Consider the following 58,096-nt stretch of genomic DNA (forward strand, 5'->3'; position numbering starts at 1 on the left):
CGCAAAGTTCAAACGGAAGGATCCAAAGTTACCAAAGAAAGAGAGAGATCAAGAGATGCTATCGTTGATATTATTGCCATGTTGGAGAAGGTACAACTCACCATGGCGTACGGACAAGATAATGCCGGGGACCTAGAGGAACGCATTGCCGAGCTTGAGAAGGAAAGAGACGAGCTCCGAGAAGGAATGCAAGGTTCCTTGAACGATGGCTTGTCCAATTGTCAAGAGTAGACTCAGATCGTGGAGCATACCCTCCTTAATGAAATCACTATCTTGACCGAGAAACTTGAGGTAATGACATCTAAATTACAAGTTGTCGAAGAGGATGTGGCGTTACTCAAGAAGATGGTTGCGCAAGAGTGCGGACGTGCGCCTGTAGGAGTCCTCAATCTAACAAGAATAGACGTTACAAAGACTAAAGCGTATTTAGGCGAGAGGAATGCGAAGGAGATCGACAACTTCTTATGGGGTCTGGATTAATACTTTAAAGTACTCGGCCTAGTAGAAGAGGCGATGAAGATAGATACTGCCACAACATACCTAGAAGACACTGCAATGTTATGGTGGAGACGAAGGAGTAATGACATAGAAAGAGGTATGTGTTCTATTAATACTTGGGGAGAATTTAAGGAGGAACTCAAGAGGCAGTTCTATCCTGAAAATGTCATTCGAGAAGCAATGGCTAAGTTGCGGTGTCTCTCACAAAGGGGGAGTATCAAGGAGTATGTCAAGGAGTTCATCGCTACTTTCCTTGAGATCCCTAACTACTCAGACGACGAAGCCTTGTTTGCCTTCACTGATGGTCTACAAATGTGGGCAAAACTAGAGTTGGAACGACGTGGTGTCCAAGATTTAAACACCGCGATTGTTATTGCTGAATCTCTTATCGAAATGAGAAGGCAAGAGAAACCAAAGTCGACCTATGAGAGGAATGACAAGGGGGAAAATGGTGGAGACCATTTCTACAACAATGAAGACCTAAGTAAGTTTACAAAGCCCAATGATAAAGGAGATCGAGACGAGAAACGTGGAGAGAGACCCCGAATAAAATGTTTCTTTTGTGAAAGGTCGCACAAAGCAAGAGAGTGTCCTATGAAGAACAAACTATCCGCATTGATGGAGGAGCAAGAACGCCTTCATGATGAAGCTCGATTGGGTTCGTTAAACCTCCTTAGTGTCTTTGAAGCAAAATTTGAGAAGCTAAAGTCCGCGAAGAAAGGACGATTATTCATAGAAACAAAAGTAAGAAGTCAAGTGGTTAAAGCTTTGTTAGATACGAGAAACAATAACAAATTTCTAGAGGTAAAAGAGGCGGGAAGACTGGGAATAAAGTACACCAAAGAGAAGGGGTGACTTAAAACAGTCAACTCGGCACCAAGTGCAACTTATGGAGTTGCTTGTAATATAAAAGTTAACTTGGGGGAGTGGACCAGCCTTCTGGATTTCTCCATTATTGACATTGACGACTACAAAATGGTTCTCGTTATAGAGTTCCTAGACAAGGTAAATGCATTCTTACTCCCTTATGTCAATACTATGCACATTATAGAGCAAGGCAATACTTGCACAATACCTTTAACAAGAAAGGGTAAAAGAGAAACTATGCACCTCTCTGCCACGCAACTCTCAAAAGGTGTGAAGAAGACTCACCCATCATCTTTTTTTCACCTTGAAAGAAGATGAGAAAGTTAACATATCGCTTAAAACTTATATCGCATTTGGAAACATCATCCAGACCTATAAGGAGGACGTGACGATAACGTCGCCAGATTGAGTGGGGGAGAATGTCACGGCTCCCTTATCTTCCTAACCCAAGATGCTTAACCATCCATTAAGGCCCAACCCAAGGAACATTCTAGAAGCCTTGTAAGAAAAATGTTTTACATTTATAAGTCATTTAATGTAGTGGTTGGTTAGTAAGCTATTAAAGTGGTAGTTGTGTAGTAACTCATTAATGTGGTGGTTAGTTGGCACACCATTAATGAGGTAGTTAGGTGTTATGTAATTAATGTAGTAGTTGGGTATAACCCTATAAATACCTTTGAGGTATTCCTTTGTAAATCACCAAGTGTTCAAGTGATATAATATTATTATTCTTTATAAGAGTTTACTCTCTCTCTAGAACTCTTGTGTCAATTCTATTAAACGTTGAGTGTTGCGTCAAGAAAGGCTGACTAGTTACTCATTTTTACGAAAATTGTAACTAGTGCCACACGAATCGTCAGTGGAAAGACTAAGCCCGTGACACCGTGTATTGAAGAGACCAATTTTCTAACCTAATTAGTTTGCCGTATCTTTACTCACAACACAACTTTAGATTCTTTGTTTTCCTCACATATTTCTTTAAGATCCGAACAGAATTGCTTCAATTCTCTCGTCAAAATCTCTGCGGATCTAATGGTGGTTAAGATGATGAGATGGCAGCCATGACCGCCCCTTCTATTGAAGAAATTCGAATTTAGGTTAGTCGTTCATAGGTATAATCCGGCGATTGTACTGGAATCAGAGGAATCACAGGGGATGACGGTAGAGATCAAGTGGAAAGGAACTAAGTTTGCACTAAGTTCGTTCCGAAGAACGGTTAAGAAGAATTTCACTAAGGAGGGAAGGATTGGAGAAAATTGTGTCGTATATTGGGAGGAAGAGTTTCAATGTGCATGTGGTATTTCTGGTTACAAAGACAATATTTTTCATCCTTGGGAGATCTCTTTGACACAGTTGAATGTGAGTTGTTTTGTTTTTTCTTTATATATAGTTATGGAATCCTGTTGAGAATATGAAATTGATGCATATTTTGCTGTAATCAGAACTCGAATCTATGGCAGAAGAATAAGGTGTTTATTGTAAGAACAACATTATTGAATCTTGTTGAATTTTGCTTCTAAAGCCAATGAGAATGAATTTGATCTTAATATCCCTGTCATCTCTTCTAGTTCATCTGATCAGTGTGATTCACTTTTGGTAGATCTACATGTTTTTTTAATCTTTTTCAAGAACTCTTGATTAGATACTAGGTTTCTAAAGTTCATTTTTGTTGCAGATATCACTAAGTTTATTGGAGCTAAGAATTATTCAAGATTCTGCAGATTCAATTCATAAATTCTTCAATTCTTGATTCTCCGACATTCTTCATACCATCTAGATCGGTGTTATCTGTAAATCACACTATCCTACTTACGGTTGTAAAATATCCCTATAAATACCTTTAAGGTATTTCTTTGTAAATCGTCAAGTATTCAAGTGATATAATATTATTATTGTTTGTAAGAGTTGACTCTCTCTCTAGAATCCTTGTGTCAATTCTATTAAACATCGAGTGTTGCGTCAAGAAAGGCTGACGAGTACTCGTTTTTGCGAAGATCATAACTAGTATCACACGGATCGTCAATGGAAAGACTGAGCCCGTGACAGTTGGTATTAGAGCAGAAATGATGAAGAGATTGGATGAAAGTTCAAAGGTCATTGACGAAGTAGAGAATCTTCCCCACGGGACCGGAGAAGATGGTAGGACCTCTCGCAAAGTGGAAAGACTAAGCTCGTGACACCATGTGTTGAAGAGACCAATTTTCTAACCTAATTAGTTTGTCGTATCTTTACTCACAATACAACTTTGTATTCTCTGTTTTCCTCACATATTTCTTTAAAATCCGAATAGAATTGCTTCAATTCTTTCGTCAAACTCTCTGCGGATCTAATGGTGGTTAAGATGATGAGATGGCGGCCATGGCCGCCCCTTCTATTGAAGAAATTTGAAGTTAGGTTAATCGTTCGTAGGTATAATCCAGCGATTGTACTAGAATTAGAGGAATCATAGGGGATGACGGAGGAGATCAAGTGGAAAGGAACTAAGTTTTCCCTAAGTTTGTTCCGACGAACGGTTAAGAGGAATTTCACTAAGGAGTGAAGGATTGGAGAAAACGGTGTCGTATATTGGGAGGAAGAGTTTCAATGTTCATGTGGTATTTTTGGTTACAAAGACAATGTTTTCCATCCTTGAGAGATCTCTTTGACACTGTTGAATGTGAGTTGTTTTGTTTTTTCTTTATATATAGTTATGGAATCCTGTTGAGAATATGAAATTGATGCATATTTTGCTGGAATCAGAATTGAATCCAGGGCAGAAGAATAAGGTGTTTATTATGGGAACAACATTATTGAATCTTGTTGAATTTGCTTCTAAAGTTGATGAGAATGAATTTGATCTTAAGATCCTTGTCATCTCTTCCAGTTATCTGATCAGCGTGATTCACTTTTGGTAGGTCTACCTGTTTTTTTAATCTTTTTTCAAGCACTCTTGATTAGATACTAGATTTCTGAAGTTCATTTTTGTTGCAGATATCACTAAATTTGTTGGAGTTGAAAACTATTCAAGATTCTGCAGATTCAATTCATAAATTCTTCAATTCTTGATTCTCCGACATTTTTCACACCATCTAGATCGGTGTTATCTGTAAATCACTATCCTACTTACAGTTGTAGGATAGCCCTATAAATACCTTTGAGGTATTCATTTGTAAATCGTTAAGTATTCAATTGATATAATATTATTATTCTTTGTAAGAGTTTCCTCTCTCTCTAGAATTCTTGTGTCAATTCTATTAAGCATCAAGTGTTGCGTCAAGAAAAGCTGACTAGTTACTCATTTTTGCGAAGATCATAACTAGTGCCGCACGGATCGTCAATGGAAAGACTGGGCCCATGATAGTTGGTATCAGAGCAGAAATGATGAAGTGATCGGATGAAAGTTCAAAGGTCACCGGAGAAGATGGTAGTACATCTCGCAAAGTGGAAAGACTGAGCCTGAGACACCATGTGTTAAAGAGACCAATTTTCTAACCTAATTAGTTTGTCGTATCTTTACTCACAACACAACTTTGGATTCTCTTTTTCCTCACATATTTCTTTAAGATCCGAACAAAATTGCTTCAATTCTCTCATCAAACTCTTTGCAGATCTAATGGTGGTTAAGATGATGAGATGGCGGCTATGGACGCTCCATCTATTAAAGAAATTCGAAGTTAGGTTAGTCGTTCGTAGGTATAATCCGGCAATTTTACTTGAATTAGAGGAATTGCAGGGGATGACGGTGGATATCAAGTGGAAAGGAACAAAGTTTTCCCTAAGTTCGTTCTGATGAACGGTTAAGAGGAATTTCACTAAGGAGGGACGAATTGGAGAAAACAGTGTCGTATATTGGGAGGAAGAGTTTCAATGTGCATGTGGTATTTCTGGTTACAAAGAAAATATTTTCCATCCCTGGAAGATCTCTTTGACAATGTTGAATGTGAGTTGTTTTGTTTTTTCTTCATATATAGTTATGGAATCTTGCTTTGAATATGAAATTAAAGCATATTTTTTTTGGAATCAGAACTCGAATCTAGGGCATAAGAATAAGGTGTTTATTGTGGGAACAACATTATTGAATCTTGCTGAATTTGCTTCTAAAGCTGATGAGAATGAATTTGATCTTAATATCCCTGTCATCTCTTCTAGTTCATCTGATTAGTGTGATTCACTTTTGGTAGGTTTACCTGTTTTTTTTTAATCTTTTTCAAGCAATCTTGGTTAGATACTAGATTTCTGAAGTTCATTTTTGCTACTGATATCACTATGTTTGTTGGAACTGAGAACTATTCAAGATTCTGCAGATTCAATTCATAAATTCTTCAATTCTTGATTCTCTGGCATTCTTCACACCATCTAGATCGGTGTTATCTATAAATCATTATCCTACTTACGGTTATAGGATAGCCCTATAAATACTTTTGAGGTATTCCTTTGTAAATTGCCAAGTATTCAAGTGATATAATATTATTATTCTTTGTAAGAATTACTTTCTCTCTAAAATTCTTGTGTCAATTCTATTAAGCATCGAGTGTTGCCTCAAGAAAGGTTGACTAGTTACTTGTTTTTGCGAAAATCATAACTAGTGTCGCACGGATCGTCAATGGAAAGACTGAGCCCATGATAGTTGGTATTAAAGCAGAAATGATAAAGAGATCGGATGAAAGTTCAAAGGTCATGGACGAAGTAGAGAATCTTCCCCACGGGACCAGAGAAGATGGTAGGACCTCTCGCAAAGTGGAAAGACTAAGCCCGTGACACCATGTGTTGAAGAGACCAATTTTCTAACCTAATTAGTTTGCCGTATCTTTAATCACAACATAACTTTGGATTCTCTGTTTTTCTCACATATTTCTTTAAGATCCGAACAAAATTTCTTCAATTCTCTCATCAAAATCTTTGCGGGTCTAATGGTGGTTAAGATGATGAGATGGCGGCCATGGACGCTCCATCTATTGAAGAAATTCGAAGTTAGGTTAGTCGTTCGTAGGTATAATTCGGCAATTGTACTAGAATTAGAGGAATTGCAGGGGATGACGGTGGATATCAAGTGGAAAGGAACTAAGTTTGCCCTAAGTTCGTTCCGATTAACGATTAAGAGGAATTTCACTAAGGAGGGACGAATTGGAGAAAACAGTGTCGTATATTGGGAGGAAGAGTTTCAATGTGCATGTGGTATTTCTGGTTACAAAGACAATGTTTTCCATCCTTGAGAGATCTCTTTGACACTGTTGAATGTGAGTTGTTTTGTTTTTTCTTTATATATAGTTATGGAATCCTGTTGAGAATATGAAATTGATGCATATTTTGCTGGAATCAGAATTGAATCTAGGGCAGAAGAATAAGGTGTTTATTGTGGGAACAACATTATTGAATCTTGTTGAATTTGCTTCTAAAGTTGATGAGAATGAATTTGATCTTAAGATCCCTGTCATCTCTTCCAGTTCATCTTATCAGCGTGATTCACTTTTGGTAGGTCTACCTATTTTTTTAATCTTTTTTCAAGCACTCTTGATTAGATACTAGATTTCTGAAGTTCATTTTTGTTGCAGATATCACTAAATTTGTTGGAGTTGAAAACTATTCAAGATTCTGCAGATTCAATTCATAAATTCTTCAATTCTTGATTCTCCGGCATTCTTCACACCATCTAGATCGGTGTTATCTGTAAATCACTATCCTACTTACAGTTGTAGGATAGCCTATAAATACCTTTGAGGTATTCCTTTGTAAATCGTTAAGTATTCAATTGATATAATATTATTATTCTTTGTAAGAGTTTCCTCTCTCTCTAGAATTCTTGTGTCAATTCTATTAAGCATCAAGTGCTGCGTCAAGAAAGGCCGACTAGTTACTCGTTTTTGCGAAGATCTTATCTAGTGCCGCACGGATCGTCAATGGAAAGACTAGGCCCATGATAGTTGGTAACAGAGCAGAAATGATGAAGTGATCGGATGAAAGTTCAAAGGTCACCGGAGAAGATGGTAGTACATCTCGTAAAGTGGAAAGACTGAGCATGTGACACCATGTGTTAAAGAGAACAATTTTCTAACCGAATTAGTTAGTCGTATCTTTACTCACAACACAACTTTGGATTCTCTTTTTCCTCACATATTTCTTTAAGATCCGAACAAAATTGCTTCAATTCTCTTGTCAAACTCTTTACAGATCTAATGGTGGTTAAGATGATGAGATGGCGGCCATGGACGCTCCATCTATTGAAGAAATTCGAAGTTAGGTTAGTCGTTCGTAGGTATAATCCGGTAATTGTACTAGAATTAGAGGAATTGCAGGGGATGACGGTGGATATCAAGTGGAAAGGAACTAAGTTTGCCCTAAGTTCGTTCCGATGAACGGTTAAGAGGAATTTCACTAAGGAGGGACGAATTGGAGAAAACAGTGTCGTATATTGGGAGGAAGAGTTTCAATGTGCATGTGGTATTTCTGGTTACAAAGACAATGTTTTCCATCCTTGGGAGATCTCTTTGACAATGTTGAATGTGAGTTGTTTTGTTTTTTCTTTATATATAGTTATGGAATCCTGCTGAGAATATAAAATTAATGCATATTTTTTTGGAATCAGAACTCGAATCTAGGGCATAAGAATAAGGTGTTTATTGTGGGAACAACATTATTGAATCTTTCTGAATTTGTTTCTAAAGCTGATGAGAATGAATTTGATCTTAATATCTCTGTCATCTCTTCTAGTTCATCTGATTAGTGTGATTCACTTTTGGTAGGTCTACCTGTTTTTTTAATCTTTTTCAAGCAATCTTGGTTAGATACTAGATTTCTGAAGTTCATTTTTGCTGTTGATATCACTATGTTTGTTGGAACTGAGAACTATTCAAGATTCTGCAGATTCAATTCATAAATTCTTCAATTCTTGATTCTCTGGCATTCTTCACACCATCTAGATCGGTGTTATCTATAAATCATTATCCTACTTACGGTTATAGGATAGCCCTATAAATACTTTTGAGGTATTCCTTTGTAAATCGCCAAGTATTCAAGTGATATAATATTATTATTCTTTGTAAGAATTACTTTCTCTCTAGAATTCTTGTGTCAATTCTATTAAGCATCGAGTGTTGCCTTAAGAAAGGTTGACTAGTTACTTGTTTTTGCGAAGATCATAACTAATGTCGCACGGATCGTCAATGGAAAGACTGAGCCCTTGATAGTTGGTATTAAAGCAGAAATGATAAAGAGATCGGATGAAAGTTCAAAGGTCATGGACGAAGTAGAGAATCTTCCCCAAAGGACCAGAGAAGATGGTAGGACCTCTCGCAAAGTGGAAAGACCGAGCCCGTGACACCATGTGTTGAAGAGACCAATTTTCTAACCTAATTAGTTTGCCGTATCTTTACTCACAACATAACTTTGGATTCTCTGTTTTTCTCACATATTTCTTTAAGATCCGAACAAAATTTCTTCAATTCTCTCATCAAACTCTTTGCGGGTCTAATGGTGGTTAAGATGATGAGATGGCGGTCATGGCCGCCCTTTCTATTTAAGAAATTCGAAGTTAGGTTAGTCGTTCATAGGTATAATCCGGCGATTGTACTGGAATTAGAGGAATCGCAGGGGATGACGGTGGAGATCAAGTGGAAAGGAACTAAGTTTGCCCTAAGTTCGTTCCGACGAACGGTTAAGAGGAATTTCACTAATGAGGGACGAATTGGAGAAAACGGTGTTGTATATTGGGAGGAAGAGTTTCAATGTGCATGTGGTATTTCTGGTTACAAAGACAATGTTTTCCATCCCCGGGAGATCTCTTTGACACGGTTGAATGTGAGTTGTTTTGTTTTTTCTTTATATATAGTTATGGAATCCTGTTGAGAATATGAAATTGATGCATATTTTGTTGGAATCAGAACTCGAATCTAGGACTGAAGAATAAGGTGTTTATTGTGGGAACAACATTATTGAATCTTGCTGGATTTGTTTCTAAAGCTGATGAGAATGAATTTGATTTTAATATCCTTGTCATCTCTTCCAGTTCATCTGATCAGTGTGATTCACTTTTGGTAGGTCTACCTATTTTTTTAAATCTATTTTCAAGCACTTTTGATTAGATACTATATTTCTGAAGTTCATTTTTGTTGCAGATATCACTAAGTTTGTTAAAGCTGAGAACTATTCAAGATTCTACAGATTCAATTCATAAATTCATAAATTCTTAATTCTCCAACATTCTTTACACCATCTAGATCAGTGTTATCTATAAATCACTATCATACTTACTGTAATCATTCAATCTCTTTATCAACTGCTTCAATTTTGACCTTCTTCCCATTCCATATCTATATAGATCGCATTCCATTCGCACAGATCGTTCACAGTCATATACTCCAGAATTCTATTGTTGTTGTTGTGGTTGTGTTTGCCTGTGATGAGAGAACTCAACCTCCATATGAGGCTGAATTTTATGTTAAAATGTTGGAAGACGAAGTTTATGCATCATGTTTTGTTTATTTGATTGTATTTAACGATTATATTGAATGTATGAATCTGATTCTTCTTTAATGTTTTATAAGCTATATATTTTTAGCACATATGCAAGCCCTGAACTAAATGCTTGTTTATTCTATTTACTTTGGTGAGCGTATGTTAAGAACATATAGGAAAATAAAATGGACATTATTTGGAGTGATCATTCTAGCGGTAGAACTCCAAACTCGATTCATAATTTTTGTTTAAGCATATGACATTATCTTTTGAACTGTCGTCGGTTTTGTTACTTCATTAGGATTATGTTCATCAAGTAAAGCATGGTCTCTTTTTTTTCCTCTCACTTTTATCTTTCATCTATCTTTGCAAACTTATGGATGTATCTTGTTGTGATTCACATGCATAGGATTTCTAAGGAGGCCACTTGCTATCATTGTTGCTGCTCTCATGGCAGCATAGAAATCTTAAATGATAGGTAAGTCCATGTATATATCAAAATTACTGTTGTTCTATTTGTTTTTGTTCCTATTCCAAACAATCACATTTTATACTCAAATCATATTATAAAAACAATTTCTTAGTGGAATCAAACTATCTATATTATACAAATCTAATTACTTAAGAAACAGATAGAGGATTTGAGAAGACTTGTACTATTATATATATATATATATATATATATATATATATATATATATATATATATATGCATATAGACCATCATCATATCATCATCAACTTTCATCTACCAAAAGTTAAGCATGCCTTCAGGATCCAAGAAGAGCAAGAATGAGAATAAATCTCTCTTGTCTGATTATGGGAATGACACTCATCAAGGTAAAAACTCTCTTAAGTATTTCATATTTGGTAATTTTGTTTATTTATTTCTCATTTCTCTTACATTTTCTCTTTTACATATGTTGGTCTATATATTATAAAATTTCAGCAGATAAAGACAAAGTTATGTGTTTAGAGGTAGTTGTTAAGCCAAAGCAGATTCTTCCTTTTCAGAATGAATTGATTAACTCATTGACCGCCTCTTTGATTGACTCCTCAACTAAGGAGGAGGATACATCAATTGGTACATAATTGTTATAATTTCCTTGTCGTCAAATAATACGTTTTCCTATTTGTCAAGCCAAATATGTTTTTTTTACAGTTATGGTTAAGTCAGATGATGAAGTTGAGAATGTGATTGCAAAAGTGCAGAATGGAATGCGATCAAGTGTGTGTTATTTTTGAAGTGTAGGGATTGTAATTAATTTTATAAATGTATATGATTGTGTTTTATTATATAAATGAGTGTATATGTTTGTGTTTGATGATAATAAGAATATGTGTAGAGTTTGATTATAAAAAAGATGTGTTTGATGATAATTAAGCTGTGTTTTAAATAGATGGATGTGTGTTGTTGATGTTTTAAGTTAAAAAATCTAAGGTTAAAACTGAGAGTTTTAAGTATATCTTTCGGTAATAGAGGTATCCAAAGTTATACACAATTCTCTCAGTTTTTCTCTTATTAAAATTTGTGTAAGATTCATCAAACCCGAGAGATTTACGCATATCTCTCGGAAATAAATAATCAAAACCGAGAGTTATACTTAAAACTCTCGAAATTATGAAAGGGTTAAAACCGAGAGTTATACATAAAACTCTCAGTAAACCCCTTTCAATTAAAAAAACCATTCCCCTTTCCCGATCACTATCGTCCGCTTCTTCTCTCTCCCGATCGACAGTCGCGCTCCCCTGAAAGACGATCCACGCCGATAACGACATACACCGTCCACACCTGATGCGACCCACGTCCACGCTGCCGATTGATCATTCCACTGCCTGTAGCTCGTTGTTGATTTACCTGTCGTTGCGTCTCTAGCTCGTCGTTGATTTGTCTGCCACCGCGCTCCTTTTATTCAACTTCTAGATTAGTTTAATTATGTTTATATTATATGGTTAGATTTAGGTTTGATGTTGGTTAGTTTTAGGCTTGATTTATGTTAGAGTTTCTTGGATTTAAGTTTGATGTATGTTAGATTTAGGTTTGAATGATGTTAGTTTTATGTTTGATTTATGTTAGATTTTGTTAGATTTAAGTTTGATTGATGTTAGTTTTAGGTTTGATTTATGTTAAATTTTGTTAGATTTAGGTTAGATTTTGTTAGATTTATGATTTATGTTAGATTTAGGTTTGAATGATGTTAGTTTTAGGTTTAATTTATATTAGATTTTGTTAGATTTAGGTTTGAATGATGTTAGTTTTAGGTTTGATTTATGTTAGATTTAGGTTTGATTTTAGTTTGTGAATGAATTGATTATTATTGATGTTAGGTTTAGGTTTGATTTAAGTTTGTGAATGAATTGATTATTATTGATGTTAGATTTATGTTTGATTTAAGTTTGTGAATGATTGATTATTATTGTTGTTAGATTTAGGTTTGAGTTAAGTTTGTGAATGAATTGATTATTATTGATGTTAGATTTAAGTTTGTGAATGAAATGATTATTATTGATGTTAGTTTTAGGTTTGATTATTATTGTTGTTAGATTTAGGTTTGATTTTGTTAGATTTATGATTTAGGTTTGAATTATGTTAGTTTTAGGTTTGATTTATGTTAGAATTAGGTTTGATTTAAGTTTGTGAATGAATTGATTGTTATTGATGTTAGATTTAAGTTTGTGAATGAATTGATTATTATTGTTGTTAGATTTATGTTTGATTTAAGTTTGTGAATGAATTGATTATTATTGATGTTAGATTTAGGTTTGATTTAAGTTTGTGAATGAATTAATTATTATTGATGTTAGTTTTAGGTTTGATTATTATTGTTGTTAGATTTAGGTTTGATTTAAGTTTGTGAATGAATTGATTATTATTGATGTTAGTTTTATGTTTGATTATTATTGACATTAGATTTAAGTTTGTGAATGAATTGATTATTATTGATGTTAGTTTTATGTTTGATTATTATTGACATTAGATTTAAGTTTGTGAATGAACTGATTATTATTGATGTTAGTTTTAGGTTTGATTATTATTGATCGGTTGTTGGAGGAGAATGAACAGCTAAAGGTCGATGCGAGACACATGGCGTTGACAATGGAGAAAATTCAAATGAGGGATATAGAAAGAGCGCGAATGATTAGTGAAATGAAAAGGAGGGATATGAAAAGATCGCAAAGGGAGAGTGAAATGCAAGCGGAGAGGGTGTAAATGACGCAAAGAATGGAGAAATGTGAACAAGAGATTGAATTTTTAATGAGGCGGCATCAACCCCCCTCTCCCCCCAACTAGTTAGTACATTATATTTTTTGAACAATTATAAACGTTTTGGTTCGACTGATAACATGTTGTTTGGATGATTTGGTACGTTTTGATTTGATTGATAACATGTAGTTTGGATGATTGTGTTTGGTTTAGAATTTTGAAATTATAATAATCTTTTGGTTTATGAATGTATATGTATTGGTTTGGCTGAACAAGTTTTGGTTGCGCACAAAACGATCGGCCTATTTGAGACATTTATAGGGGAAATACCGAGAATTATTTGGAAAATTCTCGGTTTTTTCCTTAAAAGAAAACCCGAAAGTTATTTGGAAAACTCTCATTTTTTCCCTTACAAGAAAACCCAACAGTTATTTGGAAAACTCTCGTTTTTTCTCTTACAAGAAAACCCGAAAGTTATTTGGAAAACTCTTGGTTTTTTCCTTAAAAGAAAACCCGAGAGTTATTTGGAAAACTCTCGGTTTTTCCCCTACAAGAAAACTCGAGAGTTATTCCATTACAAGAAAATCCGAGAGTTATTTGGAAAAATCTCGGTTTTTCCTTTTAAAGAAAACCCGAGAGTTATTTGGAAAATTCTCGGTTTTTCCTTTATAAGAAAACTCGAGAGTTATTTGGAAAACTCTGGGTTTTTCCCTTACAATAAAACCCGATAGTTATTTGGAAAACTCTTGGTTTTTTCCTTAAAAAAGAAAACCTTTTTTTCCTTAAAAAAGAAAACCCCAGAGTTATTTGGAAAATCTCGGTTTTTCCCTTACAAGAAAACCCGAGAGTTATTTGAAAAACTCTTAGTTTTTCCCTTACAAGAAAACCCCGAGAGTTATTTGGAAAACTCTAGGTTTTTTCTTTATAAGAAAACTCGAGAGTTATTTGGAAACTCTCGGTTTTCCTCTTACAAGAAAACTCGAGAGTTATTTGAAAAACTCTCGGTTTTTCCTTTACAATAAAACCCGAGAGTTATTTGGAAAACTCTCGATTTTTCCTTTATAAGAAAACTCGAAAGTTATTTGGAAAACTCTTAGTTTTTCCCTTACAAGAAAACTCGAGAGTTATTTGGAAAACTCTTGGTTTTTTCCTTAAAAAAGAAAACCCGAGAGTTATTTAGAAAACTCTCGGTTTTTCCCTTACAAGAAAACCCGAGAGTTATTTAAAAAACTCTCGGTTTTTCCCTTACAAAAAAAACCCGAGAGTTATTTGGAAAACTCTCGGTTTTTCCTTTATAAGAAAACCCAAGAGTTATTTGGAAAACTCTCGGTTTTCCCCTTACAAGAAAACCCGAGAGTTATTTGGAAATCTCTCGGTTTTTCGAAAAATCGAGATTTTTCCAAATAACTCTCGGGTTTTCTTGTAAGGGAAAAACCGTGAGTTTTTCAAATAACTCTTGTGTTTTCTTGTAAGAGAAAAATCAAGAGTTTTCCAAATAACTCTCTGGTATCTAAACCGAGAGATTTACGAAATATCTCGGAAAACACTCAATTAATTTTATCGAAAGTGGCAATACCGTCGAATGTTGAGAGTTACCAAACCTCTCGGTATTATATCTATACAGACAGATATAGGGCCATTATCGAGAGATTATACTCTCAGTAATGATCCTTTTTTCACTAGTGCATGCATATTGGGTTGTTGTGCGTACAAGAAGATCCTGACAACCTAATTCAGTTTTTTGTTACAATTCTGAGCATAAACGTATTGAGCATAGTAAATTAGTTTCTCTAAACAAAATAACTATTTATGAGATTCGTCCAAGATAAATACTCTCATTGTATAAGTAATTATATTATTATACTTGAGAAAGAACAATTTTATGTCAAACTCACTCATTGAGTAGATTTTTCAAGTGATACAAAATTGTGGGTGAAAATTTTATTCATTTTCATTCTTAGAGTTAACCGTATGCATTTACAATTTTTTTTAAAGTCAATTTTATGATATATAAGGTGTTTTAATATTTAAAAACTATAAAATATATAAATTCACTTACTTAAATGGGTAGCAGGTATTCTTTATGATCGGATACACCACAAATCAAAATTGAGTATTAAAAGATTTATTTAAGTTGAAATAATAAAATAAAAATTAAATAAAGTATTACAAATGAAATAGGATGAAAACAAGTTATTGGGCCTAGTGCACATTCAGAGTTCAGACAAGTCAAGCCCTTTGAAACTTCCTAAAAGAATAATTAGTACAAAAATTACAATAAACAAAAGGAAAGAAAATGCAGCAGTTTCAGATCTTTCTAGAACTTCACTTCTCGCAGGTTCCATTCTAGACCTCTCCACCGTTCTCTCGGCTTCAAAGAAGGAAGACGATTACTAAAACCCTTTCTCTCTCCTCCCCTCGCGGTACCATATATATCTGTGTTCATTTCCGCCGTGGTCTTCACAATTCGAACTGTTTTCATCTGTTGGAGTTCTTGATCCACAAGGTATGAGTCCAATTCATGAATCTCGACTCTTTTACAGCTGCCCTTAGATCTATTGACTTTTCTCCATGGATCTGTTTATTTAAGTCTAATTACTCTGTTGATTCATTTTTTGAACAATTCTTATTCATCTTGTAGCTTTAGCATCGTTTCATACTTGCTCACATTACAAGTTCGTTCCTTTTAACCGTTTATTATGCATTGATGTGTTTAATCTTTTGTTTATTTTATCGGCTAAGCTGTTAGGTTGGACTTGAGTAGTTAGTGGGTTGTTGACATATGATGGAATGGAATGTTTGAAGTTCTGTATAATTCTGAAACTAATTTGAGTTGTGTTGTGTTGAGTATGATCAGTGGACATCTGAACTGATTATGTTTGGCCTTCTGGGAAGGATCATCCAGTTACCTTATGAAATTGTATTGATTTTGGTTATAGAGTCATCTTATTGTTTTGAATTTGCAGGCAAGTTGTTAGTGTGTTTTGCTGCAAACAAACTAGTTTGTCAGAATGAGCGTGGTTGGTTTTGACTTTGGGAATGAGAGCGGTGTTGTTGCAGTAGCAAGGCAGAGAGGAATTGATGTTGTTCTCAATGATGAATCAAACCGCGAGACTCCGGCTGTTGTTTGCTTTGGTGAAAAACAGCGATACCTTGGAATTGCTGGGGCTGCATCTAGCATGACGAATCCTAAAAATACGATTTCTCAGATAAAGCGACTTATTGGACGACGGTTTTCAGATCCTGAGCTCCAACGGGATTTGAAGTCCTTGCCTTTTGCTGTAACTGAAGGGCCTGATGGATACCCATTGGTTCATGTGAGGTATTTAGGGGAATCTAGAGCATTCACACCTACACAAATAATGGGAATGGTTCTCTCGGATCTAAAGATCATAGCACAGAAGAACTTGAATACTGCAGTAGTTGATTGCTGCATTGGAATACCAATTTACTTCACTGACCTTCAGAGGAGGGCTGTTGTAGATGCAGCTACAATTGCAGGCCTCCACCCTCTTCGATTAATTCACGAAACAACTGCAACTGCTTTGGCTTATGGAATTTATAAGACAGATTTACCTGAGAATGACCAATTGAATGTTGCATTTGTTGACATTGGGCATGCCAGTATGCAAGTTTGTATTGCCGGCTTTAAGAAAGGACAGCTCAAGGTATTAGCTCACGCATTTGACCGGTCATTGGGTGGCAGAGATTTTGATGAAGTTCTCTTTCAGCATTTTGCTGCCAAGTTTAAAGATGAATACAAGATTGATGTCTTCCAAAATGCTAGAGCTTGTCTTCGTCTTAGGGCTTCTTGTGAGAAGCTGAAGAAAATTCTAAGTGCAAACCCTATGGCACCTTTGAACATTGAGTGCTTGATGGATGAGAAAGATGTTAAAGGTGTAATTAAGAGGGACGAGTTTGAGCAAATAAGCAGTTCAATCTTGGATCGAGTCAAGAAGCCACTGGAGAAGGCTCTATCAGAAGCCAACCTTACTATTGAGAATATTTATGCAGTTGAGGTGGTTGGTTCAGGTTCACGTGTACCTGCTGTAATGAAGATATTGACAGATTTTTTCGGAAAGGAGCCACGTCGAACAATGAATGCAAGTGAGTGTGTTGCCAAAGGTAGTGCTTTGCAGTGTGCAATCCTCAGCCCAACATATAAAGTGCGCGAATTCCAGGTAGACATACTTGTCATAATCATATTAGTATGAATTCTTGCTTCATGTTCCACTATCTGATTTTTCTTTTTCTCATGAAAAGTTAGTGCTTTCTAGAATATTCCATCTTTAGTGGAATTATTTTCCTTTTTCATTTTATATCAGCATCTTTACACTTTCACTTTCACTTTCACTTTTCTTTGTTTTTCACACATCCATGCTAAGAAATCAACAACAGGGTTTAGGTCCCTGAATCCTTTGAAATTGTTTAATTTCACCCATATGAAAGATCAGAACTCTATTACCAGGACTTGCTGGAAAGATAACATGTTATGTTCTATACCATTGTAAAAGATTGAGCAAATTGTTGATTTATCTGCTGATATGGTTGATTTGAAAAATTGTCTAGGTTTTGCAATTTTGAAACATAGTAACTTATATGCTCCATTTTCTGGGAGATTAACATAAAGGGTTTTTCAAAATTGGCATACTGAATTTACTATCTGTCATTATTCTGATAGATATGATCCATAACAATATTAGGAAATGATGATGAACTATGGTTCTAAGTATTGGTTTGCTCATGATTAACTGATTGTTCAGCTGAGTAAGTATACATTTGAAATTACTTTGATCATTTAGATTATCATGCGGTGTCTGCAATGTAAAACTCCAGAAGTAAGCTCTGAAGTTTTGTTTGGCTGGGCAGCTTACTGTTATTTTTTCTTCATGGAATATTTTATGTGATAACTAACTATTTGCAATTTTCTTACTGTAATACATAGTTGGATGAGAATTTATTAGATGTCTTAACATCTCATTTTTCTTCATCTTCTCATCTTCATTCTCCACTATTATCTCAGAACTCATTAGGTTAAAAAGGAAATTGTTATCACTTCTATGTTAAAAAAGAACAGATTTTACTACATAATCATATTCTTGCAATTGAAATCATCCTTGGAAATGTTCTCACCATGTGCTGTTTGTACTTGGTTTTAGTGCTCTTCACTGAATATTATTTTTTCATACCTGATTCTGAAGGTCAACGAGAGCTTCCCATTCCCAATTGCTTTGTCCTGGAAAGGTGTAGATGCTCAAAATGGAGGTGCAGATAAGGAGCAAAGCACTATTGTTTTCCCCAAGGGTAATCTAATACCTAGTGTGAAGGCTCTCACCTTCTACCGGTCTGAGACCTTCACAGTTGATCTTCAATATGCTGATGTCAGTGAATTGCAGGCACCAGCTAAAATCAGCACATACACGGTACCGAAGTGTGACATAATAGTTTGTTCATTTTATGATCACTTCCTTCTATCAAATTATTCTTGACGTAATGTGCGCCTTAATATTAGATTGGACCTTTTCAATCAACAAATGGAGAGAGGGTTAAATTAAAGGTCAAGGCACGCCTAAATCTACATGGAATCGTTTCGATTGAATCGGCAACTGTAAGTTTCAAAATCATTCAGATTTTTAGTAGCATCATACTAATATTGAGAGTGAAATGTTTGTTAATTGTATATACTTCAATGTTTTCCTTTAGCTCATTGAAGGAGAGGAGCTTGACGTTCCAGTTGTCAAAGAACAAGTTAAGGAACCTACTAAAATGGATACTGAAGAGACTCCTAATGAAACCAATGTGAACAGTGCTGGCGATGTTGCTGAAAATGGTATTCCAGAGTCTGGAGAACCTGTTCAAATGGAAACTGATACAAAGGTAGTTGATTTTTAATTTATTGTTAAGTACTTGCTCAAACTTTCAAGTATTACATATTTTATTTAATTATTTAATACTCTGTATATGTTTTTCTTTTGAAATATAGATAGTAACAAAAACTTATTAAGAGTGTATAAAAGAAGTTAATTTGAGAGTAATGAAAAAATAGATAGAAAATAAATAACTGTTCTGAAGATGATTTAAAATATTTTCAAAAAGAGCATTAAAAGGTAATTGTAGAGAGAGTACTAAAAATTGCTTATACAAAAATGTTTTCAAAATTTTGTGTTCAACCCAAACTTATTAAAAGTTAACCCATCTTTTTTAATTCGTGGATTAACAAATCAGTTTAATTCAATTTTAAAATTATGGATTGAATTCATCCAAAGTTTGCTCACCTCTAGATATTAAGGATAGTATGGAGAGGCAGAATCATAGCAGTCATACCAAGTAAATAATGGAATATTCTTCAGATGCACTACCCAATTCCATTTCATTCATTTTTGTGTAAACAAATCTACAGGTGGATGCTCCAAAGAAAAAGGTGAAGAAAACAAATGTTCCTGTATCTGAGATAATTTATGGAGGAATGGCTCCTGCAGATGTGCAGAAGGCAGTGGAAAAGGAGTTTGAAATGGCTTTACAGGATCGCGTCATGGAAGAAACCAAGGAAAAGAAGAATGTAGTTGAGGCCTATGTTTATGACATGAGAAATAAGGTAAGATATTGAGCTAATCTGAAAACTGGTATTTTGTCACAATTACGATACATTAGAAAATTGCCAAATTAAAATTTAGAGTGTATCTTTTTTGTTTGGTACAAGATTTTCTTGTTCATATTGTAGACAAAATATTTTCTAGTCGTGATCCAAATTATAATGTATTTTTTTTGCTTCATTTGGTATAGAGATTTTTTTGGATCATGATCCAAATTATCTTATAAATCATTGTGATTTTGACATACATAACAAATGTCAATTTTTCGAAATGATAATCAGAGTGAATAACCGTCATGAATTTATACAAGTTCTTGAGCACTTTGAGCTTAACGAATTGGTTCTTCTTCCAGCTTAATGACAAGTATGAAGAGTTTGTTACTGAAACGGAGAGAGAAGCATTCATTACCAAATTGCAAGAGGTGGAGGACTGGCTATATGAAGATGGAGAGGATGAGACAAAAGGAGTGTACATTGCCAAACTTGAAGAACTTAAGAAGGTTCCTTTTATTTTTAAGTAGATTTTGAATTCTCTATCTCAACCTGGAGAGGATTTCTTTTTTGCCTAAAGTGGAAAGTCTAATTTGTAGCAAGGTGACCCTATTGAAGAGCGTTACAAGGAGCATACAGAGAGAGGACCGGTGAATGATCAGCTTGCTTATTGCGTCAATAGCTACAGAGAGGCTGCAATGTCAACTGACCCAAAATTTGATCATATTGATGTATCTGAGAAGCAAAAGGTATGAGAGATAGACATAGATGACTATAAATCTGTCTTTTGCAGACCCTAGTTTCTATAGTTATTTTGTATGATTTTGAAAGAAGAATATTTTATTTAGGAACAATTATACTCTGGACAACTGTATTATAGTATAACTATTGAAATCTTTTCTTATTCAGGTTTTGCATGAGTGTGTGGAAGCCGAGGCATGGTTGAGAGAGAAAAGGAAGCAGCAGGATGGTCTCCCCAAATATGCTCCTCCTGTTCTCCTATCAGCTGATGTGAAAAAGAAAGCTGAAGCACTTGACAGGTAATTTATACAAGGATTAAGGATTTCACATGAAGTATGTCTTTATCTTTATATATATATAGCATGTCCTTTAGGCTATGTTTGGTTGATACTTAATTGGAATTGAGAGTCGGAGTTCCAATTCTGCTGTTTGTTTGATCATTTAAACTAAGCAGTTAGAGATACACAACCTGCAAATAGAATATCTTGCCAAACATAGCTTCAAAGTCTATATACTGCTTGTCAAGGCCTTGGTCCAACACAGCAACACAAACTAAGTTATGAATATGCTTACTCATAATAATTGCAAATTTTGATTGCTTTCTGATTACAGCATATAGGTAGGTCTTGTTTCAATAGTCTGAATGGAATGGATTGGATTGGAAATGCTTCATCTGCCCAGAAAATCTCTTTTCGTTTTTCACTCTCAAGCTAATATTCATTCAAATGTTGATTATTAGTTCTTGTTCAAACAGGCTGTGCAGGCCAATAATGACTAAACCAAAACCGAAACCTGCTGCTAAGCCTGCTTCTCCGTCTGAAGGAAAAGATGAACATCCAAATGCAGAAACCAATAACAATAATAGCGAGAATTCTGCTGGTGGAGGGGAAGTACCACATGCGCCTGAGCCTATGGAAACTGCTTAAGGACTCATCATCGATATACTGTAATTTTCTTCAGATAAAGGCTACTACTAGCTAGTAGGTGAAATGGGAGAGGCTGCGAAATCATCCCATTTTTCCGGACAGTTTTTACCCTATTGATATTATTTATTTATTTTTCTGTTTGAAGAAAGAAAATCCAGACTACAAATTAAAATCACTCACACCATATATGTTTGTGATCCCAGATTGTTTTCCATACTTTTTCTTTTGTATCTTGTGCCATTTTGAGTGTACATTCATTCTTTGAAACTGGGATGTTTTTTATTTTTCATTTTTTGGTAATAAGTTATAATGATGATGATGATGATGAGACTGCATTGCCATGGGATTGAATGCTATTATTTAATTGGTTAATGTATGATGTTTGGATATCTTCTGATATTCTGATGTGAGTTTTTGCAACTTTTTGTTTGTAAGCTTTCTATAGTTTTTTTTAAAAAAAAAAAAATTGAGGAATTCTAATGATTCTTCAATTTTAATGGTTTTTTTATCACTGTCATGGTTCCAATGCTTTCTTTGGCCTAGTGAACAGGATAAGAGATAAGAGCTTGTTTTTTGGGAACAAAATAGAAGCTATGGAAATAGGTATTAAAATGAGTTATTTTTGTAAGTTATGAGACAGAATGTTATGGAAATAGGTATTGAAATGAGTTATTTTTTTAAGTAATGAAACAAATAATGCTTCTTAAATGATGGGTCTAATTGATTAGATTAATGAACTATGAAAAAATAATGTTAAATTGGATATATTTGTGAAATTTAAATACTATAATTAAATTGTTATTAAGCCTAACACATAAATTTGGAAATAGTTAATTCTTTAAATCTTAGCTTAGATGAGAGGTTAACTATTTAAATAAATTTTAAGATTTTAAAAATCGTACAATTTTTAAGATAACTAGGGACCAACTCATTATGTTTTATTTGTTTCATTTCTTATTTTTAGGTCCCAAACATGATTGAAACGGTGTTTAGAATTATCCAAATAGGTGGCTTTCTATATTACAGGACGCCACCCGTAAATGTTGTTGGACTCCGTGATCTCGGAGGAGTCGTTGAAAAGACTTGACCTAAATAAACACTTTGTTTTAAGATTCATCATTAAGTTGTAGTTAATTAGGTAACCTTATATTATGGAAAAGATTTGTATAATATTATATATTACTTACTTTATATATTGATATTGATGTCATGTTATGATGTTTCCTGATTTGTTATTTTGTGTGAAGTTTGTCATTTCTACCTAATTTTTCAGGTTGGAAAGATAATTTTTAAGCTAATTTTGAATAATAATAATGGATGCAGGGCCGTTTCGTTCATTTTTGGGACCCTGGGCGATCTAAGATTTGGGGCCTAAATTTTGAATTCAAAAACAATATTTAATAAAAAAAAATATATGATTCGAGAATGATTTCAAAGATCTAATTAAACTTTTGAGTCACTATTGAGAGAAGGATTTTAGAGAGAGAAAGACAGTAGAAAGAAACATAAAACTTAATTTATTTATTTTTATATTATTGCATAAAAAAAAATTTAACCTTCTTAATTTTGGGGCCTGTGCGGTGGCCCATCTTGCCCACCCTAATAGCCAGCCCTGAATGGATAGGCATGGCATAGGCATAGGCATAGGCATAGACATTCTGTTGATATGCCTATTTATTTGATCAAAAGGTCTTATGAAGAGTGAGGTCAATGAAAGATGATCCATCTACTTATAATTCAATGAGCAGCAGCTAGACATTGTTTTTTGATAATTTGAATTGGGATACTAATAATTACTCATTTAATTATTGGCATTTGATCACTTGGAATGGAAGATGGTGTTATTGCAATGGGTTTTTAGATGGAGGATTCACAAGCATAACACCTAATATAGAGACTTTCACAGCAATGAAATGAAAAGCATAATTCAGATTCTCCATTCTAATTAACTGATCAGTTGTCAAATACACTAAATTCAAGATGCATGTCATCTTTTAGTTTCTTCATCAGGCACCGGGAACCAACCAAACCAATACCAGACAGACATGCATGATAGAGCTATTATTATTACTAGAGATAAATCTGTTGACATTCTTTCTTCCAAATGTGGGTCGACTCAAATGTCAATTAATTATAAGCTCATTCATGATCCAAAATGGGTGGAATTTCTAACCCATCAATTGCTTAAATTGTTATAAGAATGGTGAAAAAATTAATGTTATTACTTCTCAAAATGAATCTATGTTGTTTCTCAAGTGGGAGTCCGCTAGTAGGCTAGCTAGTTAATTAAATTGTAAGTTTATATGATTGCAAAATTTAAGAGTTTATTTATATCTTCAACCAAAATTGAGGATCTTTAATTTTATCCAATTAGGTTAAAAGGGTAAGGAAAGAAAGAGGTGGACATGATTAATTAGTTAGATGAGTGTGTGAATGATGATTAATTAAAGAAATCTTAATTAAAATCACTGCATTAATCTGTTTTTTTGGTCATTAATTATGTTAATAACTAAGAGCCTCAATAATTAATAGTAAGAAAGAGATAGCTACCACTCACAACATAATTAATTAGATTTCTTTTTTTTAAAATGTGGGGTTATAATATCTAATCAAATATAGCTCACTTTTTAGTTGAAAATAAAATAATTTGTATAAAATAAAATGTCACAATAATCACAATATTATTTTATTCAAGTGGTTTTTAGTATACATATAACTATAACTATATATATGAAACCATCAATTTACATTGGAAAAAAATACATTAATCACTTTTTTAAAGTGCTTTCATTTTAAATTAGGAATCACAAATAATAATATAAGTATTAGTATTCAAGGAATCACTATTTTAGCTTATATTATTTTAAAATTTCATTCATAATATTTAAATTAATTTGAAGGGTACAATGGTCATTTTGCTATCAATAATCAATCAAAAGTATACTATTTTTTTCTTTTTAGCAAAAGTCAAGGGTTGTGGTTTTGAATTTGTCCTATTGAAATCTAGACCATATAATTCAATTTTTTTCTAATGCATTAGAAAGTAAAAAGATAATTATTTGGATGTTTTTTGTTTTGTTTACAGGGGACTAAATACGAGGATGCACCTAAAAGCCAAAAGCGAATGAAAAATTGGATTTAGAGATTTGATGATGAACGGTGCGTATTCTACCCAATTGGGTGCGGGTGCTTTGTCAAGTTATGCTAGGGCTTCGAGTTTGGTGTTGTTTGTACTGCTTTGCTATTTTCAGAGTAAGATAATTGATAGGCAGTGCCGGCCCTGAGTTTTGGGATGTCCCAGTCTAAAAAAAACGTCAATTTTGCCAGCTAAAAAAATGATTAAAAAAACGGTTTTTGTGAGGTTAGAACTCAATGATAGGTGCATGCGTATCGTTTTTTCTTCTTTACTAGTTGATTGTACAGCTATGGTGTTTCCTTCTGTATTTCCTCTATCCAGCTCTCTAACATTTATTTTAGAGATTTGATAAACACAACGAAGAGTTAGCGAAAGCAAGGCCACGAATCCTACGTGGCCTTGCCAGCTAGGAGAGAGAAAAAAAATTCTGTAAGTCTCCTCTTTCACCAATAGGGTTTCATATTTCTGCATTTCTTTCTCTCTCTGAAACGCATCATTTATTTGTCTTCTCGGCCGGCTGTATTTATTTCTTTCTCCGGTTGCATTTATTGCTTTTTTCCGGCTGCATTTACTTCTCCATGGTATCTTTCTTAAGGATCTTTATTTTTTTTATAGATCTAGGGTCTAGATTTTACAGATCTAGGGTTTACATTTTACAGATGTATTTATTTCAGAACTGTTTGAACTTTCAGGAAACCGAAGCACCGAACATGAACAATCCAGTAGATGAAGAACATAACCTGAACAGATCCACCCCTGTTGAACCCGAAAGGTACCCAATTTGTATAAAAAATCTACATTTCAATGTGTCAAAATGTCCCGAAATAGGTGGTTTTGGGACAAGAAATGGTCTTTTCTTGTCCCGAAATGGTCCTTCCTTGTCCCGCAATGTGTGGTTTCGGGACAAGAAATGTTGTATTTCGGGACAAAAACTGTTGTGTTTCGGGACCCGAAATGGGTGGTTTCGGGACAAGAAAGGGTCATTCCTTGTCCCGAAACCATTTCGGGACAAAAATTGTTGTGTTTTTCAGGACCCGAAATGGGTGGTTTCGGGACTAAAATTGTTAAGTTTTTCGGGACCCGAAATGGGTGGTTTCGGAACAAGATTGTTAAGTTTTTCGGGACTAAAATTGTTAAGTTTTTTGGGACCCGAAATGGGTGGTTTCGGGACAAGAAATGGTCATTCCTTGTCCCGAAACCACCCTTTTCGGGACATAAATTGTTGTGTTTCGGGACCTGAAATATGTGGTTTCAGGACCCGAAATATGTGGTTTCGGGACCCAAAGTGTGGTTTCGGGACTCGAAAGTGTGGTTTCGGGACCCGAAAGTGAGGCTTTGGGACCCGTAAGTGTGGTTTCGGGACCCGAATTTAGGGACTTTTTTCTTACTGTTGCACTTATATTTTGCAGTCACATTCCTAGTGTTGGAATGACATTTTCCTCGGAAGAACAACTTCTTGAATTTTACACATCATATGCCCACTTAACTGGATTCGGCATTACCAAGTTAGGGAGCAAAAATGTTGGTGGTAAGAGAAAATACTTCAGCGTTGGTTGTGCCAAGAGTTTTATGAAAGAATCGAAGTCCAAAAATAAGTTTCATCAGCCTAGACCATTAACGAAGACAGATTGTAAAGAAAAGATTAATGTTGTTGTTCGAAATGAAGGGGAATATGTGATAACAAGTATTTCTCTTGAGCACAACCATACATTAAGCCCTAAGAGAATACGTCATGTTAGATCCTACAAAGTAATTGACGGAAATGTAAAGAGAAGATTGGATACAAACGATGAAGCTGGAATAACTGTGGCTAAAACATTTCAATCACTTGTAGTTGAAGCTGGAGGGTATGAAAACATGTCTTTCGATGAGAGGACATGTAGAAATTATGTTACAGAAGCACGAAGGTTGAGGTTAGGGAGTGGGGATGCTGAAGCACTCACTAATTATTTCTTAAGAATGCAAACCAGGAACTCAAACTTCTTCTACCTTATTGATTTGGACGAGGAATCCCGAATTAAAAACGTGTTTTGGGAAGATGGTAGGTGTAGGGCTGCCTTTGAAGATTTTTATGATGTTATCTCTTTCGATACAACCTATTTGACAAATCGCTATGACATGCCTTTCGCTCCGTTTGTTGGTGTTAATCATCATGGTCAATCCATTTTGCTTGGATGTGGGTTATTGTCAAGTGAATATTCAAATTCTTTCACATGGTTGTTTAGAACTTGGTTGGAATGTATGCATGATAGACCTCCAAATGCCATAATCACAGACCAATGTCGATCCATGGCGATTGCAATTGAGAAGGTATTTCCTAAAACTCATCATCGATTTTGTTTGTGGCATATAATGAAGAAACTTCCTATAAAACTTGGAAGCCATACTGAATACCATCTAATAAAGAAGAGGCTGAAAAACATTGTATACAATTCCATAAATATTCAACAATTCGAAGAGGATTGGAATAGACTAATTGAAGATTATCAGTTGGAAGATAATGTTTGGTTGAAATCTTTGTATTTGGAAAGATCTAAATGGATACTTGTTTATGTCAAAGGACAATTTTGGGCCGGGATGTCAACATCTCAACGGAGTGAAAGTATGAACGCCTTCTTTGATGACTACGTGCAGTCCAAAACATCCCTCAAACAATTTGTCGAGCAATATGATAGGGCTCTGTTGAGAAATATCGAGAGAGAAAAGAAATTGGATTTCCAATCGTTTAATTCTTTGATACCAACTGTTAGTGGATTTGCCTTCGAAAGGCAATACCAAAACTTATACACTCTAGATATATTTAGATTGGTTCAAGAAGAAGTTAGAGGTTTGATGTTGTGCGACATCTCAGCCATTGAAGAGGAAGGTTCAGTTTGTATATTTAGAGTTGAGGAAATCATGTTGGGGGTTAATGGAGAACATGTAAGAGATGTTTCTTACAAAGTACATTACACCGAAAAGGATTGCAATGTGAAATGTCAATGTCGATTGTTTGAGTTCAGAGGTATTTTGTGTAGGCATATCATGGCTGTGTTGAAAAGAATGAGAGTGAATGAGGTACCAATATATTATATAATGGACCGGTGGCGTAAAGATATTAAGCGTGGGTATCAAAATATCACCAACATTTATGATTCAGATATGTCCGTGGAAGAAAAAAAAACGTCACAATAGTCTAACTCGATTGATGCAAGAGGTTCAACAAGTTGGAGTAAAATCGGAAGTCAGTTGTTCTTTTTGGATGAACGGAATAAAAGACTTGATGGAACAGTTTATGTCACTTAATCATGGAAGCACTGAAGCATCTAAAGACTAAAGCACAGAAGCATCTCCATCTCCATTTCAATCTCCCGCTACATCCATTTTGATACACTCTCCCAAAAAAGTTAGAAGTCAAGGACGACCACCAACAAAGATGAAACAATCTTTAATTGAAAAAATCCCCAAGATTTCGAGATCAAAAAAGAAGGGAAATACGACCACAACATCTACAGTTTTGGATTCAACACAACAACAATGGAATGATCCACTTTCAACTCAATTATCCTTCACATCACTTTTGTCCTCTCAAGTATATGTGGAAGATAATGCGTGTGGGGATAACATTCAACGAAGATAGTACTTATTTTGATCATGTTGTAACTTTGAATATTTTTACATTTTTATCATGTTAATCATTTTTAACGAAGATAGTACTTATTTGATCATGTTGTTGTCACTTATTTTTAACAAAGTATAACCAAGTTAAAACAAGTTAAAAACCAAGAGAAAAGAAGTTAAAAGTCTAAATTCTGGGTCCCGAAACACCCTATTTCGGGTCCCGAAACCACCCTTTTCGGGTCCCGAAACAACACATTTCGGGTCCCGAAACAACATTTCGGGTCCCGAAACACCCTATTTCGGGTCCCGAAACCACCCTTTTCGGGTCCCGAAACAACCCTTTTCGGGTCCCGAAACAACACTTTTCGGGTCCTGAAACAACACATTTCGAGTCCTGAAACAATATATTTCGGGTCCCGAAACACCATTTCGGGTCCCGAAACAACATTTCGGGTCCCGAAACAACATTTCGGGTCCCGAAACAACATTTTGGGTCCCGAAACACCCTATTTCGGGATCCGAAGTGGTGTTTCGGGACCCGAAATAGGGTGTTTTTAACTTAGTTTATAATTGTTTTAACTTAGTTTATACTTGGTTTTTAACTTAGTTTATACTTGGTTTTTAACTTGTTTTAACTTAGTTTATACTTGTTTTAACTTAGTTTATACTTGTTTTAACTTAGTTTATACTTGGTTTTTAACTTGTTTTAACTTAGTTTATACATGATTATAATTGAAGACAAGAAAATAATTGAAGACAAAAAATGTACTAAATTAATTAAGATTTGCTCTTTATATACATCTTATACGTTTCAGGACACTCTACTTTTAAAATGTCTACAAACTTCTATAAGATGTTCTTGATATTTTTGTTTAAGTTTGAACGGATGATCATTGCAGTGTATTTGACTCGCAATGCTTCAAGCATTCCCCTTGCCTATAGAAAATTATAATTCAGCGGTTATTAGAGATTTGTAAAACAAATAAAATGTGAAAATATGTAACTTACATTTTCTATCGTTATACCACACTCCCAATTTGTTGCATCGCCCATGTAACTATGAATATGTCTCATACAATATATTCCGCAATCCGTTTTATTTGAACTGTCTTGCCAAGGTAATTTTAAAACATTAAACGGGAATTGGGCAATTTTGGATGCGATCCCTTGGTCGATAGTTTGGAAGTAGTCCACAACGTTTTGTACCTGTTTTACCAAAGAAGTTAATAAACACTTTCAAAATATGTTTTGAAGTCAATACATTATGTGTAAAAAAGACTTCAACATTACCAGTTGCCGAGTTGTGACATATTTATCATCCCATTCTATATCTGGGTCCAGTGGGAGGTTGTCGATGACTTCAATTGCTTGGTTTCGCATATTGATGACAACCACATAATAGTGATTTTCATATAAAATTGGGAAACATATCTGCAAAAATATCACCAAGATTCAGATGACACATATGATCAAAGATCAGATAATATATAAAAAATTGGACTTACCAGATTAGCAGTTTTCATGTCTTCGGGAGTTAATTCGAAAATTCTCATTTCTTCAATCATTCTTTCAATAAAAAGGTCTTTCGTTCTCCAAAAGTCCTGCAAATGAAATCAACATGACAATAAGAGATAATTGGTTTAAACAACAATGAAAGATATAGAGACTTACAGAAACGACTGTCGAAAAAACTATTTTCGCGACGGAAGTTGATTTGCAGTGATCAGTGAGCATGTTTGCCCACGCATCAATAATCCCACTTTCAACATGGCATTCATTTTTCATTGATTGAAATTGCTCTATGTTGATATTGGTAAGCTCGGATACATAAAATACTTCCTTACTGAAACCAGATAAAGAAGAAAACAAGTTAAAAATCAAACTTTCGGGTCCTGAAACCACCCTTTTCGGGTCCCGAAACAACACATTTCAGGTCCCGAAATCACCCCTTTTGGGTCCCGAAACACCATTTCGGGTCCCAAAAACACCCATTTCGGGTCCCGAAACAACCCATTTCGGGTCCCGAAACCACCCATTTCAGGTCCTGAAACCACCCATTTCGGATCCCGAAACCACACTTTCGGGTCCCGAAACCACCCTTTCGGGACCATTAATTCAGCAGAACATGATTTAACAAACATGAAACTATGAAATCTTGATTTACCTCGAATTCGAATCACCTGCATAAATGAATCCCACAACGACTTCATCTCGGTATTCTAACATGACATAATCGAAGAACACTTCATTTCTTTGCTTGTTCTTCTTCATATATTCAGATTGAAGGCGTGCTGGAAGTTCCATGATATGTATGGGATATTTCTTATGTTTTTTGGAAGCAACCAATTCTCTTCCCGCGACATCATGAATTTGGGCAGGCTCGATGATCTTCGTCGGCTTGTTCTGCGTCATGTATGGAGATTTAAAGAGTGCTGGAATTTTCATAAGTCGCACGGGATTTCTCCTTCTTTTTCTTGGAGACCCATCTTTTCCAGGTACTTCATCTTCATCTTCCTCTTCGAGAACACTCTTTTGACCCACCTCTTTTTCAGGAATGGCCTCATTTTGACCCACCTCTTTTTGACCGGCATTAGTGTGAGCCCCCTCAGTGTGAGCCCCCTGATCGTTTACCCCATCATCTTCAGTGGGTGTTCGATCTTTGAAGTATCTATGCATGGCATCCCTAAAAGGTTTATTTGTGTCCATTGCTCTATAAATTATGTGGATGGCGTTGTCATACATTGGCGTTGCATCCCAGCCTGAAGTTAAAGATTCCAGTCTTCTCGTGGCTTTTTCAATAAACAACGTACATTTAGCAATCTATGCCAAATTCTCTGTAAAACTCAGTTTATCAACGTCCGGAGCTGACGTGTTAATAGGTGTTATATTCATAGGTGGTAGGCCTTCATTCATATATCTCGTTGGTTCTGACCTCTTCCTAGGTGGTGACCTCTTCCGAGGTGGTGACATATTCCTAGGTTCTGCTGCTGTTGCCGCCGCCACCTTTGGGGTCTCAGACACCTCCTCGTTCTCCTCCTCCTCGTTCTCCCCCACATCATTATCCTCCTCATCGTTCTCCCCCCACATCCCCGGTAGTGGAATTCGTCCCACAACGCTTCCGCGTCCGAATCCTCTATTTTCCAACTCCGTATCCAGCCTAAACTTCAACGTCGTGTCATTCCAACATGACAGTATTGGAAATCGACGGTCATTAACTCCTCCCAGTTGAGGGTTGCTCACCCTATACACGTAGCACAACTGAAAACAAACATATGTTAATTAAAACCAATTATTTTTGTAAATAGAGAACTTAATTAGTGATAACTTACAATAAGGAACGTCTGTGGTCCTTGGAAATGTCGTTTTTCATTCTCCTTCACTTTTGCGCATAATTGAACTAATCATTCAAGTACAAATTTGCACCAATTGAACTTCTTGATATTATGAACATCTGAAATAGATTTCAGAATTCTATACCTGCAAGTGAAAAAAACATATTTCAGGATTAATTAACATGTCATATAAGTTGTCATGCAAATGAAATAACAGAAATGAGATATACCTGGATAGTTGACCTAGGTGATCACACCAGAGAAAGCAACTGACAACAAATAATACGAAGTCTATCTTAAAATTGTTGTCAGCAACTTTGTTCTCAATCATTTTTGTCGGCATAACAGTCACTAAAGGAGCGTCATTAAGAGGGTTACCCCATCGAGTCCTAAATGCCTTCAGTTTGTCATCAGTCTCGTTATTCTGATATTCTACAATGTCCAACTCCCCTCTAGGGAGACCCAATATCATTTCAACATCTTCTTCTTCGATTTTCACTTCCTCGCCATTCTCTAGAGTGAAAGAATATTTATCACAGTCAAACTGCCTGACTAGATAACGAGATATCTCCCCGGGGCATTTTGAAAGCGATAATGAAAGTAGATGGTCAAAGCCTATTGACTTCACAGCCTCCTTTTGATCATTAGACAGTAGTTGCAGAAGATTGAAAAGCCCAAAAGAAGATGTCCTAGTTAAAAAAAGGTTGTGGGGGGCTACTTTGGGAGCTGCTGCTCTGGGGGATTTCGGAACTAATTTGGGAGCTTTTGGGGATTTGGGAACTTCTTTGGGAACTACTGCTTCTTGGGCATTCCTTTTACGTTTATTTGCCCTACAAAAACAAAAGATAAACATTTAAAAACCATGAAGCAGATAATCAGATAAACATTTAAAATCCAATATCAACTCATTTCGGGTCCCGAAACACCCTATTTCGGGTCCTAAAACACCCTATTTCGGGTCCCGAAACCATACTTTCGGGACCCATAACAGCCAATCAAATCAAAATCCCATCTTCGGGTTCCGAAACCACACTTTTAGGACCCATAACAGTCATACATTACAAAATCGGATTTTCGGGTCCCGAAACCACACATTTCGGGTCCTGAAACAACACATTTCGGGTCCTGAAACCACCCATTTCGGGTCCCGAAACCACGCTTTCGGGACTCATAACAGCTAAACATATCAAAATTCCATTTTCGGGTCCCGAAACCACACTTTCAAGACCCATAATAGCCATACATTACAAAATCGGATTTTCGGGTCCCGAAACCACACATTTCGGGTCCCGAAACAACACATTTCGGGTCCCGAAACAACACATTTCGGGTCCCGAAACCACCCATTTCGGGTCCCGAAACCACGCTTTCGGGACTCATAAGCCAAACATATCAAAATTCAATTTTCGGGTCCCAAAACAACACATTTCGGGTCCCGAAACAACACTTTCGGGTCCCGAAACAACACATTTCGGGACCCTTCATTCAAAAAACATATCAAAATCAAATTTCTGTACTATATAATCATACTTTCGGGTCCCCGAAACAACACTTTCGGGACCCATAACAGCCAAACATATCAAAAATCACATAAATCATCACATAGAAGCAAATACACACAAAATAATCAACCATTTCTATCGTTCAAATAATTAGAATCAGCAGAATCATAAAAATCCATAACCCTAACCCTAACCCTAACCGCAAAAACCTAAACGGTCTTCAAATCATCAAAATATTCTAGGATTCTAAAGGAGAAGATGTTATTTACCTTGTCTTTGGAGATTTTGGAGTTTTGCATGGAGATGTACCTGGACCACCAGCCTAAAAAAGAGAAATGATATTCACGAATGCAGACAGTGAAGTGAACAGAAATACCCGAAGGAGAAAACCTACCATTTTCGATCGAAAAAAGAAGATGAATAAAGTTGAAGAAGTCGGGGATGCCGCCGGAGAGAAAAATCGCCAGAGAAAAATCGTCTGAGAAAAATCGCCGAAAGTGGTAAATGAAAAGAAGAAAGAGAGAGGAAAGAAGAAAGAGGAAACTGAAACGTTTTTCTTTTTTTTCTTTTTTCTTTTTTATTTTTTTTGGCTTTTTCTCTCTCCTAGCTGGCAAGGCCACGTAGATTCGTGGCTTTACTTTCGCTATATATTCGTTGAGAATATCATTTTCCTTTATTTTAATACATTTCAACCCTTTTGCTAAGATCCAAATTTGTGCATAATAGTAACTTAGCTAATCATTTATGTTGTAACTAACCTTAAAAGATGAATAATCTTCTCCTAGTTTAAAACCTATTTGGATGATTATGAGAATTTGAGTTATGTTCTTGTGCATATTTGAGGCAAATAGGTTTGTAAACAATTCCAATTTCTACTCCCCAATAAGTTTGTCAGACTAATGATCACTTTTTGAGTTCCATTCTCAATACCCAATACTTTTTATTTGTATTTACACTGGTTAAATTATGTGTTTCAGTGAGCCTAAGGTGCAACGAAATTGATCATGACGACCATTCCTTAAAATCGAGCTTGTATGTAATTGGCAGTTTCCTTTTCTCAGGCTTTTGCAAATTGATTCAATTAAATGTTACATTTTTACTTCATTATAGGAGAGGTTAAGCTTATATGAAGACAAATTAAAGCGGCTCAAGTAAAGGTAATTTACTGTCAGTAGATATCTCTATAACTTATAAAGTTTCAAATTGTCGGACTGCTTATAATCGATCTTTAGGTTTCAGCTGTCCATATTAGACAAGATCGCCAGGAAAGATGCTTTAGAATGTTAACTTTGTTAAACCTTGAGAATTAACTTAAAAGTGTTCAAGAATTTGTTTTCATATCAAGATTATTCTACTAAGCACATTAATTTGTTTTTTAGAACCTATAAATTTGGATCATAACAAATTTTCACTGCCATTTATGTCTCCTAATGCATTTAATTTATTTTTCAGGGATGCTACATCAGCATATATCATTGTAAAATCATCTTAGACAGACTCCATATGATATGCTCAATGGACAGGATTCAACGTTGATTGAAGGAAGAAAGGCACGAGTTGCCGCAAGATCTGCTGAATGGACCATTAACTGTGATGAATGATAGACTATCATTCAGAAATTTAGAGGTATACAGTATATTCAATAGTTTAGAAGTATGTGCATAAGTTGTTTTTAGAAAAGGTAATATCACTATGTTTATTGCATGATGAAAAGAAAGTTAAGTATCGTGACAAATGATGAGATAATATGTTTTAAACCGTTAAAATATTGTTGTTACTCAAAAATAGATCTGATTGTATTAATGATTATGGTTGATGAATTTTGTAGCATTTGTACTTTGTTATAGATGAAATGTGATGTCTAGTTGGCATAACATTATGTGGCAACAAGAGGTGGATATCCCCCAGGCCTCTATGAGGTTCTGGGTTCGAGCCCGTCAGGCAGCAAGTTTTGCGCCTGGTTAATTGGTTACGTATGTTTGTGGGCTATGTACTTAACCCGCGGGGATTAGTCGCACTCCATAGGAATAGCGGAACCCAGCATTCTCAAAAAAAAATATATATATAACAATGGTTTGATGTTATTATTTGTTGATTTGCGAGATTTCAGGGGTTGCTTTTGACCTATATTCATGTTTTTTTTGCTCTTCGATTATTCCTCATAGTCTTAAAGGATCTAGATGAGTAGGTTATTTTTTTATTCTGTAAACCTTGCTGGAAAAAAATTGTTGCTGTAGACTTGAAACTAATCAATGTATGTGAATTAGGGAAATGTGTTCTGGAACATGAGCTTAGAAGTTTGTTTCATAGAGATGAAATGGTGCGATAGCAAGACGCCAAGGCAGATTCTTTTTTCTTTTTTTTTTGAAAAAAGGTCCTTCTATACCGATTGATTATATTCTAATCGTTATTACCCTATACCGATTGGTTAAAGTCCAATCTGCATGTCTTGAATTTGTAATACCGAGAGAGTTTATACAAATTGGTGTCGATTGGATTACATCCCCGGTATTACCCTATACAATCATTTATTTACTATTTATCAATACAATTATAAAGTTTAAATTTACTACAATATTAATAATTTTTATTCAACCAAAAACATCTAATTCCTAGCTACTACCCTCCAGCGTCTTCTTTTGAGTCTAAAAAGAAATTAATAACCTCAGCTGATCATATTGTCAAGTATATTTTGTGTATATATAATTGTGTTTCATGAATCATGAGCATATAAATATAATATTTAGTGTAGGGCAAGGTGAGCAAAAAGTGAGTTTGATGAATTACTATGTAGATGGCCTGGAAGATCCGAGATTCAAATTCACAAGAAAACTCGCATTCATTTCATACGTTAGAAAAAAAAATTACATTTAAACGCGCGAGAAGTTATTTGACAAATTGATTGAACACAATAGTATAGCTAACAAATGAAATTCGGCCCAAAAACAACTTTGACCAATTTAATTTTTGTGATAAAATTGCTTACATGTAAAGTCTACATGAGTTTTGAAACGAACATTAATTTTGCATACCTTCATATTTTACACTTTTATCCCTCCATTAAGATTCCATCAAAGACATTTTTGGACTTTCACATTTTACTTCAATTAGATATCTCGCATTTACATAATAATTCAATAACTTTAAGCTTTTGCTATTGGCTCATTATTATTCACATTAATTATTTTATGTATTCAAACAAATTTAAGAAAAAATCTATTTTCATGAAACAAATACTTAACACTAAATTTATTTTTCAACGACTTAGTTAATATTAATTAATTTAAAAATCTATTTTCATCTAATTAATTCAAAACCAGGTTTCATGGATTAATTAATTCTTAACTAATTAAATTTAAAAATCATTTTTTCAAAATTAGTCTATTCATATTAATTAAACCATCTCATAGGATTAATTAATATCTATTAAAAAACCCCAAATTTCTTAAAATTATTTTAAAACAAAAATATTGATTTTGAGAATAAATAGTTCCACCTAGGCTTTTGAATTTAACAAAACAAAATCCATTTTGTAAATTTAAATTCCGTTAAAATTAGTTTTGATAAAAAAAAAAAGTTTCTTACTCTCCAATACACTTACTATTCGATTTTAAACATAATTTTGAAACTCGATTCGATCATCAATCCAGTGAAAGGACTATGTTACTAGTTCAATCGATGGGTCAACTGAGCCAACCAGTGAGTTTCATATAATAATAAAGTAATACAAAAATAACAAGCGACAGACGAACAGACGAACGAAGCGAATTTGTGGAGAGAATCGACAAAATAGAGAATCGGCGGATCTAACTAGAGACGGAAGTGAGAAAGAAGAAAGACGAAAGGAAGAAAGAAGAAAGGAAGGAAGCGACTGCTGGGTAAATTTAAAGAATTTCACCGAGAGCTTATGTCAAAGACCCTCGGAAATAATGACTATCAGCGAGAGATAACTGTTTCTCTCGGTGACCTTGATATATATTCGCGAGGAAAAAACAAATGCTCTCGGTTAAAAACAAATTTTGTGAGAGTATTTAATCGCTCTCGATGAACCTCCTCAGTAATTGCACATTTTCTACTAGTGTGACACACTTCGGGGCACGGGCACAGGTACCGACAAGATTCAGCATTATTTATATATATATATATATATATATTTATTTATTTATTTATTTTGTAAAATATAATATAAGTAAAAAATAATAAATAATAGTGTTAGTATCTACCTATCTAAAAAAAGGGACTGATATGATATTTCCTAAGAAAACATAAATTATTATTATTAATAACTTATTAGTCGAAAACCAGAAAAAATTATAAATATATAAAGGCATAATTAAAGTACTAAATAAATTATGTACGAAGTTATAGATATTATAAGTTTATAGATATTATAAGTTGTGCCTGACTTGTACATGAAATACAAGTCACAAATATAAACAAATCAATTATATAATTTCATTAATTATGTAAGAATAGAAACATTTTTTTTATAAAGGTTTATCCCTTGTAACACTTCAAACTAAGATATTGAGGTACATGCGCACATGATACATGCACGATTCAGCTACTAAGGCATACAACATTATATATATATATATATATATTAAATATGACATAAATAGAGAAATATGTATATTTTAATTTGTACTAGCATTCTTATTAAATCTGTTTCAAATTTTAAACACGTATAAAAAAAAAATAAAAGTTGGGAGAAGTGATAATCATATTACCAATAAAGAGGGGTGACGCAAGACATATAGAAGTCCGAACAATTTGACCATAACGTGCTTGAACTAAAACTTGTGTCAGCAAAACTGTAACATAATATATTCTCAAAGTTCTTAGTATCCTGCAAAGATAGTATTAAACAACATTGCATTGTTAGTATTAAAAACAAATTTGGGAACTAAAAATTGGAAACACAAATCATTCTAAATTCAATTGTCAATAATTCAATTCATAGAAAATAATATACTCCAATTATAAATAATATAATGTGATGTGAGGCTACAAACATTTTCGGTCGGTAGAGATGGTGTTGCTCAGATTGTTACAATTTGAGTTAAGACACTAAGGCACGGACACACTTTGGGCACGGGCACGGGCACGAACACGGGCACGATCCGAGTCGAGGCACGTGACATTTTATATATATATATATATATATATTTCTAAAATATAATATAAATAATAAGTAACAATGTTATTATCTACCCATCTAAATTTAGATTGACTAATACGATTTTCCTAAGAAAACACAACATTGTTATTATTAATAACTAATTAGTCGAAAAATCAAAAAAAATTATAAATATATAAATATAATTAAAATACCAAGTAAATTACAATGAGTCTAAAGTTATAAAATTATAGACATTATAATTAATTAGTTTAAAAAAATCACACTAATATTTAAGACAAATGAAAATACTTACCTATGATACCAAAGGCAAAAGGCAATGGGTGTGAAGCTAGAGCCATTAGAAGTTTCTTCTTCTCACACAAATATAAACCTACAAATGTAAAGATGAATAAAGAATAATTTTTAAAAAAAATGTAAAAAAATTTAAAATCTTCAAGCACAAAAACATAGGCATGCAAGCAAAGCAAATTTGCAGATAGAGAGGAATGTCGACTAAATTTCTAACCTAGTAGTATGCATATATCAGTGTGTATATGGTCAAATGATCATAGATCAATTAATTGATTCTTTTACCTCACTTAAAAACTATATCATGTCTCAATCTTATGCGTGTCGTGTCTTGACCCACTCAAAATATTATGATTCACTGATTTTTTCATGTCGTGTTCATTCGTGTCCACAAGTTTATTCGTGTCATGTTAACTCGTGTTTCGTGTTATTAGTAGAATATTGTTGTTGTACATACATTGGATAATGATATACATCGAAACGTTCAGCGAATAAAAGGAGCGGCATTCATTAGGATGGGAAATAGATAATTCACAACAACAGCTACAATGAGCAGATATATAATGCATAGGAAATTAGTCTACTTCTTTGATATGATCCCCTGCAACCGATAAATTAACTGATCCACAACAACATCATTGTTGGGTGTGGGTGAGGCAGGTCTATACAGCCAATATACTATAATAATTCCAAATATTATGATTCACTGATTTTTTCATGTCGTGTTCATTCGTGTTCACAAGTTTATTTGTGTCGTATTAACTCGTGTTTAAATTTGTGTTTCGTGTTATTATTAAAATATTGTTATATATACATTGAATAATGATAAACATCAAAACGTTTCAACGAATAAAAGGGGCGCGCCATGTATAATGGCATTCATAAGAATGGGAAATAGATAATTCATAACAACTACAATGAATAACAACTACAATGAATAACAACTACAATGAGCAGATATATAATGCATCAATATGTTTGTTTAACTGATGAAAATTTTAAGCAAGAGTAGTACTATTGATAGAAAAAAAGAGAGGAAATTAGACTACTTCTTCGATATGATCCCCTACAATCGGTAAATTAATTGATTCAGCAGTAGCAACATTGTTGGGTGTGGGTGAGGCAGGCCTATACAACCAATATACTATAATATGAATAATCCCCAATATTATGATTCACTGATTTTTTCATGTCGTGTTCATTCGTTTCAACAAATTTATTCGTGTCGTGTTAACTCGTGTTTAAATTCGTGTTTCGTGTTATTTCGACTAGAGTTGGTCATCGTTTCGACTCAATCGTATTGTGTCAGTGCCCGTTTTCATGCGTGTCATGTCGTGCCCGTTTCGACTCATTTCGAATTTATGTTATTAAATATGATCGACTTATTGCAGGTTTTATTTATAATTGAATGATTATGTTTTTTATTTCATTCATAAAATATATTTTTTTTAATTTTTAATTGTTTGAATTATTATAATTTTTTTTAATTTTTAATTGTTTGAATTATTATAATATTTTTTATATATAAAATTAAACTCTAATAAAAATATATATAATGGTTGTAACTTAAATAAAAATCTAAAAAACCTAAAATCATATATTGATTAAAGCTTCCCCTTTTCTCAGGGGTAATTTACCTTGGAAATATACTAACTAATATTCATTTAGTTAAGTGGTAAACACAAAAATAATTCATGGGCAGATATATTATATCTTTATTATACTATAAAATTATGACCACATACAATAAGTTAAATGTATATTATAATATTGTGAGAGAATCATAATTTATCTAATAGGGAGTTATCAAAAATATTTGTACAAATTGGTAGTTACAAGAAAGATTTTAAAAATTATAACTGAAGAAGTAAACAGTGTTGACCCACAACATGATAAGAAAATTAAAAAAATGTAAGTAAGAAAAAACATGTCAAATTAATAAAATGGACACAAAGTTTAAAATGTATAATATCTTGAAAAAATATTAAATTTAAAACAAAAACACGATTAAATTAATAAAATGTACACAAAGTTACGTCGTTTTGAAATAATATCTTATTAAAAATCAAAATATATCTATTCGAATTTTTTCAAATCTTTTTTTAGATGTATAAACTTAAACCAATTTTAGTAAATTAAAATAAGTAGATATCGAAAACGCTACGTTTAAAAATAATGCATCCAAAACTTCTATAAATATCATTTAGTTTATAAACGTGTTAAAATAATTAAAAAAAAGAAAATAAGATGACATATTATAATAAGAAGACTTACGTGTCAATTTTTATTAAATTTAGAATATTTTTATTTTCTCGCATTTTTAGTTATTCCAATATATGTCTCTCAATAACCACTGACGATTTCCGGCCTAATTCATTGTATTTCAGTCAAATTCTACCCATGCTTAACATATTTGAAACCCAGTATAACTTGTTTCAAAATATACTAACTAATATTAATTTAGTTTAAGTGGTAAACACACAAAATAAAAAATTAATAATAATAATAATTCATGGGCTGATATATTACATCTTTATTAGACTATAAAATTATGATCACATGTATAATAATGTAAGAGAATCATAACTTATATCTAATAGGCAGTTATTAAAAATATTTTTACAAGTTGGTAGTTACAAGAAAGACTTTACAAATTATAACTGAAGAAGTAAACGTGTTGACCCACAACCTGATGAGAAAATTAAAATAAATGTAAGTAAGAAAAAAACCTGTAAACTCACAATATGAGAGTTATTATTACGACGAATTAACCAATTGAGTTATGTCATTGTAAAATAGACTTCTAGAAAGTGAATGTCTATAAAATAAACAATTAAAATTAAATACAACGGTGTCTTATAATAATATAAAAGAATAGTATGGAAGATGAATCAATTTCTCAATCTTGGTTGAATGCATCTTTAAATATATGAAACTGTTTTTTAGAAAATGGTAGCCTACTATAAAAAAAAATTCAAAAATATATAATTAATGGGACAATGTCTAATATGCCCAACATGAAGACAACCACAATAATTGAGTTGTCCTAGTTTGATCACAATTTGACTTTCAATCCTGAGACCTTAGCGTTATTATTACCACCCTATAATAGGTTGTTTATGAAACTCATTTTCGGAAAGTGGTAGTTTATAAGAGAAATGAAAAACAATTGTAATAACTGAGATTTGAGTCGCCTTAGTTTTTATCACAAATGGTTTGTGAATGAGTGTTGAACTTTTTAATCCATTCAACTAATATGCCCTTATAAAATAAGAAGGAAAAAAATGTGACACTATTAACACAAAGTTTTAACCAATTGAGTAATGACTATTATGAATCTCAATTTTAAAAACCGTTAATTAGAAAAAAAAAATATTATTAAACGATAACTTGCAACCTACATGAACAACACCGATGATTGAGTTATCTAGTTCGATCTCGAAGAAAATAAAAAATTAACAAATAATCTAGGTAAATTTGCATCCACTTTCACGTTAGTAGCATGTTGCTCTAACCATTTAAATAATATAACTTCATTTATATGATTTTTTTATTGTACATTTTCGTTAAATAAGGTTATCTCGGTTGAATTTTATTTGAAAAAATTGCACCAGTCTAAAATACTTATCAATATCCTTATATTTATATATATATATATATATATATATATATATATATATATATATATATATATATATATTTTGATTGTTAGGAGGTATTGATCCATAGACAGTTAAGAAGATGAGTTTCTATCTATTATTTTGGAATATCTTTGTGAAAAAAAAATCGAAGAACAATTTACAATCAAAATATGTCATTAAAGAACAATCAAAATATGTCATTAAAGAAGTTTCACATCATTAACATGACGATGCCGGTTGGAGATTAAATTGAAAATCAATTTATAGTTTGGGACCTCATTACTCTTTTGAACTACTTCTAAGAGGCCAATTAACTTGTTATTCTTTTTTTATATTGGACTTTTTCATGAGGTGTTCGGTCGGTGTTTCACTCACTTCCCATGTCCTAGCTGCTAGTGTCTTGTTTTTCTGCCCGACCTAGTTTAAACTAGGCCTGCAAACTTATGGATTCGTTGTTATATTTTATTAGGTTTTAGTAGTAAAAAATAATAATTAAAAAAATTAAATTATCATTTAAAAAAAACAGTATAATATATTTCAATCATCTCCCCTTTTATCCCTACTTTTTATTATTGTTTATCTTCATTTTAAACATTGACAAGAAATTTTGATATGCTTTGTGACATCGTTTCGGTTTAATTAGGATGGTTAAAAGCTTTCGTATTTTATAACACGACAATCAATTGAATTATTTTTATTGGTTTATTTGTCAAGAGGAGGACGATGAGAAATGTGAAAAGTAATATTAATTAATTTAATATATATATATATGTCATATTTTATATCTGAGAGTAAAATGAAATCCATTTTAAGCCATTTTTTAAGGATTAATGGCTGTATTCATTTTGACTATTGAAAAGAAAACGTATACTAGAAGAAATTCAAAAGACAAAAGGTATGAAGGGGGGAATTAAGATCTTGCATTAATAAAAATAAATATTTGATTGTTCATTTTATTTATTTATTTTGGAATTAGGAACTTAGCACGAGCAATGTGACTTCTACTTTAACTTATAGCAAATGTTAAAAAAAACAAAATATTTGATTATATATTATACAATATTTTTTCCACTTAAGTTAATTTAATAGTCTAGAAGTTGCACTTATAAATTTGAAGTATCCAAAAAAAACATGAAAAACAAATTTAAAAATGAAGTAAAAATAAATAAATTTTGAAGTCATGTACCAAGAGCTATCCCACAATTAATTAATCATTGTCTAAACAAAACCAATTCAAACAAATATGATTGGGGTAGCTCAGCTTATAACTGGTCCAATGTATATCAGCAATTCAATATATACAAATATGTTAGGTTATTAATAAAACTTGTTGCTAGTATATATATACTAGCTAACCAGGTTAAAGATAAGCTCTAAAATGATCCCATTAAATCATCATTTCACTTGACTAGCTAAGATACCATGCATTGGACACTTATAGTTAAGTATGGCAATTTAAAACTGTACCGTAAAAACCAAATCAAATTATCTCATTTGGGACGGTTTTTCTCCAAAACCGAACGGAGATAGAACGGAGATGATATTTGTGTCCCCTGCCCCGATCCGTCCCAATTTTATCCTGAACACCATAAACATAAATAAATATATTAAATCATCAATATATTTATTTATTCACTGTATATTATAAGAGTAGTAAAGTTATTTGTTTATAATAATATAAAATTTTAATATATTATAATATATATTATATTAAAAATATCGTTTATTTAATTTTATTTTAGAATTTTTATTTATTTTAAAAAATATATATATTATTAACGGTGTCCCGCAGAATTCCTCGAAACAAAAAAAACGAACGGGGCGGGGATGGTAAATTCATTTCCCGCCCCATTGTCATCCCTAGTTATAGTTATAAAATAAAGATAAATAAAAAGTAAATTTTATAAAATTATCTCATTTATAAATAGATATAAAAAATAAAACAATTAAAAATATATAAAAAAAAAATCACCTACCTTAGAATTTATCTTTCACATTTAAATTTTTTTAGAATGTTAACAAAATTTTTAAAATCATAATATACTTTAATTTAATAAATTTAATGCGAATCAATAATTGAAGTCTTAATTAACTCTTAACTTTTGAGCTATCATAATTCGTTTAGTTAAGTAATATTTTTTTTTTAAGAATAAAATAACACATTTTTAAATATAAAATTCTTCAAATATCCAAACTTTTTGATATATATATATATGATTAAATATAAAATAAAAATAAAAATTAATTATAAGAGATAAAACAATTTATATAATAATTAAGAGTAAATTTAATAAAGAAAATCAAAATGATGAATGACTTATATCAAAACTATAATTTTATGTGATGTTATGGAAACGCAAAATGTATTCATAGTCTAGAATTATATGTACAGCTGAAAAATCATTTATTTTCCCCAAAAATAAATATTTGTCATTCCCTAAAATAAATATTTATATTTGTATCTCCGTACATTTATTTTCATGAAAGTTTAAAATTTATATTCTCTAAATATGTATTCATTCTCATGTTCATTACTTAGTTTTTTTTATTTTTTTTTTAAATTTAAATATAAACAAAATATTATTTAGATATAAATATTTTTGAAGAAAACTAATATTATTATTAGTTAAATAATTTTAAATTGGTTTTGTTTTTATAAAAATTAGTTTTAATTAAAATTTAATGTTAATATATATTTTTAAATTTATCAAATATCTAAAATTATAAAAATTTATTTATATGAGTTTAAAATTTAATTTTGTTAATTTTAAAAATACTTAAAAGAAATAGATGAGTGATAGAGAAAGGGAATTTGGTGAGGCATCACCTTCATTGGCAAGTCATTTCCTCACCAAATTTCCTCACCTAATCATTTCTCAAAGAAATATCAAATGTAAAAACTTTTTAAATATTAAGTTTTGAATAATATTATAATATTACTCATTGTTGATTTACTTGTTTAAAAAATAAAATACCAAAAAAACACATTTTGAGTTTTTTTTTATTTTTTATAATTATATTAATTTTGACTATTTATTGAAAATTTATATTTATAAAAAAATATTAATAAAAAAATAATATAATTATTTAATTATTAAACATATAATGTTTCAATTTATATTTTTATAAAAATAAATAAATCTCAAATTTTCTTAATCATTTTAAAACTTAACCTAATTAGTTAAATATATTTTTAAACATATATAATTTTTAAATGATTTTATTAATTTATCTCAAATTATTTTTGATTTTTTTAAATTTATTTTTATGATTTTTTTTATTTCAATCTTTTTATTTAATAATTTATTAATATATATATATATATAATTATCAATTTTATATTAAATAATAATATTAATTATTATTAGTATAATACTTTGTGTAAAATTATACCTATATAATACAACTATAAATTAAAATAACAATTTTTTATTAACAATTTAAAATATGTCAAAATATATCTTTTTTATTTTATTATTTAATAATGAATATTACATATTTATTATATTTTATGAATATATATATATATATAATAATAATTTTAAAATATGAATATTAAAAGACAAAAAAATTAAGTTAAATATATTTGAAAGAAAAATAATATTAATAATTTTTAAAATGAAATTATTTAATTTTTTATTTTAAAATTATAAATATTAGTTCCTTTACCTATTAATACTCATTTTTTTATCAAACATTCTACTCAAATTTTAACTTTTTTTTATTAATCAATCATTTTATTTCATATTTATTCATAAATTTAATCAAATTCTCGTCGTCTAGTGATCTTACTCAAACCAACTCATCGAAATTTTATATTTTAACCACCAATATATTTTTTCACATGTAACACTTTGAACATTTTTAATAAAGTTGAATTTATGTGTAAACATAAACAAAAATTTTAATTGAAAATAATTAAAAAATTTAGACAACATATTAAAATAAACATTCTCATAATTAAAATAAATAAATTACTAAAAAATTAAGAAATAATGAGTATTTTTTTTAGTGAAGAATTTATGGAAATAATGAGTATTATGATTATTAGGGGATAATGAGTGTTATGATCAATTTTAAATATAAAATGTTTAAAATTTTATTTGTTGACCTAAAAGATATTATAATTTAGCATATTAAAAAATAAATGCATAATGTCAAAAAAAATTTAAAACGAATAAAAAATAGTTTACTATATAAATTAAAATGAAAATATTTTTTTAGATGACTCAACGTTTAGTTTGGACAATTCATCTTCACAATTACATTTTAGGGTAATTCGTCATGAAACCATAAAATGTGTAAATATTTACATGGATTCTTCACTAACTGGTGTATGGAAGTTTAAAAAATATGCAAAAATTATTTTTAAAAAAATATGATCATTATTAGGAGATAATGAGTATTATAATCAATTTTAGATCCAAAATATCAAAAATATTATTTGTTGACCAAAATATATTATAATTTAGCATATTAAAAATAAATATGTGCATTATGTCAAACAAATTTTAAAACGAATAAAGAATAATTTAATATATAAATTAAAATGACAAAATTTTATTAGATGACTCAACTTTTAGTTTGGACAAATATTCTTCACAATTACTTCTTAGGATAATTCTTCGTGAAGCCATAAAATGTGTATAAATTATTTTTAAAATAGTAATGGAAAAAAAGTGTATTTGTTACCCTTAATTCAATTTTTCGGAGTTTGGACATGAAAGTAGTTAGACTTTTGTGATATTAGTAATGAAAAGATTGTCTTTTTAAGAGTAAAAAATAATATAAATTCATTAACTATCAACATTTTTGAGATGCATAATGTTATAATAGACACAATGGTTGTATATATTCTTCTCGCATTGACTACATATGTCTTCACGAAAGTCTATCATTTATGAGAAGTTTGTCATACTCATAAATCTTTATAAAAAAAAAGTTTATGATTATATTAATAAAAAAATATTAATATTATTTATATAAAGTCAATGAAAATTATCAAGCATCCACTCAAATTATTTAGTAAATTTGTTGTATGTTCTTCCTCGCTTGGACATAGATGTTACAAACTTGTATTATGTTATTTTTAATATAATGATATCTACAAAAACTGTAATTAAGAAAAATTGTTGACGTAAAAGTCTTTTACCATTTGATCTGCAAAATTATCACAAATATTTAAGCTTTTTAATCTCGCCAAATTTACTCAGCTCTTCTACAAAAAGTCTTTATAGAAATTTTAAAACTAAAACACTCAAAAAAAATTTGAGAACCGTGAGCCATATAAGAGCAATATATAAGGTGTAAATATTTGGATGATTCTTCACTAACTAAGGTAACGAAGATGGAAAACGTGGACTCATATTATAGAAGAAAAAAATAATTATAATATCGTTAAATACGATAAACCAAGTGATGTATTAAAATGTAATCAAACATATGAAACTAACAATCTTTTAATATTTTGTAATCTTCATACAATCATACCTGATAATAATGATAAATCAATAGAAAAGAAAAATGAATGATCTTAAATTTTACTATTTTGGTAATGTAGTCAAGATTTATGAATGTGAATCGAATGAGTTTGATTGTAAAAAATATTTCATCATCATATATTTCTCACTCCCTTATAAATTACGATTTAGTGTAACACATTATATCGTAAGAAAAACAATATCTTTATAATATATAATTTTAGACCCACGGACCAATAATAATTTTATCTAGTTCAAGCTATTTTATAAAAAAATTAAAGAGAAAAACCAAATAAAGATAATTTGATCCAAAAAAAATTGTTTAATGATTTTTCTAAGCGACAACACATTTTATCAAATTCTCATATACAACCACTAAGATATCTTTAATTTCATACATACCAACACCATTATCATAGTCATTTTAGTTAAGTTTATATGACCATATCCCCCACTTTAATTTTTTATTCCCCGTATATATACCACCACTAATGACTATTATCATTTTAGTATTATACCAAGATATTTTAATCTCATATATATACCACCACCATTTTCAAATTCGCATTAGGAGATATTCAAACTCATGGACTCATATATTAACACTTTGACCGCTAGACCAATGATGGTTGTTGTTTTCAATTTAAAATTATATATATATATATTAGTTAAGTTTTAACCATTTGTTTTAAATATGTGGTTAGATATATAATATATAACTAGGAAGATCCTCGTGCGATGTACACGGATAAAAATATATTGTTATAACGTCCCGCGTTCATCAAATTTGATGTTAAATTTAAAATATAAAGTGTTATTAGCCTAGTTTATTACAGAGTTGTACTTGTTTTGTTAGGTTGCGAGTTCGAAACATACCTATAAGATTTTTAATTTTATTTTAAACGTTTTAAGTTTACGGCGGTTCAACCCAAAATCCGACCCAAATATTCATTTACTCTCACATATACATCCAAATTAACCACAGCTTTCGACCCGACAATCCGGACACTTTCAAAATTAAGCATCATTATATATATATATATATATTATTTAGTTAAAAATGGCATGCGTTCATCAAATTTAGTGTTGAATTTAAAATTTAAAGTGTTATTAACCTAGTTGGTTAAAGAATCGTACTTGTTTTGTTAGGTTGCGAATTCAAAACATACCTATATCATTTTTATTTTTATTTTTAACCGTTTTAAGTTTATGGGTGGGTCGACCCAGAATCCGACCCAAGTATCCATTTACTCTCACATATATATTCAAACCAAGTATCCATTTACTCTCACATATATATCCAAATTAATCACAGCTCTCAACCCGATGATTCAGACACTTTCAAAATTAAGCATCATTATAATTATAATTATATATATATATATAATTTAATTAGGTTAACAAATTATGATTTAATATATTAGTTAAAAAATTATAATATATATTATAATTATTTTTATTTAATATATTAAATTTTATATTTTAATATATTAAATTTATTAAATAATATAAATAATATATAAGGGTATAATAATCTTGATATATTTTTTCAGATATTAATTTTAAATATTATCAAATTATTTAAAATATTAAATACTTAAATTTAAGACATTCATATTTGTTAATACAATTTTTTATATCTTAATATTTAAATCATTAAATACTTGAAATAAATAAATTTTAATTTTCAGTTATATCAATCAAACATCTTCTTTAGTTGTCTTTTAATGTAATCCTACTAAAATATTTTTTTTTCTATTTTATCATTAATCACATTATTTAATTATTTAATCAACAATATTAATTTTAAAATAATATATTTTATCATTAAATATTTAAGTTTTTTTTAAAAAAAAATTATCTTTTCAAAATTACACGCTCAACATTTTTTAAATAATAAAAAATATTTAAATTACTCTAACCCATCAACCTATAAGAATTAATTTAACTAGGAAGATCCCCGTGCGATACACACGGATTAAAATATATTGTTACAACGTCCCGTGTTCATCAAATTTGTTGTTGAATTTAAAATATAAAGTGTTATTAGCTTAGTTGGTTATAGAGTTGTACTTGTTTTTGTTAGAGTGCGAATTCGAAACATACCTATAAGATTTTTAATTTTATTTTTAAACGTTTTAAGTTTACGGCGGGTCAACCCAGAATCCGACCCAAATATCCAATTACTCTCACATATATATCCAAATGAACCACAACTCTTAACCCGGCATAGGTTATATAAATTATAAATTATAAAATATAAAATATAAATATAAAATAAAATAATATTAATAATAATAAACAATCTATAATAAATATGAAAAGAATTTAAAAAAAGGAATATATATATATAATGCTAAAATATTAAATAAATATATATTTATATAAAATTAATTATAAAATGTATTATATATATAGGAGAAAGAAATGCAAATTAAGCGTTATCATGTATATAATAAAGAAAGAAAAATTAAAAGTAATTTATTAGGATGAAGAAAATATATGACGAAGAAAATATATATATATATATAAAATATAAAAAATAAAATTATTTAGAAAAGGAAAATTTGTAATTTTATTATAAGTTTAATATATGATATTAAACATTATTATATATTATATAGTATTATCATATATTATAAATATTTATATATAAAAATAAATAAATATTTAATATTAAAATGATTAATAAGTTTATATAAAATTAATGAAGAAAAAAATATAAAATAATTAATATAAATATAAAATAAAATAATATTAATAATAATAAACAATTTATAATAAATATGAAAAGAATTTAAAAAATATATTAATAAAAATAAAAATATAAGAGTTAATATATAAATAGAGAAATATATATATATAAAATATGAGAAGTGATATGGGAGGAAATTTGTAAAAAGGAATGATGTGTCACTACATGGAAAAAAAATAAAAGGTGAGAGAAAGAGAAAAATTTTATTATTTTTTTGGGCTAATCAAATTGCGGCACATCATTCTCTCCCTCGTTCTCTCGCTCACATTTCCAATCATTTCTCATATATATATATATATATATAATGCTAAAATATTAAATAAATATATTTTTATATAAAATTAATTATAAAATATATTATGAGGAGTGATAGAGTAAAGGAATTTAGTGAGGGAATTTGGTGAGGGAATGACGTGGCACCACCTTCATCATTGGTTGAAAAATGTAAAAGTGAGAGGAAAGAGAGAAAAGAGAGAAATTATTTGATTTTTTCAGCGAATAAGATTATGCCACATCATTCCCTCACCAAATTCCCTCACCAAATTCCCTCACCTAATCATTTCTCATATATTATATATGTATGAATAGAGATAAATTACACAAATTAATTATGAGAGATACAAATTTATATATTAAAATAAATAAGATGAGAGAAAATAAAAAAATAATAATTAGGAAGAAAATTTTATATGTAGATGATGAGTGATAACATAAAAAAATAAATTAATTATTAGAGAAAATAAGAAAAAAAAATTAATTAGAAAAGAAAATTAATATATAAATGATAAGTGATAACATAAAAAAATTAATTATTAAAGATACAAAATTAATTATTATATATATATATATATAAAAGAGAAAAAATAAAAACAAAAAATTAATTAAGAAATATGTATATATAGAATAGAGAAATACCTGTTATGTCATATATATATATATATATATATATATATATATATATATATATATATATATATATATATATATATATATATATATATATATATATATATATATATATATATATATATATATATATATATATATATATATATATATATATATATATATGAGAAATGATTAGGTGAAGTAATTTGGTGAAGAAATAAATTGGCATAATCTTATTCGTTGAAAAAATCAAATAATTTTTTTCTTTCCTTCCACTTTTACATTTTCTAACAAATAAAGGTGATGCTAAGTCATTTTCTCACCAAATTCCCTCACCAAATTTCCTTTCTCTATCACTCTTATGATATATATTAGGAGAGATAAAATAATTTAAAATAAATAAATTAAGAAAGAAAAATTACTTTATTTGTGGATAGAATATTATACCCCTCCAACCTTTTAAATTAAAAGTCATTTTATATATATATATATATATATATCCAACCTTTTAAATTAAATGTCATTTTATATATATATATTTATTTTAAATGGTGGAAGAGTACAATATGCTTTCCCTTTCTTAATTTATATATCTAAATTATTTTTTTCTCTGTTTTAATATATATTACTGTCTCTTAATTTTTCCTTTTTAATTAACTTATTTTTTAATACCAATGTAAGACTTAATAATTATTATAAATACAATTTTTCCGCCTAGGATGTTTTAAATTTATATGATGGTTAGAATGTATTATATATTTCTTTTAAATGTTTTTAAATTTTATATAATCGATAAATTTAAAAATATAAGTAAACATTAAATTTGGATTTAATTTAATTTAATTTTATAAATTTAAATAAATTTAAATATTTAAATAAATTAATTTTATTTATAAATTTAAATATTTAAATAATATTATTTTTATTTATAAATAATATTTTGTTTATATATTAAACCGCACACATGCACAATGTTACATGTTAGTTTATAAAATTTTACCTAACCAGTCACCATCACGGCATCACCACTCGTGGTTCGGTTAATGCTTAAGCTATCACCTAGATACCAAAAATAAAAAGGCATGCTTAAGCTATCATGTTAGTTTACTTTATTTATTTATTTATTTTTTTTATTTTTTTTTATTTTTTTATTTTTTTATTTTTTTATTTTTTTATTTTTTTTTATAAGATCACTCTAATATCAAATCCGTTAAAATCTCGACTTAACTCTTTTAAGGAAACTCTTAAATTGGTAAACTCTTACGGTTTTAAATTTGCGATAATAAGATTTTACAATTTTACAAGTTTATAAATAATTTCGATTTTACGATTCTATAACGATTTTACTTTAAAAAAATAATTTTATATTTAAAAATTAAAATATAAAGTTATTATTTATTTAAATTAATTAATTAATATAATTAATTTTGTAACTATAAATTTTTATAGTATTATTTACTCATTATTATTTTTTAATTAATTTTATATTAAAATATATAATTTTTTAAAATTTTTTAAGTATAAAATATTTAATTATATATATAAATTATAAAAATATATAACTATTATTTTTTCAAATTAAACTCTTACGATTTTATGTAAACTCTAGATTTTACGAGCTTACAACTACCTAATGATTCTACGTAAACTCTCGATTTTGACCGCCTTAGCTCAAACTTTGAATAGAATTTTCAAATTTTTAGCCATTTCAGGCTTTTAAAAAACAAATTAAGCTTCGTCTTCTTTCTTTAACATATTTTTTTTCTGAATTAATTTATCATATTTATAAAAATAAAATAACAATTCTTTTTTATTTTCAATTATTTTCACAAATTGCACAATCTTTTAAAATATTCAAACCGTATTCAAGAATTTTGAACGAATATAACTCAAAAAATACTCAATTTAAAATATAAATACGTTCAAATTGGTAAACTGTACATAAAGTTATATCGTTATAAAGTTTTTTAAAAATAAATAATTTTTTATCTCTATTTAAATTTTATCAAATATTTTCTTAGATTATACAATTTTTTAATCACAAAAACTAATTTCGACTAATTAGAATATACATAAATCTCAAAAATAATACTCAATTTTTTAAAAAAGTCTCAAATTGTTAAATTTTGATAGTTCGACTCATAAACAATTAAAATTTGGAGCCCCATTTAATAAAAACAACTCAAGTTCAAGCCTTGAATAGCAACAATTTAAATAAAATTTTCATTTTTTACGAGTTTATAAATGAAAATGACTAATGGTTTTTATGTAAACTCTTGTTTTGATTGACTTACCTAAGGATATAAAATTATATTTTTGAGTGAGAGTATATATAGAACATTTTATGTAAACTATTTTGATTGTCTTAATTAATTAATTAGTAAATTAGTTAAATTTTACACACAAAAAAACAGTAAGATTGTACTAGTTTATAGATAATTTTGATTTTTATATAATTATAAAAAAAATAATTCTTTACTTATAAATTCAAGAGAATATTATATTTATTGAAATAAATGAATTTATGTAAATCATTTTAAAAATATAATTTTTTGTATTTATTATTAAAATAATTTTATATTTAATTATATATGTATAATAATATATAATTAATATTCTTTTAAATTAATTTTTACTAATTAAAATAAAATCTGATTTTACAAATTAACAAGTAAATTATTGGTTTTGAGTTATCTTATTTGATACTTGGAGTGTTTGGTAGAATATATAATCCTAGGATAGTATATAATACCAATAATAAAATTATATAAGTGTTTGGTTAGATTAGTTTTATATTTACACTTTTGGTACACTATTGGTATAGTATAAATTATACAAATAATGTTTTTATATGGTGTTTGTTAGGATTTTATTATTGGTATCAAGAATTCGGAAAGCTAAGTTATTGTTTCAAGCTTAACAAAATCCTCAACAACTTTGGTTTCCTCTGTATCAACCTTAGAATTCTCTTTTTCATCTTGAGTAACCTGAGTATCTTCCTCTCTATTTTCATCAATAACCACTTCAACTTAATTTGATTGAGAATCTTCAACTATCTCTTCAACATGAGTAGATTGAGGTTTCACCTCCTTCTTCGTACCGCTTTCTTCTTGTACATAATTTTCTTTATCTTCTGTTTCATGTTCTTTAACCACATTTTGTTCTTTGAAAATAGGCACCTTTGTTTCGTTTTCTTGCATATTATTTTCTGACCTTTATAATTTTTTTTATCTTCCTCCTTAGCCAAATCACATTTTAGGCTCACATGTTAGAAGGTATTACAAAAAGAGCATCTGCCTCCATTTTTCTAGCTAGTTTCATCTATCAAAATATTAATTATAATTATTATTTCTTCTATTAAATACTTATTAGTTTAATAAATTTTTTAAAAGTATTATCTTTCATATTTTAAACTAAATTATAAAATAATAATTATTATTTATTTTAAAATAATTTGTTCTTTTATAGCATCTCCATGAAAAAAATAGAAGATTTAAAAAATGGTTCATTTTTATTAATTTGTTTATTATTTTATTATTATATATTTATTATTATTAATTATTGATAAATATTTATTTAATCATCAAAAATCATATTATAACAGGTTCCTTAGACGTAATTTAAACTTGCTTGTGTGTTAGACATCTTTTTAAAATAAAATATTATATATATATATATATTTGCGTAAAAATAATTAATTTAATTCAAATTTTAATAATTTGTAAATAAATAACTCCATTTAAATTAATTAAACATAATTAATTTAGAAAATTATTTATTTGAAATAGAGTCTCCACTCTCGACTCTCACCAAATGATTTAAAAAATAAATAAATAATATAAACATACTTTATATCAGAGTTTTATAAAGGATCTTTTTTTTGTTACGTATATATAAAATAATGGTCAAATTTTCAAACTTTTATATAATATATATATATTATAATCATATAACATTATTATTTATTTTTTAAAATATTTATAATGGAATTAAATATGTTTTAATTAATTAGTTAAAATATAATTAATAATATAAATTAAAATAAGATAAATATTAAAATAATTTATATAAATATCAAGAATAAAATATTATTTCTCTTTTTATTATTTTCTTATAATTTCAACCAAACACAAACTTATAAAAAATATATATAATTTATACATATTTTTATCGTTCCAACCAAACACTAATAATATATATAATTTATACCTCTTAATATCCTATACAATTTATATCTTCTTACCACTTATACTTTTATAACTAGTAACACTAGTAACACGTATAAAACGCCCTATAAAGAATACTTATTATTTATTTATTTTAATTAACAAATTATGATTTTCTCGGTAATAAAGAAAAGAGCATGCAATATTATTATGATTCTTTGTTATGATGATTTTATTGTGCATGCCATGAGATTTTGGTTTAATCATATTTATGTTATTTAATTTCAACAACTATTTTTTTATTGTAAGAAGGATTGATACATTCAACAATTCAATATAGATTGAATATATAATTATTACATAAGAAATAAGAGTTGTAATTTAATATTATTGTCCTAATAAAATAGTAATCACATGAACTACATTTCATTTTTCCAATTATTTATTTGTTGACGAAAAAGATTTGTTGTATTAGATTTTCTTACCAATCTCCATAACCGATTCAGTTGGTTTCAAAGAGACAGTTGTAACATGTATTAATCCTTCTTGGCAAATCTTTTTAATGTTCATGTTTGGCAATTATGCTCATGAAATCTCTTATAACAAAGAAAGATGTTTATAATATTTCATATAATCCCCTAAGTATGAATCATATTCAAAGGAAGCTTTGGGTAGATTTTGATTATAGAAATTCAAAATCTTTAACCAAAAAGAAATAATTTTATTTGTGGCTATTGTTGAATGTGAAAAGAATATTTTAAAAAAAAGAAATGAATGATTATCCCCTAAATGTTGAGAATGATACTTGTCTAATATTGGCATCTTTGATATGGTAATCTTAATCCCCTAGGTCTTCAATTGATTAGAGGAATGGTGAATTAAATTTTTTCCCTTAAAAGTACATGTTAAGTCGCGTTTAAGGAAAAATGTAAAAAATTGTACAATAAAGGCGGTTAAAATTTTATGCGGTTAAAATTTCGTGTTGACTCTTAAAATTTTACGATTTTACGATTTCACATAAGGTTAACGAGGTTAATGAGTCTCATTTTAAGTAAACTCTTAAATAGGTAAACTCTTACGATTTTTAAATTTACAATAATAAGATTTTACGATTTTATAAATAATTTCGATTTTATACATCGTTTAAAAAAACAAATTTATATTTAATAATTAAAAAACAAATTTATTATTTATTCAAATGAATTAATTAATATAATAATTTTTTAAGTATAATAATTTTATAGTGTTATTTACTTATTATTTTTTAATTAATTTTATATTTAAATATATAATTTTTTTTAAATTGGTTAAGTATAAAATATACTTAATTATATATAACTATTATTTTTTAAAATTAAACTCTTACGATTTCAAATAAACTCAAGATTTTACGAGTTTACAACTTACTAACGATTTTACGTAAACTATCGATTTTGACAATTTTGGTACCCTCTATCATTTCCAAAATCTTGATAACCATCAAATTCACAACTTGAATTCAAGTTAATTCGAATTTTAATTTGAGAAATAAAAAGTATTTTATTACCTTTGTTGATGAATTTTACAAGAATAATGTGCATTTATTACGTTTCAACCTATAATTTTATTACTTATCGCGATACTTATTTATTTTTATTAATTTTGTCGATGTCTTGATTATGCATTTTTTCTTTAAGGAAAAACAGTCAACAATTGAAATTAAAAGTTGCAAAATTTGTCCATTGAATTGATTTAAAAGGTTAATAATGATTTGGGGATGGAAATAATGTTTTTAGGTCAATTTTAAAAGAAAGAAATAAAAACAACTTAATTACTTAATGCTAAGGAAACATCACAAGTTTGTAAACAATTTTATGTAAATAAATAAATAAATTATTTCTTAATTATTCATTTAAAATAATTTACTTCTGTTTTATAGTTAGATATTTGATTAAACACAATGTCAAAATATAAATAAACACAAAATAAAAATGACATTTACAATTCATGAATTCCCTCTATAATAAAAACTTATTGTATTTTATCATTTTGAATCTTGTCTCAATTCTAATTTGTTTTGTTCTGAGTTAAAAAAATATTTGTATTTTTATTTAATTTGTATGTTATATTGAAAATATATAATAATTTTATATTTAAATTAAAAAAAAATTATAGCCTAGGTTAAATGTTATAATAATGTACTTATTCCCACCTTTCATCATATTTCCACTTATTCTCATCTTTAATATATTGAAATATACAATCATGCAAAAACATAATAATTATATAATATTACTCAATACTTAATTGTATCATATCTTGAAATATACAATTATGCAAAAACATATAATCATATAATATTACTCCATACTTAATTGCATCATATTCTTACTTACCATTTGTACAATTGTATTAAAATTCAATATTTTTACCACTTGATAAGTACCCATCCTCAAATTAATACCATCTTCTCTATCTTTTCTCCTCTATTTAACCCTAATATCTTCCAAAAATCCAATATCTATCCCATTCTTAAATTCAATCTTATGTCTACTGAGTTAATAGTTATTTTTGTTGGTCTTACCTCTCATCTTATCATTCTCATATTATTTTCAATTCATATACACCACCATAAAACAATCTCACATGTTCAAATATGTACTAGTTTCAGTATAATTAAATATTATCCTAACATTATTAAAAAAAATATATTATGATAATATATTAATCTTTATATGCTCATTGAAATGTTTATAAATAATTTAATAATATCTGCGACGAGTAAATAGCTCTACGACCGAATGGATCAGATCGACTTGGAAAATGGAAAGATCTATACAAGTTATTCATTTCGTTACCACTTTGTGAAAAATCGTTCGGTATCTTTGTAATTTCCGAAACTTCCTCGTAGTGTCTCCTTTCAATGACTCGACCTC

At 30.1% G+C, this 58,096-nt stretch overlaps 1 protein-coding gene and 1 long non-coding RNA gene across 2 annotated transcripts; both read left to right on the forward strand.

Annotated features, from left to right (window-relative positions):
- Nucleotides 1-15,322: 15,322 nt before the first annotated feature.
- On the forward strand, nucleotides 15,323-21,649 carry LOC124940149 (heat shock 70 kDa protein 14-like). The gene is made up of 10 exons (XM_047480635.1): nucleotides 15,323-15,506; nucleotides 15,967-17,181; nucleotides 18,202-18,423; nucleotides 18,513-18,608; nucleotides 18,704-18,877; nucleotides 19,401-19,595; nucleotides 19,946-20,092; nucleotides 20,183-20,332; nucleotides 20,493-20,623; nucleotides 21,079-21,649. The coding sequence occupies exons 2-10, from the start codon at nucleotides 16,012-16,014 to the stop codon at nucleotides 21,248-21,250; spliced, it is 2,457 nt and encodes an 818-aa protein (XP_047336591.1). The 5' UTR covers nucleotides 15,323-15,506; nucleotides 15,967-16,011; the 3' UTR covers nucleotides 21,251-21,649.
- Nucleotides 21,650-33,498: 11,849 nt separating this feature from the next.
- On the forward strand, nucleotides 33,499-35,322 carry LOC124940176. Its single transcript, XR_007099443.1, has 2 exons — nucleotides 33,499-34,446; nucleotides 35,088-35,322. It is a non-coding gene; the product is annotated as an uncharacterized LOC124940176 (long non-coding RNA).
- Nucleotides 35,323-58,096: the final 22,774 nt, after the last annotated feature.

This window comes from Impatiens glandulifera, chromosome 1 (genome assembly GCF_907164915.1).
Source record: "Impatiens glandulifera chromosome 1, dImpGla2.1, whole genome shotgun sequence".
Lineage (NCBI taxonomy): Eukaryota > Viridiplantae > Streptophyta > Magnoliopsida > Ericales > Balsaminaceae > Impatiens > Impatiens glandulifera.

Bases quoted from the DNA above. Each gene is read 5' to 3' on its own strand.
- LOC124940149 (XM_047480635.1), top strand. From the start codon at position 16,012: ATGAGCGTGGTTGGTTTTGACTTTGGGAATGAGAGCGGTGTTGTTGCA. The intron at 18,878-19,400 runs GTAGTTGATTTT...ACAAATCTACAG, and splicing joins AAATGGAAACTGATACAAAG to GTGGATGCTCCAAAGAAAAA. The intron at 20,624-21,078 runs GTAATTTATACA...TTGTTCAAACAG, and splicing joins AAAGCTGAAGCACTTGACAG to GCTGTGCAGGCCAATAATGA.